This window comes from Clinocottus analis, unplaced genomic scaffold (assembly GCF_023055335.1).
Source record: "Clinocottus analis isolate CAN_PGR_092001 unplaced genomic scaffold, fCliAna1.0.p SCAF_8, whole genome shotgun sequence".
NCBI classification, from domain to species: Eukaryota; Metazoa; Chordata; class Actinopteri; order Perciformes; family Cottidae; genus Clinocottus; species Clinocottus analis.
The window spans coordinates 7189730-7252111 of record NW_027176240.1 but is presented as its reverse complement, the minus strand read 5'-3'; the positions used below and the strand labels follow the sequence as shown (position 1 = coordinate 7252111).

Genomic DNA, 62382 nt, shown 5'->3' with positions numbered 1-62382 from the left:
TGGCAACATATTCTTTTACAGCCCCCTGGCACCATTAGAAAGCCTGCTGTCATGTGGATTATTTATGAAAAACTATTTCATGCTTACTTACATTTGCTGCTTATTTTCCCCCAGTGTGACCTGCAGCAGATTTAGTTCCATTTCGAAAGCCTTAAAGCCAATTCTTTATATCTGCAGGTCAGCCTTCTCGATTGAGTTGAGATTGAAATACCAGTGTGTAGAGGAAAAGGTATGGCAGGAGGAAAGCAATGGTGTTTTATTGTGTTGAGGGCTATAGTAAAAAGAATAAGGAGGGGGGTACTTAAAGAGGAAACGATGGGGGTGAAGGCGGGGGTGATTTTTAGGTGGATGTAGAGCTGGAGACACCTGCAGAAGTAAGAGGCAATGCAGAGGCAGCAACAAAAGTTGAGGAATGAAAGGGCCTCACACATCCAGCTGCTCATGAGCAGAAAAGGCATCAAAGACTGGCCAAGAACTGAGTCAGCAAATTGGCATAGAAAGTAAAAAACAGTAAAGACATAAAAAACAAAAACAAAGTGGTCTTAAATCCGCAGGATTTTATATTTCATCTAAAAACATGTCAAATGCCGTTGTTTGTGAGGTGTTTTACAAGGTCCACAAAGATAAACTTTGTGGGGATTTTTGTTTGTGATTTTTTTTCCCCCTGTGTAACTAGAATCTATACTCATATTCTTGTCTGTACAAGAAAATTGGCAATCTTTGTCTTTCAACATATCAAATAAATCAAAATAAACTCCCCCACTAAGGAGCTCGACAGGCCAAGACAAAGCAGTCACCTGCATGCATCTATACTCATAATCCCATACTGTATGGGGTCTTTCACTCCCCGATGCACACACACACACACACACACACACACACACACACACACACACACACACACACACACACACACACACACACACACACAAGCACATTTTTGATCTGGGTTTGTTCTTGGCTTTATACAGTGACCCTAATAAACTGCGGCGTGGCCAGGCAGGTTTGTCACTGTCACAGGTAAATGATGTAATTAATGAGTGTGAAGCGGAGTGGATGGGAGCCGGGGTGTTAGCTTTTAAACACCTCTCCAGTTGACTGGGTTTGGGGAAGCCCAGCTGGACACAGCCAGCAGATCGATAGGGGGTCAGGGGTCAGTCAACCCTCCCATTATAGCCCCGGTGGCTCCCATCATCGTCTGGCTAACGATGCCTGCAGGAGGGCCAGAGATGGAGCCACAGCGGGGAGAGGAAGCAGCTTCTGCAGCTTCAAACTGAGGCCGGTGTGCTTTCTGGGCGCTCAAGCCAAAAACTCAAAACATGTATTTGTGACTATATTGTACATATGTACTTATCTGTACGAGACGGACTGTCCAACCTGCTTCACGGCAGTCAGAGACTCTTCATATTCTGTTATTGAGACACTTTGGAGACCTTGCCAGGTCACAAATGACCTAAATGGCATAGCATGTTTGTGTTTACACATATTGGTATCAGCATAAGCTCAGCTGTGTTGGTAGGATGTAGGAATGTCTCTGCGGTTTCCTTTCTGTCAAAAATCTGTGTTGATTATGGAATATTGTGACATTGATTTCTGCCCGAGTATCCTTTCCCTGCATAGATCTCTGTGTGCGGATCTCTATTCTATCAGTTTGAACTTTTGTATATTTCCAGCACCTTGAGATCAAGCCAGGTGGGGGCGGAGGTTATCCTGTATTTTATCCAAGTATCATCAAAATATGTTTGACAAAATTGATTTGGATTGTAAACAGGTGACATAATCACACCCTAGTGGCAGATTGTTTAACCTAAATCAAAGCAGGTTATTTTAGAAAGTTTCTTGAAGTAAAAGCTGTACAGAGCTGTTGGTTATCCAGATCTCCAGCTAAACAACAGACAGAACAACATTTTTTGGGGGGGGTTTTATCTGTCATCATCAAACTGAAAGAACTCAACTGCATCTGCACTGACGGCCTCTGGCTAATGTCAAGGACAAAAAGAACAGCACGGGGCATGGAAATTGTTCCTGGTCAGAGTGGTTTAATCATTAACCGTAAATTACTAATCATAAAGTTCAATATGTCAAAACCCATGACATATTTGGAAAGATATATCTCAAATATTCAGTGGAATCAAAGTACATGTCAGATTTAATCCAGCAAAACATTATTTGTGGGAACAATAGAAAAGGCACTTGCCAAACAATAACAAGAACTAGCTATGTACGTTTATATTGGATTCATGTTCCTGAGCAGAGATGAATCCCTCCCACTTTCTGTTGTTATCTGCTTCCATGTTGACAGAGCCGGGCCGGCCTTGGCTGCTGTAGTTTATGTTGGTGAATGAGAGCGTGCCCCACCGGTTAGCTCCCAGCCGCTGCTCTGTGTCCCCTCAGGTAAACACTGTTAGCTCTGTCAGCACAGTTTGCACTGTTCGGGCTGTGAGCACTGTTAGCTATTAGCCTCCAACTCGCCCGCATCGGCACGCTCACAATCTGGGATCTTGTCCGTCTTAAAAGTTTGCTTCACATTTCTTGCCAGCTCTGAGGTTTCTTTATCGCGTAAAGTAGTGGGAATAGTGCAACCAGTTTTGATTGCAGTATACATCATTAATATTACAGCAGGGGAACATGGGAAAATCGTTTCTGACCAGAATGGGTTTGATTAATCATTAAAAGGGCAGAAGCCTAATCTAAAACTTCCCTCACATTAGTATAACTGTCCAATTCAGACCCCTCTTTACTCAGACTCAACAGCCACTCCAGCGGATCCATACAGAGATCAAAACTCAGCAGCTAATTTAGAGTGTGTGCTAGAGTTTTTAATGCTGTGAGCTCCCCGAGGAATACTGGGACTAGTTTTGTTCATGATGTTGATACATTATTAATATTGCATCAGGGGAGCAAATCGTTCCCGGCCAGATTGGGTTTGATCAATATCCTCAAAAGGGCAGAAGCCTCATTAATCTAAAACTTCTCTCACATTAGCAGGACTGTCCAATTCAGACGCCTCTTTACTGCCGCAGATCCATGCAGAGATCCAAACGCAAAAGCTAATTTAGAGTTTTTAAAGCTGTGAGCTCCCCAAGGAATACAGAGACCAGTTGTGTTTATATTGATGTTTATGCATTATTAGAAGGATCTTAATCTGTGAAGAAAAGAGATTTATGTTTCATTAAACATCTCTATGAGCATGTTTTACTTCTGTCAGGTAGAAAAAAGAAAGAATTCATGACTGTAAATGGGGGAAGAAAGTTTTATTAGTCACGACTTTTTCAAACTGCTTAACATAAAATATGAAAAGAAATTAAGACAAGATATAAAATAAAGGCAAGTCAATAAAAAGGGACATAACTAGTTAGGAATAGAATAAATCCATTTGTTTGAATAATAAATAATATTTCAATTTATGACAACCGGCATGCCGCATTTGCTTCACGTCTTATGTAATGGTATGCTAAATATATTTAAAGTTGAATATTTCAATATACATTTTTCACAATTGTTGGACATTTCATAGATCAAACGGTTCATTTATTGACCCATTATTAAGAAAATAATCGTCAGATAATTGTTAGTTACAGCCGTAAAAAGAAGAGACATTTATTTTGTTTCAGTCTGAGGAACAGAGCTCGATGTGAGCAGACATGCTGAGAGTTGACACTGTGCCTGTGACCCAACAGTGTTTAAAGATGAGCCAGTGGACGCACTATATTATCTTCCTATGGACAGGCTAATCCATTATCGTCCCTCTTGCGGTGCGAGTGAAATGCTCCTATTGGGGCAACTGTGCGTTCAGAGGCATCATTCAGGACAATGAGCTATAGCCGTAGAGTGACAAGCTAGAAAAATGTCCCCACTTTTCAGGCTGTACAAATGACGTTTGGCCACAATAACTCACAACTGGACACCTCATTTCGAGCCGCGAGCTGGCTGGCCAGTCAAAAGCTATCATACTATCTTCTTTATTTGTGGCCCATGCTTTTGGTAGCAACACTATCAAATAAATACTGCTAAAATGCCACTTCAGTCAAAAATATTGGCCAGTTCTTTTTCCGCCGTGACTGGGTCCGGATGGCAACCTGTTTCTGATGGCATAAACCATTAAGAGTCAGGTGGTCAGGCAGCCGGCATCCATCAGACCCAACAGCACTATGAGTTAGTGTTGGATATATATATATATATATATATATATATATATATATATATATATATATATATATATATATATATGCACGTGAATACGAGTGATCAATGCTGCTGATTCCTCGCAGCCGTTCTCAAAGCATGATAGTCAAATGAATTGATTACCAATTAATCATTGGGGAATTGCTTGCTTTGAGGAGTAATCACTCACGATAAAGAAGAAATGGCTATGAATACATTTCAAGAATGACAATCTTTGAGGAGTAATAGTACAATTTGTCACTTGTGACAGTCTATTTGATTGTTCTCGATATTTCAGCCTGGTGGACTATTGGACAGAATCACGCTGGGATGTCAGAGCCAAGCTGAGGTGTGTGTGGATGCGTCGAGTGGTGCTTTAATACGGTAATAAGGCAGTCAGAAGAACACTTAGACTTCCTAAGGTGACAGCAGCTTTATCGGGCATCGCCTCATAAAGTCCCATCATATCTGTTCGCCACTATTATCAAATGGGTGTTTAGCGTGCTTCTGTGTGTGGGTGTGTGAAAGACAGAGAAAGAGGATGTGTGTGTGTGTGTGTGTGTGTGTGTGTGTGTGTGTGTGTGTGTGTGTGTGTGTGTGTGTGTGTGTGTGTGTGTGTGTGTGTGTTGAGGGTAATGACATGAGAGCACAAGAAGATCAGCATGAAAAGTGAGTTGATCCTGGCTGAGGGCAGAAATACTGTAAGATTTTGAGCTTTTTATAAGAAGAAGGAAAAAAAAGCCCATTATCCTCCCACGCTGAAGTGAAACATTTCTCTTCTTCTCCCCTGTTCGCGTCTAAAGCCCGGGCAGCTGTGGTCAAACTTGGGTCAATAAAATGTCTGTCTGTCCATTGAGTTGCCACATCTATCAAAAGATGAAAGTTTGTCTTTAAAGGAGAGATAGAATTCAGCGAGGAGAGAGTGGGCCCTTTCTGTGAGGCATGCAGGAAATTAATCAAGGAAATGGGTTTTTTGGTGTGCCTATATCACATCTAATCTATCCTTTGTCCACATGTAGCCGGCTCCAAGCCTCACCAATCAAGAGCGACACGCTGGCTTTATGAAAAGCCACTTGTTCCCTGCATAATTGGGGGGTCTCATTGCCGAGTTAAATGGGAGGTGGAGGTGGAGGGAGGGGCAGTCTTGTTTGCCCATGTAAAGTGTGATCCAGATAATAGCATTCTCATCAAAGGCGGCAATTACATTCATTACAACGGCGCAAGGCGCGCCTGCAAGGAAATTAAGTGGTGAGAGGAAAGAAAAGCTTAATATATACCTCCTTTATCCTATCCCCCACCTCTCAGTTCTTTTTCAAATGCTACTCGTGGAGCCGGAGACCTCAAGAAAGAAACAGTCTCAGTCGGAGAAGAATAAATCTTGTCAAAGTCCCCCTTCACCTTTTTGCCTCCAAGAGGCTCCTGTCTGCCGTTACTATGGCTGCACTTGTCTGGGATTAAAAAGCTTTTCTAGAAGGGTAATCTCTAATGCAGCTTTTACACACGCCCAACAAATGACACCAAGTCTTTAAAAACTGCTTAAGACCTTCACTAAATTAAATTCCAATTTCTTTCAGCGAAGGAGGAGCAAATCAATTGTCTTGTGTGCGTTAAACCACAAACAGCCTGTAAATCAAGCGGTTAAGAGGAGAAGGGAACCTTTTCATTCAAGCCTTTTAAATGTGAATCAGAGCAAGTGGATAACACTGCAACCTTCTCAAAGACAGGTGTTGTGCCTGAGCCCATTCTACATGAGCCTGTGTGTATATTTACACTCGCTCATACTATTTAGATTAGTCTTGTGAAGGTTTTGAGTTCAAGACAGACCTTTACAAAATGTTAAGTATATGAACATGTGTGTCGATTGTACCCAAATAGACAGAGATGTTGGATTAGCGCGTTTGATTTATATTCCATCCACAGTTTTTTAACAAAGCTAAAGCCGCTTGTATGCAAGTGCGAACGCAGCATTATTGGGTGTAAATGCCAGCCCCACTAAGCTCTTATTCTCATTAATAAATGCTCACTGCCCTTTAAAAGAACAGTGTAACATATTTTGCAGTGCACAAGTCATTAATGTAAAATGAAGTCTGACCAATTAAGTATTTTTAGGCTTTAAAAATAGGTCCTCCAAACCAAAGGCTGCATTGGCTCCAACTGCAGGAGATGCTGAGTTGGCAATACAACATATGATTATTGTTTAATGATTCATATTTAAAGGAATTCAAAACAAAACTACTCAAACAAATGAGTGCACAAAGAAGTGCACTCTTTGTCTTCTCGAGCCGACAAATCATTGTGGCCGTGTGTAAATTATTCAACAGGATCTGGCCTCGGTGGAAACCTGAGCATAATTAAATTGCAATAAAATAACATTAGTGTGGACAGGCTGTTAGAAGGTGATGTAATAGGCCGCGGTCATGGTTCAACTGATGAGGTCGACTGTCATGTCCTCCGCTGGTCCTGTACATGCCGTCCCCGGGGACTGACAGCTGACACAGAAAGGACTCGCTGGCTGACTGTACACTGAGCTTTCTACACAATGATCTCCACGATCTGCGTAATCTTGATGAGTCAGGGTTAAGACTTAGGAATAATACTAGCTCGTGTATTGTGTCATGTGTCATGTGGAGTACTTGTCTCTCTTGTACATTTGAATGGGAAGTGCCTGTTTCACCACTGACACATGTGCGCCATCTAGTGCACAGAGGTTGAACTGTACTTACAAGTGACCAGGAAACAGCAGCTGGACATGCAGGACATGTATATAGAACATGTTGGAATATTATGTTAAAATGGTCTATTTTCTATGAGACAAACACATAATTCACACGGTCCCTCCCTATACAGAATATAGGTGGATACATTTTCAACACACAAACATGTGACTTATGTTACGAAGTAAAGAATGCACAGGTTTACATTACTGCTGTAATATTGCTTTGGCAGTTGTAACGCAGTAAAAGGATACCGCAGCCTCAAACAACTTGGTCGTTTATCATCTTCTTCTCAGTGGTTTTCCTACAACTTTGACACAAATGGGGCAATGTGATCTTCACCAAGTGCTTACTGGTAAATTATTGATTGTGATAAAACATGAATGAGTCAATAGCTTTTGAAAGTAATGCGATTGTTGTGCCTCATTTGCCACTTGCATATAATTGCAAGCTGTACATCTAAAAGTATGTCATGTCACCGATGTGAATGGATATGCTCTCAGTTGACATCATTAGCCTGTTGGCAAGAGATGGGTGTTTCTAATACATGTATGTAAAGACATATGCTATTGTGCTTGGATGATAAAGTGCCATTTTGAAGGTGTACGTTTTCCTGACAATGCGAGACGCAACTATTTTCTTTCAACCACAATTCCTATACATGTCACTGCTCACAGTCTGGATTATCTTGCATTACCTCATGATTTCTGGAGATACATTACTGTTACATTTGACAAATTATTATTTTTAAGACACTCCCATATTTGTTTATTTAGTCCCATTTAGTATATTTATGGCCATTTAAGAGAAGGCTGATATCTCCATGTCCAATATCTCCAAAACTAGCCAACCTCATACCAAAACAATCTAGATCTCACAGAGAGGGAAAATGTATTTTTGAGTTTGGGTTGAACTGTCTTTTGAAAGCTGAAACTAAACACCAACACACTGACTTGAGCTGTTCCCAGAAGAAGTTGCAAGAAAACATTGGGTACCCTCAAAAGAGAAAATGTTTATTTTTACTCATGTTTTTGTAAAGTACTCCTTAATTATCTAAACTTAAGTGATAAGTGTTTTGTATAAGACGTTTGAAGATTTCTTGAATGAGAATTATTGTGTTTTTAAAATTATAAATATGAAACGTACCATAAAGCATTAATCGAGAAGCTGCATATGGTTTAACTTTAAACCATATGCAATATATTGATATACTGAATATAGATATAGGAAGGCCTAGTGAGATCATTTGGAGATGGTCTTAAATGGTACATTACGTTAGGTCCACCCATTAAGCCCATGCCAAAATTAAACAATGCTTCTTTTTTTTAAATTAATGTATGGCACTACCAATGAGGTAGGAACCTTTCTTCGTGGGCAAAGGGAACTGTTGGCGGACGGTATTCAGCGATGCACACTGAGTGAACTTTCACCTGTCCAACTGGTTTATTATTTTTACTCAACATGTTCTATAAGTGACTCGACAGAAAGACCAATTCAAAACAATTATTAATCTCGAAGAGTTACTCTACCAAATACATGCGGTGTAAACAATGAGCGCGTCGACCGGATCCCGGCGTTGCTGTTGACAAAGATGTTTTCTCGTCGATAAGCTAGCGTTAGCATTGGAAATAACATGACGACGATGAGGAGGAGCGGTGTCTGAGAGCGACTGACCGATTTCCTGCTGGTCTAACACACACTTTCCAGGAGTGTCCTGTCTTTGTGTCTGCGTTGCTTCAAAACGGCTTTCTCAACCAAGCAAACGGAGCTGATCGTATCCATCGTCAACCTGCTAGTTGTCTTTGAAGAGGTACGTTAGGTGCGCGTCGCTGAACACCAGTTATAGTACTGCTGCGATAGTGGGGCTTTGACTTGTTTTAACATTCGGTTGGTTGTGTGTGTGATTTGATATAATATAACGTCATGCCGTTTCTTGTTTGCCCACCAGTAATTCAAGTCAAAACATCCTAGCAGTGTTGAACATTTGCATCTCTTCATTTCGATGGGCGAGGAAAAGCCGGACACGCTCGATTTTGTGAAGGATTTCCAGGAGTATTTGAGCCAGCAGACTCAGCATGTCAACATGATATCAGGCTCTGTGAGCGGCGTCAAGGAGGAGGACGAGCTGCCACCAGGTGACTGACTCTGTGTGCACTTTTTAGGCGTCTGGCTTTGGTGCAATTTGTGACAGCAACATGTCAGCCAAACAGATTACAGATGCACATACACGGAGAGTAACTGCTTGAGTCATCAGGGCATGGGCAGTCTTATCCCCACACAGTATGGGTCGAGCATCACTGTCCTGTTAGTATTGCATAGTGCCAATTGGATGCAGTTCAACACAAATGGAACTGAAGTGTTGGGTTACATGTTTTTTGTAATCCAATGGAATGACACCTGTTACTGGGACTAATAAATCCCCTCCAGAATTCTTTGTTTTCTTCAATTGTTAAGTATAATCATAGTGCATTTGGTGTGTAATTTCATATTATAAATGTCCTGTATGCAGACTGCAGTCATAATGGACTGGATCACCCCTCAGTGGACTTGTCACTGGAGGACAGCTCAGGGATCCTGGTGGATGGTTTTGAGAGGACCTATGACGGCAAGCTCAAGTGCCGTTACTGCAACTATGCTACCAGAGGCACAGCGAGACTCATTGAGCACATCCGAATTCACACAGGTAAGTGTTAACCAGTTCATTTTCACTGGGTGAAATTTGACGCTTTTTTTGTTAATCAGTTTTCCTCCGTTAAACAGGAGAGAAACCTCACCGTTGCCACCTCTGCCCTTTTGCGTCGGCCTACGAGCGCCACCTGGAGGCCCACATGCGATCTCACACAGGCGAGAAGCCTTACAAATGTGAGCTGTGCTCCTTCCGCTGCAGCGATCGTAGCAACTTGTCGCACCATCGCCGGCGGCGCCACAAACTCCTGCCAATGAAAGGCGCTCGCTCGCTCTCCCACAAGAAGATGTTGAGTGTTTTACAGAAAAAGGCCAGCTCGCTGGGCTATGGCCGTCGACTCCTCATCAACTTCAGCCCCCCTTCTATGGTGGTGCACAAGGCTGAAAACGTGAACGACTTCTCGCACGAGCTGCCCCACCTACGTCAGGAGACATATGATAACCAGGGTCACGCAGTGGAGGACGAGCACTCAACAAGTCAAAATCACCATCTCCACGATATGGTTATGGATAACCCGCTGAACCAGCTGTCCACCCTGGCGGGCCAGTTGGCCAGCCTCCCTTCGGAGTCCCAGGACCAGACTCAGCCTCCGATGTCTCCAGGAGCGGAGTCTATCGTCGACGAGAAGCCCTTCCTCATCCAGCAGCCCCATCCTGACACAGCTCCTGTGGCTGTGTCTGCCAGCATAGTCCGTGCCTCCTCCTCTTCCCCAATCACCCCAGAGTCCCGGGCTCCACCACACAGCAATTGCAGCCCTGGAGGCGGACCCTGCAGCGAGCACAGTGGGCGCACCAGTACCCCGAGTATCTCCAACAGCCAACCCAGTACACCAGCCCCAGGCCTGTCGGTCCCACTCCAGGACCCCCACACGCTGCATCACTGCCAGCACTGTGACATCTACTTCCCCGACAACATCCTCTACACCATCCACATGGGCTGCCACGGCTACGAGAACCCATTCCAGTGCAACATCTGCGGCCACAAGTGCAAGAGCAAGTACGACTTTGCCTGCCACTTTGCCCGCGGCCAGCACAAGTGATGGACGAACGAGGAACACTTTGAAAGAACTCTTAACGGACCGTTTCATTTCAATAATTCCATAGTAATTTTATTTATTGGTCTTTTACCTGGCCTTGATGTAGCCTAGCCTTTTGAAAGTTGTAAAATGTCAACATTCAGATGGTTTAATTTTTGTATACTTAAAGGTGCCCATTTAAGTGTATTATAAAGAGATGGTCAGTGTTTTCAACAGGTTGAGAATTTATTTGTGGTGTCATAAATCAACACTAAGTTAAGGGTTAAAAAATGTCTTTCACTGTATCTATCTAAATACAAATGTAAATGCAAAAAGAAAAACACGATAAATTCTCAACCTCTCTTGAGCTATAGCTAAATATTGCTCTGATGGTACTGTTGCAGGAGTGGACCTGTTGGCCTCCAGTGATCTTCCTTTAGCCTTGTTGAAATTATTTCAGTGCTTGGTGCATTACTACTATTCTTTGCAGTGCCTGACATAGTCACTTTCTTGTGTGTCCAAGATAGAATGGACTGTTACTTTGAAGATTAATAGATGTTATAACAATATGCTCCTCTTGCTGTGATGAATAGGCCCAGAACCTTAGAAAAAGAGTTTGGCTGTTGTAGTTTTCTATGGTAGCCATTATTTTTTTGCCAAAATTCTGCTACATAAATGCTGCTAAGACACTTTGGAATCTAAAAATATGTGGATGGCGACCACCTGGCCAAACGTGGTATTGGTGGTTTTGGGTCAGCCAGTTGAGTTGTCTAGATTTAGTCGAAGTCGGGTTGTTCCTTCACTCAGTGCCCTTCCTTGACCAGCATCATGGTAACTTCACGTGTTTGGTTAAAAGGGTTTTGCCTGTCCTTTTAATTCCATCATGTCACATTCTGATGTTTTGATATTGTACGAAGTCACTTTGATATCCAGTATCCGCGTGTTTAGGGCAGAACCATCAAGTCTTGTGTCTCATGTGAACACTTGTTCAGAATTGCCACGTAGCACCAGGGATGCCACGTTTCCCGCCTTTTTGTGACAATACACTGAGATTCCCCATTTATCAAATATATCCCAGTGCTTTTCTGAATATTTACTGAGTATTGTATTCTGAGTCGTTGGATAGATGTTCAGTGTCAACAAAAAAAAAAAGAAGCAAACTCGTGTCGCAGTAAGACTGCTACTTTAGCAAAACATTGTTCTTTGTCTTTGGTACTGTTGTTTGTTGCTTAGCAACACGCGTGGAGAACATTGTTACTGTTTTTAGGACCATCTCCTTGTTGCCATGCTTACCAGTAACGGGCGTCCGGTAATGACTGCCTTATGTTCTCTCTGCGTGTCGTGGGTTCATAGGTAAATGATTGTTGAAGCCTGATGGCGATCACTCTCGCCCTCTGGGATGGATTAATCTGACTAATTTTTAAGTAAAGTGTTTTCTAACTGAGTTGCACTTTGTCTTCTTTTTTTTTTTTGTATTCAACAACCAGAAATGAATAACAGTTATAGTATGAATTATTCATATTTAACAGGAATGAAATACATCAACACACATTGTCTTTTGATGATGCTTTTAATCAGGTATTGTGATACATGGTGAGTATAAGTCACAACAAACAGAATGATGATTTGAAGATAATAATGATGAAGATTTGGAGCTTCATTGCAGAATCAAGTTACTCCACGTTCTGCTTATGAGTCTCTCCTTCCTTCTTTTCAGGGTCTGGCGAAGAAAAAAATGTGTTTTATTATAGCGTCACCTTGAGATCATGAGATTCCAATGATTTACATTTAATTTCTGTTCTAACCTAAAATGTTTCTTTAACTGATCCACTACAACACAGTACAAATGGACATAGACCTTTGAGTTGGATTGGACCCAGGACCAGAGTATGGCTGTCGTGTTCTGACCCCAGGCCTCTGGCTGCACGTCTGTTGCATCCACGGCGGCACCGGGAATTGTAGTCGGAGGCTTGGCATATCAGAACCTTGCACTGGATGTACACCGACTCTGTGGCTCGCAGGAACTGGAACGCCTTAAATGAGAAACGGGCATAGGACCGAGTGCCAGAGATGTAGGTCCTGTAGGTGTTGTCCACAGGGCAGCTGAAAGTAAAGCAGAGACAGTGTTTCATGACAATAGTAGTCCATTAATGTATTTATTTATTATTTTTGTAAATTTGGCAATGCAAAAAAATTGTCAAATCCCTGTAAATAGTTATATCAAGTCCACAAAGTCCCACATTCCAAGTGATTTAATTAAAAGTTTGAACTCAAGATGTACTAATGTATCAAAGGTAAAGTAATCATTCTGGAGAAGAAAATACATTCATAAATGTTACATTGTTGATTATTTATACTGATGCATCAATGCATAAGTTTATTTTTGATGCAGCTCAACCACTTAGTCCAGCGGGACATGAGTTGTCTGGCCTCCAAAGAGTCCCCAGGTGAATGTGAGGAGTCGTAGGTCTGCTACACACATGTATATCTAGGTTTTTTTGGACATTTTAGGGGGGACATTTTTCTGTGGTTGCTGATAATCTATAGACATCTGAAAAGTGAAAGAAAAAATAGGCCTAAACTGCTTTTTTTGTAAAGAGTCACAGGCCAAAAACTCTTCTTCTGCAATGTACAATCTAAATCTGCAAAGTAACTGGTGACTAGAGCTGTAAAATAGATGTAGTGGAGTAAAAAAGTACAATATTTCCATCTAAAATATTGTGGAGTACCAGTATAAAGTAGCAGTAGTTACATAATCCACACTGTGACAAAGCAGACTCCCATCTTACCCGTTGCGGACCAGGTAGTAAGATCTGCTCTGGAAATCATCGGGCGATGGTGAGGTCACACAGGTGTCAAGAAAGAGGACCAGGGAGCTGTCGCCGCTGGTCAGGTCGACTTGAACATACATGTCCTGGTTGAGTGCCACCAGGTATGGGACTTGAGTCACCTGTGAGTGTAAAAGCAAAACATCAGCATGGCATGAAAGTCTTGACATCAGGGAGTTTCTTCACAAACACCTGAAAACACCTTGTAGTAGAAGTTGCTGGATGTGTAGAAACCCATGCTGGTGTTGAATCTGCCTGTGCCTGTGATGCTGCTGTTATCATGGTGATGGACAATGTACATGATCTGGGCCACCGAGTCCTGGTCCATCCGACAGCCCACGCTCATCTTAAGGTGAGACTGCCGTGTGATCTCTCCGGAGCTGGAGGTGGAGGCACGGATAGTGTTGCTGTACACAACTCTGCCATTCTCAAACTGTTCAAAGTGGAAAATATTGGAAGATGGTCACACTCTCTCATCTTGCATCACACTAATTTGTGCCAGGAAGTACTGCATCTTGTCAACTGCAATGGGGATGAGTCGTCTACCTTTCCAACGGTGCCACAGTTGTTAATGGGGAAGGTGAAGACCACCTGATATCTGGAAACCTGGGGTCGGCAGTCGGGGTCGTTGAGGTACAGATTCTGGCCGTCGTAGCCGAGAGAGCTCAGGTAAGACCTCTGGATTACAATGGTCATGTTGTCTGAGGAACAAGCCACTCGACCTGACAGAGGACCATGTTCACAAGATATCTACATCAGCTTGAATTACTTTTAGGAAAAAGGTGTATGATGACACAATATTGTCTTTAACCACGCCAGTGGTGTGGTTCGATGGTCGGTTTGGCTGTTATTCTGAAATATCTCAACAACTATGAAAAGGACTACCATGAACTTTTATACAGCCGTTCGTGGTCCCCCGAGGATGAAGCGTACTGATTTTGGTGAGGTTGACATTTGCCGTTTTGAAAGAAACGTTTGATATCCATTGGATGGATTACAATGAAATGTGGTACTGAGGTGCATGTCCCTTGAATATGATCTGCAATAACTTTGGGAATCCACACACAGCGCCATCATCAGGTCAAAGTGTAAATGTGTAACGTGTGTATTTGTATTGGCTTCAACTGTACTGTGAGTTGTGCTAAATGAAGGTAGTGAACATGGGAAACATCACATCATCAAACATTGTGGGCATGACGTTTGCGTGACGTTTGCGTTTAGTGCACAGCAACGCTGCGTTTAAGTAAGATTCAGCCGAGCTTTTTTGTTCGACCTTCCCTATTAAATATACCATAAGTCTACCTGAGCTTGGCAGCAGAGAGCTTATGAAGTCAGCATTGAACCCTCGGCCAACCACAGAGCCATCAGTCCGGAGGACCACAGTCAAGTAGTTTGAGGTGGAGTAGAAGGTACTCAGACTGTTGTTGCACACTTTCCCCAGATACCGTGAGCCAACAGACGGCCCATCGTAGACTGCAATATAGTCACAGGAGCAGCAGTTCTCCAATCTGTTTAAAAAAGAAATACTTATAAGAGCCATATATTATTGACTACAGTAGTAGTTCCAGTGAGTCTGTGATATACATTTAGAGCCTAATTCTACACAAGTTCATAATGTTTTTGCGTATATTTCCTGTCGTGACTTTTTCCCATTTGTAGTACTCAATTACATGAATGATCTCCAAAAGGCAGTCCATTGCTCACTCACTGCAGGTACGTGAAGGCCAGGAAGATTCTTTGGTCATACGCGGCCCTGAGCTGCCAGACACAGTACGCGTTGTCCTGGTAGTAGTTCGGGTGGTTCGGGCTGGAGAAAGTACCGGAGCCATACAGAGAGCCTCCACAGGGGCTCGCTAAAGGCGGGCCACACAACACAGGTGTCATTGCAGTGCAACATATTTGGAGCAGGCTCACGGGACACATTGAGGCTCCTACCTGTGGCCGGCATGTCAGTGTAGACTTGGCAGTAGGCTGTTCAGAAAAACAACAACAACAACAACAACAACAAAAAGGGGTTTTCAGTTTTGCTTTTGGGTGGAAACTGGGATGAAAGTGTGCTGAGGTTTGAAGGACACACTACTTACAGTAGAAGTCATAACAACAGTTTCCTTGGTATCGACAAGAGCTCGAGCAGGAGCAGCTTCCCATGTGCCGGCCGCAGTTGTTCCGGCACGAGACGTGAGCTGCGAGACAAGGTAGAAGTACAGGAATAAGATGTTTCAGTAATCTCTCCTGCGAGCAGAATGATGGTGCGCTGATTTATTCTCGTGTATTGTAGGTTGTGAAGATATTATCATATCATACCTGTGGGCGTGGCAGGTGCCTGACAGTAAGCTAAATGACAAAGAAAGGAGAATAAAATGATTACAATCTGATTTTGTCCGACAACATCCACATGAACAGTAGAGTGAAACAATACAAACGGCTTCCAGGAGAGACTGAAAGAAAATATTCTCCGTAATTAAACCAGATCGCATCCGCCTCGTCTTTACTGGCTGGCTGTTCACTTGTGTCCATTCCTAATTAACGGACACCTTTGCCTCCTGACATGTTCAGAGCGCACATTGGGACAGTTGGGACTCAAAGCATGTATTTCAGTGACCTGCCAAAGCACATGGGAACACAGGAACCAGGCAGACATTAAAGACCTTATGAAATAGACAAATGAAACAATAATGGTTCTGACATGAGTCTCTACTTCATTTGAAATGAAACAGTTTTGTTCTTCCTAATATTCGCTTTAGACTTCAGAACGATCTCCTGCAGTGTGTCCTGCCTCAACACCCTGTTATAACAGAGATGGAAAGAGTAGTAGAAGATTATAACATTGTGCCTGCTTCTCAGTAGAAGTTGTGTCCACTGAGCTTTGATGAACATTATACTCACAGTTGTAGTCGTGGCAGCAGTTTCCTTGGTATCGACAAGAGCTGGTGCAGGAGCAGCTTCCCAGGTAGCTGCCACAGTTGTACCGGCACGAAGCCTGAGCTGAGAGACAAGGTAGAAGTACAGGAATAAGATGCTTCAGTAATCTCTCCTGCAGAATAATGGTGCGCTGATTTATTCCCCTGTATTGTAGGTTGTGAAGATATTATCATACCTGTAGGCGTGGCAGGTGCCTGACAGTAAGCTAAATGACAAAGAAAGGAGAATAAAATGATTACAATATTATTTTGTCACACAAAATTAACATGAAGAGCCGAGTGAAACAATAGAAAACGCTTCCAGGAGAGACTGAAAGAAAATATTCTCCGTAATTAAACCAGATCGCATCCGCCTCGTCTTTACTGGCTGGCTGTTCACTCTGCCTTCAACTGTGTCCATTCCTAATTAACGGACACCTTTGCCTTCTCACATGTTCAGAGATCACATTGGGACTCAAAGCATACATTTCAGTGACCTGCCAAAGCACAAGGTACATTAAATACCTTATGAATCAAACACTTTTTAATGCCTGGAAATTACTATTAGTTTAAGTCATCTGACATGAGTCTCTCATTCATATGAAATGAAACAGTTTTGTTCTTCCTCATATTCGCTTTAGACTTCAGAACGATCTCCTGCAGTGTGTCCTGCCTCAACACCCTGTTTTAACAGAGATGGAAACAGTAGTAGAAGATTATAACATTGTGCACTGCTTCTCAGTAGAAGTTGTGTCCACTGAGCTTTGATGAACATTATACTCACAGTTGTAGTCGTGGCAGCAGTTTCCTTGGTATCGACAAGAGCTGGTGCAGGAGCAGCTTCCCAGGTAGCTGCCACAGTTGTACCGGCACGAAGCCTGAGCTGAGAGACAAGGTAGAAGTACAGGAATAAGATGTTTCAGTAATCTCTCCTGCAGAATAATGGTGCGCTGATTTATTCCCGTGTATTGTAGGTTGTTAAGATATGATCATACCTGTGGGCGTGGCAGGTGCCTGACAGTAAGCTAAATGACAAAGAAAGGAGAATAAAATGATTACAATATTATTTTGTCACACAAAATTAACATGAAGAGCCGAGTGAAACAATACAAAAGGCTTCCAGGAGAGACTGAAAGAAAATATTCTCCGTAATTAAACCAGATCGCATCTGCACCGTCCTTACTGGCTGGCTGTTCACTCTGCCTTCAACTGTGTCCATTCATAATTAACGGACACCTTTGCCTTCTCACATGTTCAGAGATCACATTGGGACTCAAAGCATACATTTCAGTGACCTGCCAAAGCACAAGGTACATTAAATACCTTATGAATCAAACACTTTTTAATGCCTGGAAATTACTATTAGTTTAAGTCATCTGGCATGAGTCTCTCCTTCATATGAAATGAAACAGTTCTGTTCTTCCTAATATTCACTTTAGACTTCAGAACGATCTCCTGCAGTGTGTCCTGCCTCAACACCCTGTTTTAACAGAGATGGAAACAGTAGTAGAAGATTATAACATTGTGCCTGCTTCTCAGTAGAAGTTGTGTCCACTGAGCTTTGATGAACATTATACTCACAGTTGTAGTCGTGGCAGCAGTTTCCTTGGTATCGACAAGAGCTGGTGCAGGAGCAGCTTCCCAGGTAGCTGCCACAGTTGTACCGGCATGAAGCCTGAGCTGAGAGACAAGGTAGAAGTACAGGAATAAGATGTTTCAGTAATCTCTCCTGCAGAATAATGGTGCGCTGATTTATTCCCGTGTATTGTAGGTTGTGAAGATATTATCATATCATACCTGTGGGCGTGGCAGGTGCCTGACAGTAAGCTAAAGGACAAAGAAAGGAGAATAAAATGATTACAATCTTATTTTGTCCGACAACATCCACATGAACAGCAGAGTGAAACAATACAAACGGCTTCCAGGAGAGACTGAAAGAAAATATTCTCCGTAATTAAACCAGATCGCATCCGCCTCGTCTTTACTGGCTGGCTGTTCACTTGTGTCCATTCCTAGTTAACGGACACCTTTGCCTCCTGACATGTTCAGAACGCACATTGGGACAGTTGGGACTCAAAGCATGTATTTCTTTGACCTGCCAAAGCACATGGGAACACGGGAACCAAGCGGACATTAAAGACCTTATGAAATAGACAAATGAAACAATAATGGTTCTGACATGAGTCTCTACTTCATATGAAATCAAACAGTTCTGTTCTTCCTAATATTCACTTTAGACTTCAGAACGATCTCCTGCAGTGTGTCCTGCCTCAACACCCTGTTTTAACAGAGATGGAAAGAGTAGTAGAAGATTATAACATTGTGCCTGCTTCTCAGTAGAAGTTGTGTCCACTGAGCTTTGATGAACATTATACTCACAGTTGTAGTCATGGCAGCAGTTTCCTTGGTATCGACAAGAGCTGGTGCAGGAGCAGCTTCCCAGGTAGCTGCCACAGTTGTACCGGCACGAAGCCTGAGCTGCGAGACAAGGTAGAAGTACAGGAATAAGATGTTTCAGTAATCTCTCCTGCGAGCAGAATAATGGTGCGCTGATTTATTCCCGTGTATTGTAGGTTGTTAAGATATGATCATATCATACCTGTGGGCGTGGCAGGTGCCTGACAGTAAGCTAAATGACAAAGAAAGGAGAATAAAATGATTACAATCTTATTTTCTCACACAACATTTTACAAAAAGGCTTTCAGGAGAGACAAATAAAATATTCTTCGTAATTAAACCAGATCGCATCCGCCCCGTCTTTACTGGCTGGCTGTTCACTTGTGTCCATTCCTAATTAATGGACACCTTTGCCTCCTGACATGTTCAGAGAGCACATTGGGACTGAAATCATATATTTCAGTGACCTGCCGGAACACAAGGTAACACAGGAACTGAGGTGACATTAAAGACCTCATGAAATAGACACTTTAAATGTCTGGAAAACAATAATGGTTTAAGTCATCTGGCATGAGTCTCTCCTTCATATGAAATTCAACAGTTTTGTTCTTCATAATTTCCCTTCGCAACAGGAACTGCATCATATAAAGATGTAGAAGAAGATGGCAACATTGTGCACTGCTTCTCAGTAGAAGTTGTGTCCACTGAGCTTTGATGAACATTATACTCACAGTTGTAGTCATGGCAGCAGTTTCCTTGGTATCGACAAGAGCTGGTGCAGGAGCAGCTTCCCAGGTAGTTGCCACAGTTGTACCGGCACGAGTACCCACCTTAGAGAAGAGAGAGAACATTCAGTAATTGATAACATAGTTTGCTCTCTTGCATGTGGGCTATTGAGAGGTTTTCATACCTGTGCTTGGTCCCACAGGTGTCTCCGTGGTTCGTGTGCAGGCAGCTGTACGAGATGGAAAGAGAGAATAAAACAAACCTTGTGACATTTATTCTGCGACTGTGAACGAGCGCTGCAATCACATCATGTCTGCTCATTTAACAGGAAATGCATCACATCAAGATTTTAACATCGTACATGCTTTTCATGAGCAATGAGGGATTTGACAGACTGACTCCTCCTGCAGAGCCCGGCAACAACGCCATGGATGAGTTTGGCTCGGCACTTACAGTAGTAGTCGAAGCAACAGTTGCCATAGTATTGACAAGAGCTGGAGCAGGAGCAGCTCCCCATGTGCCGGCCGCAGTTGTAATGACACGAGGGCCGAGCTGAGAGACACAGGTTGACGTTACAGTATATACAATATACAGTACAGGGAGTGTGACAAGTGCTTCAAGGTCAAGTAGCTGGAGCTTGAAGGGTTTTTATACCTGTGACGCGACCAGGAGTAGTGGCTGAGCAGAAATCTACATGACGGAGAGAGAAGAATACAATGTAATCTCTGTTTTAATTCAAAGTTTGTTTTCGTCTTTTGGTGTCATTCTCAGCACAGCATTGCTGTCATTGGACAGACGGGTTGCTTCAGCGAGAGAGAGGCCTGCGGAGGTCGTTACCGCTGTCGATTTGTTAGACTTGGCACTCACTGTTGTAGTCATGGCAGCAGTTTCCTTGGTATCGGCAGGAGCTTGTGCAGGAGCAGCTTCCCACGTAGCTGCCGCAGTTGTACCGGCACGAGCGCTGAGCTGAGAGACAACTTCAACTTTTAAACAAAATGACTTCAAATGAAAATGTACGTTTCTTTTGCTGAGAGAATGCATGTACCTGTTGCTGGTGCAGACGTGGATAAGCAGTAATCTGTATGACGGAGAGATTAGATAATGGGAATCTATGAATCCAACTCACTATTTTGATGCGTTCTTTTATTCTACTCATCAAAGACCGTGTTTACAGTTACAGCCTGTAAAGTATTCAGATCAGAGAATAATATTGTCAAACATACTCCAACTAAAAAGTAACTCCAAAAAAATAGGTTTAGTAAATATTCAACTATCTAAGCGTAGAAATACTGAAATAAAGTCCCTTAAAATTGTAATTAAGTACAGTGTTTGAGTAAATGCACTTAGTTATTCTCCACCAGTGCTTACCTTCGTAGTCTGGACAACAGTTCCCTCTGTATCCACAGCTTGAAGAGCAGGAGCAGTTTGCAAACTGGTAGCCACAGTAGTGTCTGCAGGAATCTGCAGAAAGAACACAGCAAACAATTCACCATCACTGAAAACACAGCGTTTGTGTTGCTCTTTACATATTGTAATGGCCTTTTGTCGGCCTTTTTCTAAACATGAGACATTTTGACGTGTCACTGGTTTAAATATTGCACTTATCAATGGCCGATGTCGTGGTATTGTGCATACCGACATGCTTACTGGGCTACTGGAATAGGACAGAGCCGTCGTGATGTGAGTATTCATACCTGGGCTTTTACTAGTATAACAAGCGAACATGTTGGTCATCTTGATCGCGACTTACCCACAACTTGGTATTCAGCACGAAATCCGAAGCGGTTACCAGAACCATCACTCCTGAACTTCACAGTCAAAGAAGGACCGGTGGAGTTGAAGCTGGTACTGTTCATGCCACACACTTGTCCCAGAAGCCTGCTACTGATACTGGGGCCATCATAGACGTAGATATAATCATAAGCACATGTTGAAGGTGCCTCTAGGCTGCGAGAAGGGCAAAAGGAGAACAGAGGTATGACTTTAACGCTACGGACGATACACCAACAGTATAGTCCGTGATCACAGGGCCTCCTGCACACTTACTCTACAAAAGGGAAGGTCAGCTGCACGTTTCTACTGCCCGGTGTGATGTACCATATACAGTTTGCCCCCGGTGGGTACCGGTTAGGATAGTTGGGGCTGTAGAAAACACCACTTTCGCCATAAAAGTGTCCGCCACAGGGTGCACCTGAAGAAACACAGAAGCATTACCAGGAACAATACAAACAAAAAGAATACAATCATTCAAATGAGGAACATACTGATGAATATTTGCGTGTGATGTTTGGAATTGTAATATATGTTTTGACTAATGATGGGTATTTTTTATGTGAAATTCTTTAATTAGGTGTAATTATAAATAAATATAATACAAATATATATTTGTCAAAAAAACAACTCATTAGGCTTTTGAGTTGTTTATGCTGATTATCTTTGATCTGTATCTCTATCGCCCCTCAAAGGAAACTAATATCTAACAGTAATGCCAACAGTTTGTAGTTTATTCTAAAATGTTGGTCGTATGGACGTCAACACTTTTCCTTTCCATTAAATAGTGCAGCATCTTTATAACCTGTAACCAGTCTATACCTGCAAGTTATCAACAACTATCTATTTATTTGAAAAACATTTTGAGGTATGAATAAGATTGTTTTTTTTTAACGTGATTTGAAATCATGCTCTTTATTTTTACCTTGTACAGAATCAGCTGTTCCATGATCTGTTGCAGTCACTGATGGATTAAAAAAAAACACACACAAAGGTATAAAAGACGGACAGATTAACACTTAAAGACAAGCATCAACACACTGTGTGATTTATGTGATCAGATAATCAGACAATAAAATCGTAGTTGTTTTTTAACCTGCATCGAGTGTTTGGTCTATTCCATTAGTTGTTCGGAAGCGGTCAGCACCTGATGTAACATGAGAGAAACAAATAAACAAACAGGACAAAAGGTCAGAGTGTTTAGAGACCAGAGACAATACGGGTAGCAACAGCCAAAAACCCATAATCCCAAAACAAAGAGACAAACACAAGAATGAGACAATAGTGGACAATACCTTGCACTCCATGGAAGGCGATCACGCTGAAGAGAACCAGGAGAGTCCACATGGCGAATTTGTTCACCTTCCAACTTGCTTCAGATGCTGAACTTTGCAGCTTATATAGTCAGACGCTTGAATGTAGGACCCATAAAGTTTCTGATGCCACCAACAGTGGCAGTGATAAATCACTCATTTATTGTTGAGCATGAGAAAAACCACACTTGCTTAAGTATCATAAAACGTGCACAAAGATTGCTCACTTCAGGATGTGTTTGAAGATATTTGCTCAAGACATATGGTTGAATCTCATGAGGGCTTTTGGTGACTTGCAAATATGCAGATAATAAGATGATGCTCTTACATGCCCAACTGACATCTGCTACGGCAATTTAATATTGTCACCACTGGAATCTTACCGCACTTGTCGCAATGTTTTTTTGCGATAATTGAACGTCAAAAATTTGTTTTATTAATAATTAAATACTATAAGCTAATGCAGAGAATGTAACTTGTATTTTAAACCCTGTAAAATGTGCAGCAGTGTGTAACTGACCTGTTAACATGCAGACTTATAGATCAGATGAATGAATCATTTGAAGAATAAACGCAGCATAAATACAGCTGAAAATGTGTGTATTTCTTCAATTTCTTGAAGATAATGTCATAGTTAACAGCAGTCAAATGATCCTTTTTACATTTTTCGCCACATTAAGACTGAAATATGTGAACAAATTGTTGGAATGATTACTATGACCTTTGACCCCTTGACTTTTCATCGAACTCGCAGATTGACATTGTGGCTTTCAAAAAAAAAATCCACAACTTTTGAATGTATTGCCATGAAGTGATAAAATGATATCTCACACTTTAATGTTTAATAGGTTGAATTCTTTAGTATGAACCCAATTAAAACATATCTAAGATATAAATTACATTTTTAAATATGTATATTTGTATTCTTGTATATTGTACATATATTTAGTTATCAAATAAGTTAACTGTTTAAAATGTACTGTCATCTCATATTATTATTGTCATCTATGATACTAAATGTATTGATCAGTGTGATATGTGCTGCAAATTCCATTGTCACAACTGGTTATTGTCAATATTTTGTAATGTTAAGTTCTTCTGTAAAGAAACAGGTTTTCAATATCATTCTGTGGTTACACATTTCATATCAGTTGTAACATAAAAACATACTTTACATGAATTCAGTAAAAGTGTAAATAGTTAAGAGACCAGAAAAACACAAGAATGTTGCTTTGTTTGGTTTAACCAGAAAGATGAGTGACTTTGGATACCAATCGGTTAGAGTTACACGTCATTCATTTTGGCTTTATAGACGCTAACCTGCCTGTTATCAATTATTATTACTGTAACAATGTTTGTTAAAGATAAAACTCTGAATATAACACAAAGTTTCTCTTTATGATGAGAAAATCTAGCGCACCCTGTCCTGTTGAATCAGCTGTGTGTGAAGGTCATTACCGTCGTCACGGATGTCACTCAACAGTAAATATGAGCTACGTTGCTTAATAAACCCGTTGGCCTGTGTATAAAGGACGTTTGAAATGTTCTTCAGGACACTTTGGGCTTATTATCTTTCTAAATCTAGTCTTAACCTCTTAACAACTTTACATTAAAGTGAGGTTAAGAGACATGGAATTGGTTTATGTTGCAACATTTGGATTTATCAGACACCTTATTAGTCAAATGTGGCATGTCCATAGAATGTATCTGGATATCTGTCAACATTGTTTAATGAGCGTTATTGTTTGAATTTGCACGAATGACATGGGATGAATATAAGAGAAAGTGTATACAGATGAAGAAAGATAACTAGCAAATTAGCAGAATAATACAATACAACATTAAATCAATTTCTGTCCTCTCTTTTCTTATATGGATTTAAGTGATTCAGCTTTGAGACATGTTTACTTGACACTTGTTCAACCCGGAGGTTGAGCCAAATTTCGTAGAACATGCGTAATTAATCTCCAGAACCGTTCCCTCTTCCCAAATAAACATCCCCACAATATGGTGGCATTTCAGTGAGTCACTCTCAAACACAAACAAGCCTCTCTGTCCCTCTGCAGCCTTTGTGGAAGTTGAGCTCTCCTTTCACCCCTTCCAGGACGCGCTTGCATCATCCTTCCAAAGTCAACATGTAGAGGGACATTGGGTGGTCTCTCTCTCTCTCTCTCTCTCTCTCTCTCTCTCTCTCTCTCTCTCTCTCTCTCTCTCTCTCTCTCTCTCTCTCTCTCTCTCTCTCTCTCTCCTCTCTGTCAGACATGACGGTGGAGCCCCTGACTCAATGCTGCCTTGGTTAATCAGTAACCAGGGTGGGAGCACCGCGACTGGCTGGTTGGTATAAAGTACGGGAGCAGAGGGGCCAGGACCTCACTCAGCAGGAACAGACGCACACGGTAAGAGCAAACTTTTACTTTCTCTCAGCGATTGCCTTTTGATTGTGCAGTATGGTGACTGGACAAACTCTTCAGGCGACATGTTTGGAGTCCTATAACTGCTGGGGCTAATCCATTATGTTCTTTAAAAGCTAAACATAATGGTCTAAATGTCTGAAATATGTCAAAAACGCCTTTCTGGGGCTATTACTTGATAAAAGCAAACGGCTTGAAGACAAGGCTATAATTAATTTGACTAAACAACAAATGTGGTCTGCATCTAAAAAGAAAACCTCAGGTATCATGAATTGGGTGGGTCATGTGTAAGAACATTTAACTGTACCAGTTTTATTGATAAGGGACCAAGGACATGTCCTCTGGTTCATTTCCAAATAGAGGGAAAATCTAGTGTTTGCTGACCTCTTACGAGAGTCCATCAGTCCACATTTCATAAGAGCACTCGCCAAAGTTGTTCTCCTCCACAGACATCTTTGTAACGCATGGAAAATGTTCTTGAGAGACTAAAAGTTGTCAGTTCAACCAAGACGGCCGACTGCAGCACATAAGTGTTTTCCTCAGTAAACTTGTTGATTGTTTTTAATGATATACTATATGTGTTTGTAAAAGTTTGCTCTGTGAAATATCTATTCATTTATTCAAGATTATGTATGTATTTGTTCAGTTATTATACCATACAGCCAAAAGCCACGCAAGAATTGAAGTGAACCGTTTTGTCTTAATATATGTTGAGGTGTGATGCCTGCACTCTTAGTTTGTGTCTCAAATCTAAAAGCTGCTTTCACAGGATCCAAATAAACGACAAACAACATCCAAATGAAACATCCATCTTATTTTAGTCTGTGAACACATAGAAATTCGCACAGATGTGCGTAGATGCGTCTTCATTATCTTCGCGACCCCTGTTGCAGAGGGTAATGCCTGCTCTCATTCACTGACCAGCATGAGAGGGGACACACAAAGAGAAATCAATCCATCACTGACATGCCGCTCTGTGTCCAATGTTCCTGCCAGACAATCCTGTCGTAGACAGAAAACCAGATCCAGCCAGATCTCTGACGAGAGTCACGCTAATAGTGCTATAGCATTCACAAGCCACCCAATGCAAAGTGCTCGCTAAGACTCAAGAGCCAGTCAATGAGTTGGTATGCTCAAGGTATTCATTGTAAACTAAAAACATCTGTCTATCTTCACAGAACGAATCATTTTAAGGTGACTCCCAACAAAAAGGTAAAATGCGGTCGCCTCTTGTTGCCTTCCTACTCTGCTGCTACCTCTCGGTAAGCCAAGCCAACCGCGTCTATATCCACCCCTTCCACCTCCTCGAAGCGGAGAATGTCAGCTGCGAGACCCTGCAGACCCAGACCGCCAAGCCTCTGGAGACGCTTCCTGTGGCCCCCCTTGATATTGAAGTCCTCACACCAGACAGCAGGGATTCGTCAAAACTGGAGCCGCAGAGGCAGAACATCACAGAGAGGACGGCGGTCCTGGCAGTGCTGCTAAACTCTCTGGGCCTGAGGATGTACCAGGCGTTCAGCAGTAAGCAGCAAAGCACCAACACCCTGCTCTCTCCCGTCAACACCTTTGGATCCCTCGTCACTTTCTTCCTGGGGGCCTCCAAGAAGACTGCAAACAACTTCCAGGTCTTTGCTTTTGATTTGTTTTCATTGTGGAGATAGCTCAAAAGAGTTTTAGGCAAGCAGAACCTGTTGATCCTTTACTATTTTTTGAAAGAGGGGACGATTGGTACGGCCCTAACCATCTGTGATAATCAGGGGTTTTTTGTTCACTCAAAGATGTTAATCTTTACCAATTCAATCCTTGCCTTGTAGCTTCTACTGGGCCTAGGCAGTGACGAAGACCAAGAGGAGTGTGTGTTCTTAATGGATGGACACAAGGTTCTCAAGACCCTGCAGGACATTAACTCTTTGGTGGACGACGGACCCAAAGATGAAATCACCAGCCAGGTCTGGGCCTTCACTCGCCAGGACGCTCAGCTCTCCGAGGACTTCATCCAAGGCACGCAGGACTTCTCCGACACATCGTTCATCCGTGGTGTAGACTTCTCCGAACCTCAGGAGGCCGAGCAGCTGGTGAACAGCTTTGTGGAGAAGACATCAGGCGGGAGGGTGAAGGGCGTCTTCAAAGATCTGAACCCCAGCAGCGACCTTCTGTTTGTTTCTTCCTTCAACTTCCAAGGTCTGTTTCGCACATGGACTTTCTTGATATAAAGTAAAGACTACCTTTGTATTTTAGAAGTGCAATGCAAACGTGTCCAGTACCACCTATTATGGCCACACTCAGATTTGTAATAAATCAAATAGCAGTCCATGTAACAGAACAAAATACACGTGCCCTTCAAACTTGTTTTTTTTGTCCTGATTTGCGAAGTTGCTGTGATACCAAACGAAACAATCCTGAGTTCTGTCAACTGCTGGGCCCCCTTGCAGTACCTGATTGTGTTCTTTGGTTGCGTTTATTTAGGCAACTGGAGGACAGCTTTTCAACCAGAGAAGACCTCCTTGCAAGAGTTTCATGTGGATGAAACAACCACAGTGATGGCTTCCCTGATGACCCACACGGGACAGTATCACTACCTGAACGATGAGGTACATTAGAGTTCAGGATACTGTTTGTCATCACATATTTGGAACAGGTCAACATGACATTTACCCAGGTGAGTATTCAAATGTAATATTTTTCTTTGGTCCCCACGTAGGCACGGCAGTGCACAGTTGTCAAGCTGTGTCTGAGCAAACGGTCCTACATGTTGCTCGTCCTGCCTCACGAAGGTGCCAGCCTCCATGACATCGAGTCCAAGCTGCGCACTGACGTCATGTCTGACTGGCACCAGAGCCTCCAGGAAGGGTGAGCATTGTGCTAAAACCCGAAATTCAGACCCAATATGACAATACCACAAGCTAGGGGACTGGACATTGGAAGCATCTTTGGTTGTAATGTCATGTACCCATTGTGCAATCATTTTTAATCCCATCAATGTCATGTGACTCAGCTATAGTATTATCACAGCCAATAGTGTGTATTGCTCAGTCTATAATGAAGGGATTTTCATTTTATTCATATATATATACATATATACACACACAGCTATATATTTTAAGGCGAGAGCGAGTAAGATACAGTCCCATTTACAAATACTTTTACTTGACAACCTGTCTCCCCTTCTGTCCACTCGTCCAGTCTGTTGGAGCTGTCCCTCCCAAAGTTCTCCATGTCTTCTGCGACTTATATGCGCGACCTGCTGACCAACCTGAATCCAGAAGTTGAGGAAAAGCTGTTGGGCTCTCAGGCCGAGTTCAGCCAACTCAGCAACTCCAAACCTTTCACTATAGATAAGGTGAACTATAGATGAGCGGTCAACTTGTCATAACAAACACTCACTTTGTGTGCGTACGTGCGTGTATATCATTAACAGATCTCTCTCTCTTTGTCCTCTCAGGTCGTCAACAAGGTGTTGTTCGAGATGTCAGAAGAAGGCGCAGAACTTCAGGACAAAGTCCAGGAAGCAGGCGTCCCTCTAAAACTGTCCATCAACCGGCCATTCTTCTTTTCCGTCATAGAGGGAGATTCTAACGCCATCCTCATGCTTGGCAAGATCACCAATCCCACACTGTAAAGTTATATTGTACCGAAAAACTCATCAAGATCCTACTCTTGTTTTCCAGCTCAAAAACTGAGCATGCAGTATTTGAGGAATGAAGCATAACCTCACTCAAGAAGGATCTATCAATATTCAAAAGTGTTATCTTTCACCAGCTGATTTCTCCACAAACTCAGGAGTCACTGGGGATCCCCGTCTCAGTATTTATGAAAAGCTTTTACTTTATGCAGAGTTGTTTTCAAGCAGCCTATTAAACATCGTAATTTGTTTTTCTCCTGTAAAATTTATGATAGCAGAATTCTGTACAGTATTTTTCAGTAGGTACAGTCCACGATTCTCTATGATGAATGACTAATACGTTGTATATTGTAACTAAGAGTTTATTTTTGTTTTGTTAACATTTGTGATTGCTGAAATAAAACTTATTGTTTCCCAATATAGTTCAAATGTCATTGGTTTTCCTCAGGATTTCAGACAAACACCTGCGGTAGTTTATTAAAAAACAAGTTCTATCTCCTTACAATACGTAACACCATGTTATCGATATTTTTTCAAAATACATTATGTCGGACATATTTTGGTAATTGAAGAGATCGTTTTGCATTTGAGGGTTGAAACGGTGACGGGATGTTTCCAAGTTGTAAAGGATGATGACAATTTCACTGAGAATCAACTCCTCAGTTTTGATAAGTGAGCCTTGGCCTTCTGGTTAGAAGTGCACATCATTTTAAACAAGTGTACTCACTCCTTTGCACACGTCCCAAAATGAATAAAATTATAGGCAAACTGAGGCAAAGTGTTAAAAGAAAAAAATGTTAAACTATAGTATGACATACCAGGTGTAAATGATTATAAAAATGTGTAATAAAAGTAAAAGAAATAAGGTTTTCTAGTAAAATGTCATATTTAAGTACATGCCATAATAATATCATACTACACATTTTCATAAAAATATGTATATGTGATGAAAATGTTATAACAAAGTCAGTTTAATGTTGTAAAATGAATGATAGTTACTATATAGTATGCCATTGTATGACATGCTTTGACTTGTTACTGCCATTTTGATGTCAAATATGTAATAAAAGATCATAAAAGGTTCCAGTATAGCAAGCCATAAAAAAGTAACAACATAGCACGTCATAAAAAGTCAATAGTATTCTGTTACAAAAAAGTAAATGTATAGTCATAAAAATACCATTGAATAGTCATAACTAGAATTACCACCTCCCTATTGTATGACTCCCCAAACCAGTCTGAATATTGCAGTTTATGTCCATGTCTGTCCAAAATGTAATCACCTACATTTTTAACACATTTTGTTTATGTTTTAGTTTTTTAATTGTCATAGTGAACATATGAATTCTTGCGTTTTGGCCAAAAACATTGAGGTCATAGTGACCTTCAACCACCAAATCCTCATCAGTCCTTCCTTGTGTCAAAGTAGACGTTATGCCAAATTTGAAGATTGTTCCTGCAACGCTGCGTGCATGAGAATGGGACGGACACACAAAGACTGACCGACACAAGGGCGGATGCACATGACTTTCTAGATTTCTAGTTTGTTAATCTGTACCATTTTTTTTACAGTCAATGGAAAAAGATGTATGCAGTAAAAACATCGAGCTAGCATATTCATGTTTTATTAAAACACACAAATCCCCTGCTGTATCCACAGTTCTTCATTTTATTCCAGAGTTAATTATATTATAAAACTTCGATTTTAACATAAATGTACATGTTACACACTAACAGACTCTTTGAGATGAAAACCTTCACCTATTAGCAGAAGAAGAGACAAATATGCTTTCGTTGACATTCTGTCTTTGTAACCTAAAACTTGAGAATCTTGTTATGCAACATACCCAACATATATAATGATTGGTACAATAATTATGTATAGAGCATTGCAGATCACAGTTAGCTCAAACGCAGCCAGTGAGACTCCAATATAAACTATAGACTGACGTCACATGTGAAGACTATAAAATAACTGTTATTTGGACCGGTTCTAAGGGTTTCAGATGTTTGGTTGAACTCTGCTCCGAGTTGGCTTTTGTTTTAAATAACTGATGCCTGTAAATTTAGACAGTATGGACCCTATTTCTTTGGAGCAGGTGGCTGTATGTTACACATTGAACCTTAAAAGTCTGTAATAAATGGGGATGATTTTGTACAAAAAGGATTTCAGTAGTGTTAGTTCTTGTTATACATTCTTCGTGACCCGCTACCAGGCCATGACTTTAGCCTGGACTGGACCATTTCCCCAAGTTTTCAGGCAATGCAGCATGTGAAAGATTTTCAGTTACGATGGAGTCAACCTTTTTTTACTGGTTCTGTTCAGCCAGCTCTCGGGCCTCTTTCACCAGGTCCATCAGGGTAGAGAACATGGTGATGTCACTTGGCTGAAGACCCATCTTCTGGATCTGAGACACACAGCAGAGCGGTGTAAGAGAGAATAATCAAAAGCAGTATGCAACCTCAGCAATATTTGCTGCAAATTTTTTTTTTTGCCCAAGTATTTGTCTCTGCAGAGGTCTGCATGTCTCTGCGTATTTGTCAAACGCCACCTACCTGTTCCCCGAGGTATTCCACATCCAATGCAAGTTGAAGCCGGATCTTGCTATCGTCTGTGGGTCCACCGTTTGCGCCTGCCGTGGTAGTCGCGCTCGCACCTTTTCTGGCTTGTTTTAACCGCTTCAGACTCTCCTCCATCTTTCTCACTGAGCTCAGCACTTCTGAGATGGTCTCATAATACCTGAAAAAGAAGGGAAACAAAAGCAATGTTTGATGCAGCTGGAAAAAAATGTATAAAACTAAATGAATATAACTTTTGAAAATGGTCTTAAACTTATATTTAACGGAATAGCTCGTTCCGTGAATTTTTAAGCACAAGTCACACTTTTTAATTCAGGTAATGTTAGTGGGTCTTTTTGTCTTGGCAGGTGTCTTACCTCTGAGTGCAGTCAGTCAGTGCAACTCGCAGCCACTCTTGTGCTGTGGAGGGGGTGACCAGCCCTGTTGAGTCCGTCAGCAGCTGAAGTAACGGGCGTAAGGCGTTGTCCATGTAGGCGGATGCACGCACTGGCAGATCCTAAAGACGTTATTAGTAAAAAAAAGTTTTTTCAAAGTGAATAGCGGTTTCGCTATATTTTGTTCATGTACAGCCACGCAGTTGTTATATATACATTGCAAAAAGTGTGAATTGTGCAATTCTATGATGAATCTTAAGAAACAATCAGATTCAGTATCAGCAGATACTTCAAGCATTGAGGGGCAATACAACTTAAATCAGGACATCCAAACACAGATACCCATTGAAGAATAGCAATATGTGTTTGGGTGCTGAATGCCAACAGTTTTTTCCCCTATTTTCACTCCCCAATAGCGATTCCCAATACCATGGAATTTGCCACATGATACAAAAACCTTGACTAACAAGGAAACACAATATTGTTGATGTAGCGTAACACAGTTCAGCACTGCTGTTGTGAAAAACTGATGCATGTGTAATTCATTCTTGGCAAAAGTTTTTCCAAAGCAATATTTTCAAGGTCAATTATGAACATTTTATTAGTAAGTTGAGTTAGTGTGAATAATTATGTTGAAATTAAAAAGGTTTTCATGCGTTAATATCATCACAACTTCACCAAAATCAAAGGTTCAATTTAAAGAATTTCTACCCGATTATATATGGATTTTTTAAATACAACAATTCAGTTTCAAAAAAATTTCTCCTCCAGGTTTTGTTTCAGTTAGACAATGTGTTTTATGAGCACGTTTGCAGCTTCACTGACCTTATTTGTCCTGCGGTAGAGTCGCGGAACCTCAGAGGCACTCTTCAGGAAGCGGCAGCAGCGTTCAGTCAAATGCTGGGTCATCCTGGTGTTCAGACGGGGAATGCTACTTGACAGGCACGTCTTGGAGTCCGTGAGAGCATCTGAACATAGAGAGCATGAGTTAATAAAAACTACACATGGTCTGATTTGCCCTGGTGCTCAAGAGGGGGATATTGAGCAAGGAAGCCAAGAGCCAAGGAAAGATTTGATTGTGTGACTGACATGTTTTCTTTAAAGATGTCATGCTCAAAAGCCCGAGGACTGAGTGGTTACACTTTAAATGTCAACGATAACTGGCATTCATGTCTTGCATTGTTGTGTATCTCCAGGCATGTTTTCCATAGAAATGAGACCACAGCAGAAAAAGTACAATAATCCTTAACAATCACAAAAAAATCCTGCAAACTGACTTGATATCCCACAACTATTACAATTTCTACTGAGGGAAACATTGAATGCTTCACAAAACAGATAAACACGATCATAAAATCGTCCTTCTTCCTCATTTCCCGACAAAACGTTGCACCGCAAAATCATGCAAATACTGCAAAGAAAGTGATGAGATGAAATGACTTCCAACTTACCCTCAACAATAGCGATGTTTTTGAATCCGATGGCTTCTAACCGCTGCCTGACCATCTCTGTTAACTCTGGTATCTAATTGAAAGACGAGCAAACTGTCAGTGTGGAAACAATCAAATGGAAACCAGTAGAAAACTATCATAAGGGGCACTTGGTTAACCCCATACGTTTAAAATGTATTCTATGTTAGAAAAATAGAACCACAATATATGTGTTTAGTATATTTAGATATTTCTAACTAACTATATGTATTTAGTTTGTGTGTATATGTACCTGCTCCTGCAGCTTTTGGATGTCAGCTGCAATATAGACCAGCTGTTTGGTGGACAGAGAAGCAGGACTCCCACTCTCACTATCCTCCATCGATGTTCGGCTGGAGGTGGAGGAGGCGGAGCTCGGCAGAGGCCTGATTGGCTCTTTGGTCGCTTCAGTGGATGGTGTTTTAGTCAGCACCTGTGCGGACAGTAATGAGTCACGATGTGGAACACAAGCAGGCCACAGCGACATGGCTATTCATGGCTTACATAAGGCTTTGTTCTAATAACTATTACAAAATATCTTTAAATAATTATAGTCCTCAAGTGTAATTTAGTTTACCTCATCAAGAAACTTGGCATAGCGTGCGTAGAGCTGCAGTGTGAGCTTCCAGAAGCGATGGGCCAGAGGTGACAGGTAGACTTTGTCTGACCAACATCGCATAAGGCAGGACCATAACACCTCAGATACCTGCAGGTGGTATACACTGCCAGCTGGACAACAACACATACAAATACACAGTTATGTTGGTGACGTGATTAGGGACACACAATGTTGTTCATGATAGAAATGTGATTCATACCCGGTGCTGCCTCAAGTCCATCACTGATGGCGTTCTCGAGACTCCCTGCTATTTCTTTGTACCTGGAAAAACAAGGCAAAACAATCGATGTGTTATCAGCTTATTTCAGGCTTCAGCTCTGATACGCACGTGCTCATGACGTGAGACGCCGCTGTGTGCGTTGGAAATGTAAAACTTTCCAGAAAAGCTGAACTGTGCAGGTTTGTGTTGTGAAATTAGGCCACAAGCCCTGATCTTTACTCTGTGTGTGTGTGTGTGTGTGTGTGTGTGTGTGTAGGTGTATGTGTGTGTATAAGAGGAGGTTGACAAATAGTGGAAAACTTCTTTACTTTTTCAGATCAATAGCCATTCAGTCAAGGTCCAGTGTCATGTTTGTAGGCTATGTTTAGTATTGTAATACGCTGACACACATTCTCATTTGATATATTTCTTCTTGTCATCATTATGCATGAACCTCACACACCTATAAGCCATTTTCCATATTTCAATAAAAAAAAGTATTCTCCAACATTGCTTCTAAAAATGCTGGCAGGCTGCAATTTAAATCAAATCATGTCTCTTGGGCTCTTAAAGCGAGACCAGTCAATTCTTAAAAATACATGCTGCAAAGAAATTCCTCCTTCGCTGACGTCTGACTGTATTCATTCATGCTGAGAGGTAAGATGTGTCTATGTATGAATTTCAATCTAAACGAGAATACCATAAGCGTGAAGGAATAGTTTGACAAAATACCTCGACACTTAAACTGAACGATGGAGTTTTGTAGATTTAGAAGAATGAACTGATCCAATGTCTGAAAGGTTCAGGGGGAGGAGGAGTTCTGAGTATCTGACAAGCACTTCTGAAAAAGCCTACTGGCAGCTTTTTCTGTCCCTGCCATGAAATAGTACACATACTAACTCCGGTAACAACACAAACTGTTGTTTTACATTGCAGTTCTAGGCCAGCTATGCCCCTCTGTTTCCAGTGAGCTAAGCTAACCCTCTCCTGTCTCCAGCTTTATATTAAACAAACAGCCATGAGAGTGGTATCAACCGCTTTCATCAGCTCAAAGCAAATAATGGAAGTTCCACAAATATACAACTATTCCCTGAAAGAAGTGTGTTTTTGTATTTTGAACAAATGAGTAAAGAACATCTTATTTTTTTCAAGGAATGCCAGTCACACTTTCAACACTGTTTAGAGTGATGCCTACAGTTGTTCAAAAATGTCTAATTTGCCCTAAAATAAGACATGAATCTGTAGGCTGAAGTATGTGAAGTATTGATCATATTGAGATAATACGCACCGTAGTTGAAAGTAAACCGGCAGGTTCCATTTGTTGTGGAAGCTGGTGTATGAGGGATGTACTCTCAGTCTCCGCACACTGGCCTGCGAGCTGCACTGACGCTCAAACCTCCGCACAAACTCCACACTTGCACTGTAACGCTAAAAAAAAAAAGGAATATGAAGACTCAACAGACCGCACACGCAGGTGAAACTACTCAATCTAAAACTGAATTGTGACAGAAAACTACACCAAATGAATGCTGCGCACACCAACTGTGCCACTGTACCTCAAAGAATATGTCAGGGTTTCCAGGGCTGAAGAGGTAGGCCAACCTCTCCTCTATCCCTTTGATCATCTCTGGCCACACAGAGTTCACCAGGAAATCATACCCTGGCACTGCGTCAGCTTTGTCACTGAGGAGAGAGGAAACATCAGCACATTCAAAATATGCTATGATATCATCTACTTTGGTCACTACTCCAAACACTGGTTCAATTTATGTACACAAACTAGGAGTAGTAGTTGTTTAAATGGACAAATATGTTGAGTAAATGCTGCAAGGTCATTTTGATAGTATGTGAATACAAAATTAATACTTTTTCAAAAGAGTAGTCAATATACTGAACGCACCAGCCCTACAGATGAAAGTGGGTCATTTGCTTCAAAACAATCAACACAACAAAGAGTTGCTTGTTCTAAGCATGCTTTGAATTAAACGCGATAATATTAAAACCTGGAAATGGCTCCTCCAGTGACCTCCCTAAGCAGTCTACAGTGATGAGGAACGAAATCCAACAGTCTAGAGTACATCAACTGGAGACCATTCGGAGTAGACTTCACCACCTCTTCTACAACCACCTAAAAGAAGAAAAACGAGACAAGGGCATTTTCTGTCAAAGTTATCAAATAATGTCTTCTAATATATATATATATATATATATATATATATATATATATATATATATATATATATATATATATATATATATATATATATATATATATTCCCTATGAGTGGTATATTTACCTGGTCCATGTATGGTTTGACCAGCACCTGTCCGACCAGGGCCTCAGCATCTCGAGTCTTGTCTATGGTGGCATACGTCCTCAGGCAGTGTCGCACCATGACAACGTTGCTTGTTTGCAGACCCTCGATCAGCACGCCCTCCAGAGACTGCTGCAGCATGGAGGTGATCCCTGCGATACGCTGGCAGAGGACACAACCAAGGGATGAAAGTATTACAACAGAGTACATTCCAGCAAACACACAGAACGAGGTGATCATCAGTAGGGAAACTAGGATGAAATATTTTGGAGATAGTTTCTGTCCCTTAACAGAAGGACTGCACAGGTGATGGTAATGTGTTTGTCAATAATTACATAACTGAAAGATAGACAGAAAAGCAGCAAAGATAGACAAAACTGATTAGCACTTACAGGTCTGACTTTGTCCAGTAGGGGCATGCCTTTGCTCTGTACAGCGTGGAACTGCAGCTGGTTGAATTCTGTAGCGATCCTCTCCAGGATATGACCTGCTAACAAGGGACTGTACGAAGACAGACATGAAGTGAGACAAAAAGGCTCAGCGCTACATCTCTGTATTGATCAAGCTCAAACAATATGAACCTATGGTGGGCTCATGATTACAAAGTAGAAATAAAGCTTCACACTAAAGTTCCAAAATAAACGTACGTACAAATTTAAAAGCAGTAAAATTATGTACGAATTGATGCCAGTTAGCGTTTCAGTTTCTCACCTGCTGGTTTCTAGAGAGCTCGATTCCTTGGAGTTCTGTGAGTGGAGGATCTTCTCAATCTTCTCCACTGAGCGCACCACCTGAATCAGCCTCAACACATACACCTGATGGATGGGATGATGAAAGGAAGATGATCATTAATGGAGTTTGTCCCACCGAGTAGACAACTATCGATTATTGCATGTTATCTTCTACATTAGAAGTCGGAAAGCTAGTATTTCTATAAAATAATTGAAAAACAGATTAATCATCAGTAGGGCACCAAATATAGCGTGTTGAAATGACATTAAGTTCACAATATGACATGGACATGACCTACAAGACTTTCATAAAGTATTTTTAAAGGTGATTCTAAAATATGTTTAATGATTAATCCGACATATGATTAAATGCTTCAAATGCTGAAGAAAAAGAACCAAACCTTTTTTTTCTGCAGATCTTCTTGTTTGGCTAGCTGGTTGTCTATAGCCTGGACCACCTCACTCACACAGGAACGCAGACTCTGCAAGAGATCACAGCCAGAAACACGCATGATCACTCTGTGGCAGAAATGAGTCGAAGCTTACAGTATACTTCATTAAAACACATACCATAACCTCCTCGCGTAACTGTCCCAATGGCACAGAAAGCTGATTGAGAGCTTTGTCCATCCCCACCTGAGACGAAGGAGCAGAGGTCTGAGTTCAGAACACTGATTTAGTTTAATAAAGGAAACTTCTTTGTGTGCTCTTTCATTGTCACTGCACAGCCACATTACTAACAACCGACCAGGTTAGTGGAGAGGTTAACAAAGTCGGCATAGTCCTTGTTGATGAGCTCCACCATGGCCGTTTTAAGCAGCTTGTAGTAGAGCTCCAGGTCCTCCCTCATCTCCTCCAGCTGGACCTGCTTCCGACAGTCCGCCACAAACTGGTCCACGTCAAAGTCATCCTGCAGACAGAGACATTTATACAACGGTAGACATAAATACAATCACACACATATTACTAGTAGAAAATGGAAAGAGAAACTTAGTTAATCGACCTAGCTCCAGACTAACAAACACATCATGCAGAATGCACAGTGTACTTGTGACTAATCGAGTTTGCTATTACCATGCATGAACCAACATTAAATAAAAGTGGGATTGTAGTTTAGACTCATCATTAAGTATCTATATTCAATAACACACGAGAAAGGTTTAGGAAACGATCAGTCAGCCTTAACTTAACACTTAAAGGCTAATGCCAGCTGGCGTTAGTTTGATAGCGGAAACAAACGTAAAGGATTCAAACCTTCATAAAAACATCCTTGTCGAAGCATAAAGAATCTGGTGCCTTTGGTAAATTCATGTTGAATTATAAATAACAGGTACAACGAACATGCAAAGATAATATATCAGGAGGCTCCAACTAGCTGCAGCAACTATGCTTCCGCAAACATGGCACACGCACCAACGAGGAAGAAAAGACCGGAAGACCACCGGAGAGGTTATTGTGGTACCACAGCGCCCTCAAGAGGCAAGCAGAGATCATGCACGGTGACCAGGCGCGATGGAGGCTTCTCAACCATCAAAACTACCGCCTGTTAAAATGTAAAATACATAAATACAGTTAACCAAATGCTTTGTGGATTAAAAAAAAAGTCTAATCAACTTCAAGTTGCAGTGTGAGACCATTAAACAGATGATGTGTTTATTGCAGGATTACATGTTGAGGATATTTGAAACATTGGTCAACTGTGCACGTCTATCCCAAGCATTCAGTTCAAAACGTTTCTGGTATTTTAAATTGAAGACAGAGGAAAAAAAAGGAAAGATGACTTGTAAGTGCCCCTGTTGATGAAGCTGGCCACGGAGATCATTATGAAATATGTTTGATAATGTTCATGGCCAGCAGTGCATGATGTTAAATAAATATGAGCATGCTTGCCTCCTGCAGGGCAATAAAGGCTTCATAATGACCCTGCCAACCAACAAATTCTGATAACATATTCTGTGCTTTAATGGCTTTTTAGCTCAACTGAACGGATGCTGCATTAACCTACATTTCAAACATGAATTTACAAGTAACAATACACTAAACATCCAAGCGTTAATTAGGGACTCTTAAAGGAATATTTTTAGTTGTTAGTCATAGTTGTTTGTTTTTGTTCCACTACAATTATCTGCTTCAAAATGCACACCAATCTTTGTCCGCCAATTAAAAGTATCCGGGCATACTTAGAGACCTAAAAAAATAAAATAATAATATGGAAGGTGGAGATTGAAAGTTAATTAATTTGCAAGTCAATGACAATTGCAAACTTGATCTGTATTGTGATAATGCAGGATCAAAATATCTGCATAGGCTGACTAAATGCACCATTGGGTGAGATTATAAAGGCAGGTTAAATTTTAAATTTGTAATAAGGGTTGTAGAAAACATTCATATAGGCATAAGTATACAGTTGATCATTTCGTTTTTTATTGTAGGGAATATATTTGAACCACTTGTATCCAGTCATATTATGCTTTCCTGTATCTAACATTGTATTCTTATATTATATTACCATTAATCATCATACTTTTTTCCACATCAGCCGCTCCTCTCTGATATTGGATGAGAAAATGCATCTTATTGGATGGCAGGGCAGGGCTGTGGTGTCAGGTGATGCACAGGCAGCCACTATCTCTATTTTCTCTCTTTGTGGAGAAATCGCTGGTCTCTTAACCCGGATGCTAAGCCACAGCTATCGATAATTTTGCAGCGCTGTAGGCAGAGTGAGGGGGCGGAAATATTTCAGTACCCTTGAAGCGGACAGCTCTCCCCCGGATCCTCACGCGTCGGGAGCGCCTGGCTCCAGATCCGAGCCTGGAGGGCGGGCACTGCAGAGTCATAATTCATACCTAAGACAGGGAGGGAAAGTGTAGCGGCCACACTCAAGGCAAACACGTCCCTGCTCTTGCAAGATCGTGACCACTCGCACGCCACGAGAGCCGTAGTGGAAGGGTGAGAAAGAGGGAGGAAGAGAGAGAGAGAGAGAGAGAGGGAGAGAAGAGCATCACTACGGAGAGAGATGGCGGAGTGCGGGCGGAAGGCGCTGTCTCTCCTGGAAGCGGCCCGCTCCCGGTACGAGAGCCTGCAGATATCCGACGACGTGTTCGGTGAGTCCGGGGATGACAGCAGTGACAATCCTTTCTACACCACCTCTGGAGACTCGGACTCCGACAACTACATAGCCGAGGCGGGCGAGGAGCAGCAGCCGCAGCAGCAGCAGCAGCAGCAGCAGCAGCAGCACCAAAAGCGGTGCGAGAAGGAGGGCAGCGGACACCGCGGGGGAGTGGGAGGTGGTGGCAGCGGGAGCAGCGGAACCGGTCCTCCGGGCGCCCTGTCCCGTAGTCAGGCAGAGGAGGAGGGCTGGACGGAGACGCTGCAGGACGTCACGGTGCCGCCGTTCAAAGAGACATATGGTGAGACGCGATGCAACACGAATAAGGTCACTCGATCAAGGCTGGGGGAGTCGAGGCGGGGGCGGGGGGGGGGGGGGGGGGTCAAGTGAGTGAGTGAGTGAGTGTGTGTGTGTGTGTGTGTGTGTGTGTGTGTGTGTGTGTGTGTGTGTGTTGTGTGTGTGTGTGTGTTGTGTGTGTGTGGTTGGATGGAGACAACGTGTGCAGTTCACGTTCATGTGTCCCAGGGTCAGGGAGGCCCTTTCTGTGGCTCTCAATCTGGTGCAAGGACAGCACACAAAAGGCCATTGCTTTGAGACAAGTGTATGCTTGTTTAATTGTGTGTGTGTGTGTGTGTGTGTGTGTGTGTGTGTGTGTGTGTGTGTGTGTGTGTGTGTGTGTGTGTGTGTACGTCCCAGTGAGTGAGTGACAGGGAGAAGCGTGGCACTGCATCATTAATTGCTGTTCAGTTTAAAAGCAAATGCTTGGCCTTTGATACCTCACCGCTTGGAGCTGTTGCACACACGCTGTCCTGCATGTGTGTTCATGTTTCAGGGCAGGGCAGGAAGACACGCTGTTCAATTTAGAGAATCAACATGATGTCTCTCCTGGTTCTACACACATAAACACTCACACATTACATTATGCAGAGTGTACTGTTTGTAGACTACATGCACACTATTGTGATTGCTGGTCTTTGTCCTCCTGCACCAAGTTAATTAACATCAACTCATAACTGTTAGCATGAGACACAAGCTAAAGGTGTTCTGATTCTAGATGCACACTATCTCTTTGTGTGTGTGTTGTGGGAGAGGGGGGGTGTCGTGACAGTTAAACTGCACTGTACACCCCCACTGCTCTGTCTTTCTTTGTTTCATCCTATCGTTGTGATTATTGCATCCAAAAGCTGCCGCTAACCAACATATGCCAAGCTTTTAGTCTGTTTGTCTTCATGTTTTATCCATTTATCTATCACTAAGTACTGCATGCATCAGGCAGCAGGGTTTGGGTTCTCACTGTCGAGGCTGTCTTCCATCTCTTCTGCCTCAGCCGAGGCAACACCGAGGGGTAGAAATGACATTCTGTGTTCACAGTGACATGATGCACTGTGGCACCCTTGGAGGTGAACCAGCATATGGCTGTTGCAGATCTGCTGGACCAAGCTGTTCACAAATAACATAGAAACACACATAGGAGCATCCTCATACAGAAAGCACCTAAATTGAAGGTGGTGGCATCGGCCTGTTGGATTACTGAGCAGCATGCCAAACAAAACATGAAACAGCTCTTTTTTTTCTTCTGTCCATGTTCCAGATTTGAGGTGGTGCTGCCTATTTCACTCATCCAAAATATTACGAACCAAACTGAACTGAGCTGGAAGAACATAAGAGGCTCTCTGAGGTTGCTGGATGTTCTGTACTTCCTGTATATCCTGCTCCTTCCTGCTCCATTTCATGTTGTTTTTGCTCTGTTGACCTATGCTTGGGAATCAGCAGGTGTGTCTGTCTGCTTTGTACAGTGTGGTCTGGTTTATAGAGACACGTTTACTGTCTGTTTGCACAAGCAGGCCCAGTGTGGGTGTGGCCCCGCCATCTTGCGTCAGAGTTGAGATGATTAAGAGCTGCCTGACTGGATGGAAGCCGGACTGCCATTGAGCATGATCACACTTCAGACCTCAAGTGTAGGTCTGAGCACAGCGGATTTTATTGGCCCGAATAGCACAGATTGACAGCACCCTTAGCGTCATCTATATGCATTTTCACCACATGTTTTAATGGCATGGGATGAGACGCTGCTAAGCCACTAAATCAGGCCATGGTTGAAACGTCATAGGGATATTTTTATGATGTCAGGATTTCTCTGTCTTGCTATCTGCCCAACCGCCTGGCTGTCTTTTTCCCACCTTCCCGTCTGCCTCCCTGTCCATTTCTCTGTCTGTCTCTGTGTCTTACTGTCTAGCTGTGATGATGGTGACACAGACACTGACGTGACAGCTCGCCTCCTTGGAGACTGTGCACCCCGTACATAAATCATCAGCCACCGCCATAAAGCATCGAGTCAACCTTAAACAAACTCTCAAAGAAGATTGTGTTGGTTTAAAGTTGTGGCGGCAACTCCTTCTTGGTTTGGAAGAGTTATTTTTTGCTCGCATGACAATGTGGTTGAGTCAAGGTCAGGCTTAAAGGCGATGCCGTCAGAGAGAGACCCTGCAGCCGGAGAGGTTCATGGCACATGAACAAGTTGAGGATTATCCATATATCCACATCTCAGATTATATAACCATTTTATCATGATGTTGAGGGGAATTGTGAGTTATTTATTCCTTCTGCTTTCACTTTGCTGGGCATGTCGAAAAGATTATTGGTTCTGTCCATATGTCCATTTATCTGCCTGACCCTGTTATTCTGACAGTCCTGTTTCACCTTTCTTCATTATTTACATGCGGTCTATGGATTTACAGTGGGATTGTAATGGTAATAATGACTAATACAACAAAAAGTTTTTAAAAATACAGGAGGCCGATATGTTAATATTTTTATTGTTCATAACAAAATTAACATATCACTTGAGAAATTATGATAAAGGCTGGTGAGATAACCATTCACTTTTACTTAAATCAAATAACCATTTGATTCATTTCAATCACCCGTACGCCACAATATTTAAGGGTGCTGTCGAGCTATTTCATGGAAAATGAACACTTAAATGATCACAGTGCTGTACAATACTAAAGAAAATTGGACAAATTTGATTCCTTGCGTGACTATTTAACACAATTCGGTTGTCAAAATCAATGATTCATAACACAAAACTAACAAAATGAGTTGTCAAAGTCTTTGTTCCTCACATGTGAAGACTTGTTTCTGATGTAGTAGACCATTTTATAAGCGATTTGTCCTCCACTACTGTGGATTGGCATTAAACATATTCCTATTAATATTGTGGTAAAGCATGTTTTGTCTGTTATTCAAACTCAACTACAGTAATCTCTCATTCTTAAATCCATGGCTAAAAGCTTTGCCAAGCAGATGCTTGTCCCTCGCCAACAGGAATACTCCAGATAATCATGAGGGATTATACTCCTCTTTAGGTGCAACGTTGGTGGAGTTTTGTAATATGCAAGTTGGGAAATTGATATTTCAGTGCTTCCCTTGTCGAGAAACATTAGCTAATATTAGTAGTCTGAAGAAGGAATTATGTAAATGTTGGATCCAGTTTGTATCAGCTAGATTGTAGAGGGATGTATAAAGAAGATCTATGGAGGAAATAGATTCAAACAATCCCATTATCCATAAAAAGGATGAGTTCTTACTCAGGTTGTATTTTTGGCTTGCTCTTGAGATGAGCTGATGTGAGTCATTTTGTCTCGGTGGACCTTACATCTGAATGTCAAATGTTTTTATGGAGGAATGGCTCGCTCTGAGGAAGTCATGCAGGTTTTTTACATTAAGCTTTCAAATCTAATGGAATGTAAAAGAGTGGATTTTAAGCCCGACGGCTACTTCTTCTGGTTTGGCCGCAGCTCCGTGGGCCTGCTGGTCTTTCTTCCTCTGCTCGTCCTCCTCCACACGATGTACCATTTAGGTTTAAGCCTTGTGCATGTTGTCTTCAACTCAGCATTCAAATACTGAAACAAAAGTCCTTCATTATTGTGGTTGCAACCACTCAGGACTAGAGTCAGAAGAGAGAGAGGGAGAGAGAGAGGAGGGAGAGTAAAACCTTGTTCTACTCTGTTCAGAGGTAATGAGATTGTGTTGTTTAATTCAGCCTGAAGTTGTTCAGCGTAACGTCTAAATTCCCTCTCACGAATCCAACAACCTTATAGAAAATCTCTAATTTACTAGAGCAAACACATCAAGCCAGTCACTGCATTGTGTATTGATTGTGTGGCTTCAATGCAACACCTGAAAGCTGGCAGACAGAGAGCTTTTAAATAGGAGGTTAACTGGTGGATTACAATGTATGAAAGAGGGCAAATAGCTGTATTGGAAACGTTTGACGTTCTTTGTGCCAGTAACTAATTTGATTTTCAGTCTATTTTAACTGTTTGTGCATTACTTTAGGGTGTGCTATGTTACGTTTGCAACAGGTTCAGGTGCATTGATTATTTGGTTTAGAAAAGAAGGCAAACGTTGCAGTTTAAAAAAAAACAAAACATCTCTCATCAGCTGATGCTTCACTGACATTGTGACTTCACACGCCTTTCGTTCACGGTTCCCCCCTGACCCGACTATCAGATCAGAACAAGACTTTGACTCAATGGCTGCTATAACACTAAAGCAATGAGACACTGAAACCTTCGGCAAGCATTGAAACGCCACGCTGTGACAGGGATCACCGTGTGGTGGCTGTCATGTTGTGTAAATGATCCAACAGCTGCCCTGGGCCTGTGACATTTACACCAAAGGCTTCTGTGGCTGATTCATGAAACAGCTCAGCCATTTCATGAGGATGTATATGTACTTCCGACGATTTAATACAATTCAAGACTACCTGTTTCTTCTTATGAGATGACAGTGTAGTTTATGAAAACAAGAAACAATTTGTGTGCATCCATCCCACACAGCCTTGACAGCGACAGCTCAACAAAATCTAATTTTAGCGTGTCTTACAGTGTCAAAAGGGAACCTTTTATTCAGCCAGTCAAGTTGTTGGCATGGTGCCAAAGTTTAAAAACTGGGATTAAGTGACAGTTGTGACTGAGTTTAACCCACATGGGATTCTCTATCCGTCAATCTGTCTATCTTCCTCTATCATAAATGTTTTTTTTTTTCTTTCCTTCCCGTTCTGATTCAGGCCCTGCTCAGAAGATGCCGGCCACAGCCACAGCCATGGACTTCTTCCAGCTCTTCGTCCCTGACAATTGCATCCAAAACATGGTCACCCAGACTAACATGTATGCCAAGAAGTTCCAGGAACGTTTTGGCTCAGACGAAGGCTGGCGCCCCGTCACGGCCCAGGAGATGAAGGCCTTCCTGGGCTTCGTCACCTCCACCAGCGTGCAGCGCTGTGAGTCCGTGCTCAGCATCTGGAGCTCGGGCTTCTTCAGCAACCGGAGCATCGCCTTGAAGATGAGCCAGGCGCGCTTCGAAAAGATCCTCAAGTACTTCCACATCGTGGCTTTCCGGCCGTCCCAGGGAAGCAACCAGGGCCTGTACAAGATCCAGCCCTTCCTGGACTCGCTGCAGCAGTCATTCAGCTGCACCTTCAGACCTTCACAGACGCAGGTATGTGCACCACGCTGAGGTCCTGGGTCTCCCGAACGCATCCTATAAATCTATAACACAGTTGAGGTTATTATCTCTCTTTATCAATAATGCACCATCGAAATGTGACGAGTAGGAACGTCTCCAGTTGGCATCCAATAGACTAAATATTCAGAGACATTTTAGATCCAATTTAAGACTTGAAAGATGCAACATTTGTTGAATTTCTGGTTATCACCAAAGGTTTCACTCTAAGATCTAGCATGCCCTTTTAATATAGAAGCTAAGGAGTTCCCCGTTTAGCTTGTAAAATAAGAATGTAAATAAAATATTTCTTTTGACGCAGTGCAAAACATTCAGATATCTTGGCAGGGAGTCGCAGTTTGAACACCATCTACACAGCATGTCTTTGGGAAATGCAATCATTTTACCAGACGATCCTTCCAGAGGCCTCATTTCAACTTGTTTTCAGCTATACTGTATGTATTAGAGCCACATTTATGCAACTGGGGCAGTGGAGCGCCTGCCTTGCAGCTCTATTTTGGGCGGGCTGGAGTTTAGTCAACTCTTGCTTTACTTTCTTCTCCTGATATACAGCAGCACTACAGATTCTAAAGGAGCCGGGACTAAACATCCTGATGAAAGTCGTATCTGTTACATCTAATTAGCATTCATATAAGTGTTAAGAAAACAATACAAAGTGCTCCTCACTCAACCTTGTTTACATCTTGATGGAAAAACCAGCTTACAATGTGTGTGATTAATAGCGAAAATAGAGTTGTAGGGTGTTGTGGCAAAAGAGAGCATAGCATGTAATTTGCTCATGATTGTCCCAAGTTATTACATTTTTATTTACCACTTACTCATGAAAATGGTTGCCATAAAAGTCAAAACATAAGGTTGCATCCTCTTCATTTCAGGTTTTTTCTCATTCGGCTTCACATGCTTCCATAATCTTAACAAATAAACTATTCCGATACTGGTTATAGCCGTGGAATCATATTCCTGTGGGATCTGATGCCATCTCTGCAGACACTTACAAATTAAAACATTTCTGGGAAGTCGTTGATTAGATTGTTTTCTGCAGTCTAAGTGCTACAGCATCATCTTCATTGTGAAAGATGGCGTCAGTGCTGTGATGCTTTTGGGGATACAGGCTCTTAATGGCAACCCCCTCTCCTCATATCACATCCACATCTCATCGAGCACATGTCATTTTACAGTAAAAAAAAAAAAAAGCTTAAGCGTAAATGATGAGTTTATTTCATTGTGGGGAGATTAAGCGTTCCACATTAGTGCTCTCTTTCCACTTGGCTCTAAAAACCGACTAAACTGAGACGATGAGGGCAGAGCGTCTATCAGACAGCATCTGTGTGCCATGTTCTCAGTGCATGTGTATCTAGGCCAGTTAGTTTTATCTGTCGGTGTTCAGTACCAGAGGCAGCGAGTGGGTCCAGACAGTGAGAGTGGCGCCGACTAAAAATTGTTTCTTCACAGATGATGGAAAAGTAATCTAGCCACATTGAATGACTGACACAGATGGCAGGAGAGAAGTTGAGCTGGTTTGAGTTTGAATTAATCTGTTGTTTATTTCCTTCATGAATGAAATACTCATTTGGTCCATGAAAAAAAAAAAGTTGACATATTTAGTAGCAACAGTCCAAATCCCAACATTATTTAGATCGATATTATGGAAGAAAACCAGCAGACTTTCACATTTAAGAAGCTGTAACAAGGTTACCTGTGTCTGATTCATTTCTGCAGATCAAACAATCAATCAACAAATCAAGACAGTATATTTTGAATTGACAAATGATCAAATAGAGGGAACGGTTCGATCAATATTTGTATATTTGTAATACTTATATATATAACATTTCTCTACGTGTGAGGCTATGGTACCTGGATTTATCTGCCACTTCTGTGTGTGTGTGTGTGCGCGCGTGTGTGTGTGTGTGTACAACATTGGTGCTGATGCTGAATATTAGCATGTTATGCCGTCGCCTCTTATCAGCGACTCAGTCTGGCAGTGAGTTGTGTAGTCGCTGAGATGATGTGTTGACACGGCTCTGTATTGATTTGCACATGTTAAGAGCATTTGTTGCAGTCCTAACAGGACATCAACCGCAAGAAGGCGAATGACTGGATAGATTGATTTCTCTCCTTTCTTAGTATAATACAGGATCAGTGAACCTGTTCAAATGATTTGATAACTTAAAGCATGTGTGTGCAAATGTATCCGCCTTGTTTTCAGCTCTTACAATACGTCTGGTCGCCAAGAGAAACGTGCTGCAGTAGCTGCGGCTGTGCTAATGAGGCAGCCACAGGATGAGATATTTCTTAAAAGGCCATTGTGGTTCGGCTGATGTCATCCATCCAGAGGCGAGATAGCCTCATTAGTTTTCCTCTTGTGTAATCCATAACTCCACATTTGACTTGGAAATGACTTGTTGCTCAGGAGAGAGCTGTTGGTCACTGCTCACTTCAGCTTTAGTCAAATCATGATGGACCGGGAGGACCAGGCGGGGAAGACACCAGAGGAAGGGAGAGCCGAGAAGCATTTGAAATGCAAATATTTGTTGTGTGTGGGTGAAAGCATCTCTGTAAAATATGAATAGATAAATGTACTAGGCTTGTGTAATCATCCAAGGAAGGGTTAGATAATATTTGGTTTTGTGCGTAAATGTTCTGTTCATTCCCAGACCTTTAGTGTGTGTGTGTGTGTGTGTGTGTGTGTGTGTGTGTTTGGATATGTGTGTCTGTTTTCAATACTTTATTATTAGGAAATGTATTCTCAATATCTGTAGCTAACTAGTAGAGACAGTGATTAGACCAGGGAAATAATAGAAGAACTAGAGACAGATGACACAGTTCAACCTACTTACTTTAGTTATTTTCATCAGTTTGACTGATAAATACAACACCAAGTACCTTTTTAGTAACACAACATACATATATTCAGTTTACTATCATGAGAAACAAAGAAAATCAGCTTTTTACATTTCAAAAATTGGAACAAATATATATTGTATTTTTGCTTGAATTAAGAGTACATGATTAGCAAAATGGTCGCAGATTAATTTTCTTTTTTTCTTTTTATCCATTTGCAACATACAGCAGAACCGTTGATAACTTCTTTGAGGTTTTTCCCACAGTCTTGTTGTATTATCTTTTTCAATTTTTATTTAGTTTATCTTTTTCAAGCAAAAATACTCAACCACATTCCATGAAAGTACTGCCTTTCAGCATTTGTTTATGTAGTTTTATAGCGGTTATGGAACGATGGAGACACACAAAGAGAAATACTGAAGCGGATAACACAAAGATGCAAAATAAATCTTTTTTAGGACAGCTCTGCACAGTTGGAGTGGGTTTCTGCCGAGGACAGTGTGTTTGTTCTCTCTGCAGTATCGCAGCCTTGTGAGGATCTTCAATTGGCTTCTCTCTCCAACCCTGAGCTGTGATGTTACATCACACAAACCTCATTCTTATGCCTCAGTCAAATACTTGTTTTTCTCTTTTGTCGAGGCCAGCTTTTATTCCAGTAACACATTGTGTACTTTACTTGTGACACTGTTATATAAATATCCATCGAGACCAACTCACATGTACAGTTGCATTGCCTGTTTCCAGGTTCTTCATGAGCCCTTAATAGACGAGGATCCGGTGTTCATCACCACCTGTACGGAAAGAGAGCTGAGGAAGAGGAAGAAGAGGAAGTTCAGCCTCTGGGTACGACAGTGTACCTCCACCGGATTCATCTGTCAGGTAACAGCAAACAATACTCATAAGCAATCAGAAATCTGAACGAAAGCAAGATATCGTAAACAGATGTGAGAGAAAATAGTGCATGTCTGTGTGTTGGCGTTGAGGGTATTTTAATTTGCTGCTTTTGAACTTCATTGCAGAAATTTAATTTATTCCATCAAACATGCAAGAAAAAGTCTTCAGTCTTGCTAAAGTAAAAAAAAAAAAAAAAAACAACTCTAAAAAGCATCAGAGACTTTGATCTTCCCCAAGTTATAAATCATATTCTCAGCTAGTCGATGTTGCATCATATGGCATTCAGCCAATTACTTAATGAAAATGTTGGGCTTTACATGACTAAAACGCAAAGTTAGATTTTTATAACTAATCAAACTCCTCTTGAAATAAGAAATACCTTCTGGGCAAAAATATAGGCTGTCAGATTTTTCTTTTGAGGTAGTTTTAAAATTGAATATACTGCTGGCTCTGATCTCAGGCAGACAGGGCTGCTGCTCACAGCCCTTCTCTTACTGCAACCTTCCACTCCTTATGTAACGCCACTATTTAATTAACTGAGGCCAGGCCCTGCAGGAGGGCTGACAGACATGATCAACCCGTACCGTTACAGAAGACAGGAGAAAACACTCTAACCCTTACCAGCAAGAGGTTACAATGTCCTGTATAGTCTCACACACAGTCCAGTCCAGTACACAGTACTGACATCAGAAACAATAAAACAAGAATGTAAGTGAAGCATTTCCTTGTTCGGGTTTGAGAAGGACCTTAGCAACTTAGCTTCTTGGTCAAATCTGGTGTACGAAGTACAGCAAGATAATTATACCACATTGTAAAGGAATGTTTTGTCACTGCAGAGAATCCAAAAATGGAAAGATCTCATGCTCAAGACTGAGCTGCCGAGGAAATGTTTCCTTCTGTCGTCTGGATGTAGTCCAGCATTACATTAGTGGAGAGAGAGAGAGTGAGAGAGAGAGGACCAACCACGATGAGAATTTGAATTGGCCTGTTAACTCTTTTTGTTAATACAAAACAACATAAATTCCTACTTTTTCTTGTAAACCCCAAATCTCCCGTGGAAAAACGAGTCGCGCGCAAGGAGCCTGTCCGTCATTTATAAAACCACGCCCCATTGTCCAACCCGGTTAACAAATACGCATTAGCATTCCGACGCCGACCGTGGCCGCTTGGCAGTCACTCATTCTTTACCAGTCCACCGTCTCAGATCTTCCCTCTTTAAATGAATTGTGTCGAGGGAGAGGGAAAAAAAAATCTGAAATAAAACGGGTTAATGGAGTGAATCAATGAGATTCCATTAGCCGGGGCACCACACAACATTACACAAACAAGGACACACACACACACACACACAGAGGTACGTACTGACCACTTAGTGTAATAGCTAAAAGTCTGACGTAGACGGCGGCTAATCACGCTAATGTCGTTCAGCTGGTGAACAACAGCAGGAGCATAAGTGCAAGAAGGACACTTGGCTGTTTGTGGGTGTACATTTCTGTTTCTATGTATTTGATAACGGCTCACTGGGGGAGCCGAGCTCTTCTGTGTGTTGAGCTCAGAAGCAGCTCAGTCTGCTTTGATCCAGAGCGATGCATCCCAACAGCAACTGGACAGATTGTCATGAAATATTCATAGTCACAGGGCGCTCCCAAAACATTTTGGGACATTTTCCGAAGTTTGGGCCAAATTTATCAAAACTTATACCGCAGATTAACACAATCTTTACAGATCACATGGTAAATGGACCTGTGCAGCATTTTTCATCCACTGATATGAGGCGCCAAGTGCCCATCAGGACTAACTAACATTCACACTGCAGGCGCAGCTACGGGAGTAATTTTGGGGTTAAATGTCTTGCCCATGGACACATCGATAATGGACTAGCGGAGCCGTGGAGCGAACCACCGATCCTCTGATTGAAGGAGGACCCTGCTCACCACTGAGCCACAGTCGCCCCAGATTATCAACGATATGACACACAATGAGTCGAGAAAAATAAAGAGGGAATGACCTGCTTCAATCGTCTCTGTACAAACACAACCAATGTTGCAGTTGATAGTTAAGGCCTTAAATAAACATGTATGTATATTTTAACATTGCATATTCCCCATAAATGTAATTGCCACATTACTATGAAGCCCATCAAACGCATTCATGAGTTCAGTATTGATTTGAGCGTCTACATGGCCTGTTCTCTAGTGTCACCTCGGGACACATTTGAAGACTTTACGAAAAACTAAATCGTTACTTCTTCAAATACACAAATGCAAGTGTACAATGATTATGTAGTAGCAGCAGTATTCTTTTACGTAGAGGAGACTAATGGTTTTCAAAATGGAAAAGAGCTGGTTCTCTATCCGTTTCATCGACATGTCCTTTCTCCTCCTGCAGATCTCAGTCCATCTGAAGGAGGGCACAGATGGTCTGGCCACCTTGAAGAACAAGCCTCAGCTCCACAGCCTCGTGGCCAAGCAGCTCTGCCAGAACATCTCTGGCAAGAACACCATCATCTTCACCGGGCCGTCCATAACGAGCCTCAGCCTCTTCACAGAATTCAGCAAACAAGGTACACAAACAAGTTGAATCTATTGGTCTGTCTCCATCATGTTACCGAAATGAAAAAACACCTTTCCTTTTTCCATCTGCTTCTCCTCTGTCGTCTCTCTCCGATCTGGACAGCTTGTGGTCTCCCTCCTCACCTTTTAGCATTTTTTATTTCCTTATTTGTTTTTAGACGTGACAATAGCGTCTAATAGCGTCTTCAGGCTAAACAGCACAGAGAGGAAGACAGTCTGTTAAAATGAGACTTCACAGCACTAGAGTTTAGCTCAAATGATTCAGTATCTTCATGTGTCCTTACACCCTGAGGGAAACGTCTTTAACCAAATGGGGAATGTGTAAAAGCAGAATAATGTCATGTGTCGGTGGATTGCTCTTGTAATCGTCTTTTGCACTTTTTTTGTCAGCGAAGAACTTAAATGTTTCAAAAAGGAGATAAAAATATCTTCAAGATAAAGCTTGTAGACATTTGTATTTTGCCCACATTTCTGCTTCTCCATCTTTACAACTAAATCTTATGCTAAGTGAGTTGTTAAGATGGATGGGCTTTTTCTGCAGTTCAACCAGCATCGACCATAACAGCCTCATGACGCTCTGCGATAGACTTAATTGCCTTTTGACTTGCACAATAAATCCTGGAAGATTCAGCCTGGTCACAGCTCAAAAGATCAATGGGGAAAGTAGCGACTTGAAAAAAAGAAACGCCATTTACTGCAACGCGTGACAGTGAGAAGACTTGAATCCAGACCTTTTTGTTGTTTATAGCAGACAAAAATACCCCATACTCTCATTATTATCTTATGTGATCATTAATCAGAAGTTGCTCTGCAGGAAATAGTTTTGGAAATTGTGATATTTTATGCTGATAATCCATCTTTGAAGCAGATTTTCACAGAGCTCTGATTTTCATGCTCATTTTACCAAAGGCATACTTAATTATGAAAGCATATAATCCTGTTGCGGTTAGGATGAGTCACATCTGAATTCTCTTCAGTGACCTGTTATATTACTTCATAATATTAGCAAATATGGCACAGTGTCCTCAATCCACAAAAGGCTAAAATTGAGCAAATCAGGTAAGAATAAAAAGAGTTCAACGAAAGAATATTCAGCAAAACAGATCCAGCTTTTTTGATGACATCATCAGCACAGATGCTCTTTCACTAAACAATAACAGAAACGCAATTTTAAACTCAACTGGGCAGAGCCTCAATACACAAAGTAAAGACCAGAGATGTAGAGATATGATCAATATTCTGTCGCTCTAATTGGACGAAGCTACCACGAGACGTTCAGACAAAGAACAACTCAGTCATGAGCTCACAAAGGCATCGCCCGACGTCTTTCTTTCAAATTCATCATACTGGATTAATTATCTGAGTTAATTACCTCTGCAGCACTTACTGTGGACACGCACGCACAAAGAGACACACACAGACGCACACGTATTACACAGATAGAAATCATTCTCCAAATTGAGAACATTAACAAATCAGCAGCACTCAGCCACATAATAGTTTTGCGCTGCTCATCTATGTAAGAAATAACGAAATAGAAAGGGTGGAGAGACAAAAATGGTACGAGAGGGAGAAGAGAAGAAGTGGGGAAGCTGTGAGAGAGATGAAAGTTTTACAGTATTTTGTTCAGTGAGTTTTGGCAGAAGACATGAAAAGCACTTTAAACCCTCAGGAGTTACTGCAGGGAGGGAGAAAACTATACTGCAACGAACGATTAGCAATACGTTATTCAAATAATGGTTTTCCCTATGAAATGATAGTACACTGTGAAACAAATATCCATCACAAGCCCAAAGTGACATCATCAAGTTGCTTGTTTTGTCCAGCCGACACTCCAAAATCCAAATATATATATAATATATAAATAAGAATTACTCTTATATCCGTTTTTTGGATTAATCAGGTGGCTATTACTGAAACAATTAATTAATAAATTGGTCTATACAATTTCAGAGAACAACAAAGTTGACATATTTCTGCAAAACGCAAAACCATTTTCTTTAATATCACAGAGGACAATCAAAATCTGCAAGTATTAATATGAGAAACTGAAACCAGGAACTCCTTCTAATAGTTTGTGAAATAAATGAGTAATGAACAAATCATCAAAATGATGACAAATGAATTGTCTGCCGGTCGACAACTGAATATCTACCAATCATTTATCCTTCAACTGGGATTGTATCTATTGTAAATAAGTGCCTGCATATTTCCTCACATCAGTGTTTCGTAGAGTGGCTTTCTGTTTCAGAGGTGTTCATACAACATGTCTCTGTATTTATGTCGTCTCCAGACATCTACTGTTGTGGTCTGCTGAGCACCCGGAAGAGCGACTGTACAGGTTTACCACAAAACATGCTGGTCTGCAGCTCCACGCCGGCGCAGCGCGGCCAATCACGAGTGATGATGAAAGGCAGCATGTCTCTGATCAGCTGGTACAACAAGGGACACTTCAGGTTCCTCACCAACGGTTACTCCCCAACGAAACAAGGTAAACGCCGGCGAGGCAGCCACGACTTAAGCTCTGAAAGTAGGTTTTTCTTGTTTAAATATAAATATTTGAAGAATTTTTGGAGCAGAGACAGGATACAGTGCACATAATATGCAATGCTGCGCAAAATGCATGTATTTATAATTGTAGGCAACCATAATTGTGCCATGATTTTTTTAAAAATTGACAATTTTTCATTGAAAATAAGATTAGCTTGACTGTCGTTTTCGGGATGTTACCATCAGGGGAAATTGGCACCTTGTTAAGCATTTGCGTCAGGAAAAATCAATAAGAGCTTCTAATCCATGATAATCCATTTCCAGGAGGCGGCAGGATCATGATATTCCCCTTCTCTCAAAGCGTAACACACGCCTTGAAACAGTTTTGTTCGGTTTAAACTCAGTTGAAGGGCTGCAGTGTGCATGAGCTCTTTGAAGGAAGAATGTGGAAGCAAAGCACCAGATCAGTTCAACAGTTTTCATCCCATATTGATTTTCTTTCCCCTACGTGTGTGCTTGTGTGTGTTTTTTTTTTTTTTAAATTAAAAAAATAAGACCATCATGATGAGGGATTGTTATATATGATGAACTCAGTGTTGATGCAAGTGTTTTATACGATAACATAATAGCATAATTCTGCTACTGCATCATGCATATCTTGCCCAAATCTACTTAGGAATTGATCATGACAGACAGTCATGGAGATGCTGAAAGTTCCCAGAACAGCGGAGATGTTTTTGGATTGGTTAAGACCAACGTCAGTCAGTTCAGAGAGTGAAGCATTCAACCAATCATGTCGGAAATGTTTTTACTTCCACACGTTTAACCGCCGACATTAACAATGGCTGCATTTGCATTTCCATGTACCTGTTTATTGTGCACGCTGGCTCGCCGTCACCTCGCTGTTGATTAAATGCAACGAAACCGTCGATAATGTTATTAGCTGTGCATCTCCAGCTGTGACAAGTCTGAGTGTTTGCTTTGAAAAAGACTAATTAGCAAAGCAGCCCTGCAGTTGGCAAAGAATGAAGAGGCCTGCTAAATTATAAATGATAACGAGGCGCACCTGGGCCGCCTCCCTCGCGTAAAGGGGCGCTCCTTTTCCTCGTCCGGTTGTTGGCTGGGTGACCACATAATCTGGAGAAAATGAATCTCTTCGGTGGGATTTCGGCTGTGTGTCTCTCGCTCTTATTGTTCTTGGATGTGTGTTTGTGGCAGGTATCATCATTAAGAGGAAAAGTGGGGAGATCCCATGTCCCTTGGCTGTTGAGGCCTTTGCGGCGCACCTGAGCTACATCTGCAAGTATGACGACAAGTACAGCAAGTACGTACAACATAGCAAGTTGGCTCAAGACGATAAAGTTACTGTGTGATCTTTAACCTGCTTTCTCCTCATTAACTCTAAATATTCAGCCGTGACATTGAAAATCTTTAAGATAACATTAAGCAACGCTTTCTGTTCTCCAAGAGAAGTTCTTGGGCAACAAGTCAGCGCCCATGAGATTTTAAAAAAAAATGACACTTTTCTGAGATTTGGTTAGACGCAGTCGTAAACAGACTGGATTAGAACAAAAAGGTAAAGGAAAACATTTGGATGTTCCCTCAGCGATGACATTGCAGCTTCTTTCAAGGCAGCCGTTGGCAGCACTTTCCCTCAATACTGGACCAATTTCAAAAAGTGTTGTCTCCATTAGTCATTTCGACACAAAACGTGGGTAAATAGGGTCCAGGTTGAAAAAAGTCAAAATCACACTCATAACAATTTGTTTGACAGAACATCTTTGCGTAGAAACCCTGGAGTAAGTCGCTATTTTCCTCCCACAGGTACTTTATCTTCCATAAGCCTAACAAGACCTGGCAGCAGGTGTTCTGGTTGAGCATCAGCATCGCCATCAACAATGCGTACATCCTCTACAAGATGTCTGACGCCTACACGGTCAAGCGATACAGCCGAGCGCAGTTTGGAGAAAGACTGGTCAAAGAGCTGCTGGATTTAGACGACTGCTCCCCGACACAGTGAGGAGGAAGAGGAGGAGGAGGAGGAGGAGGAGGAGGACGACGACAGCCAGAGCGCAAAACATGACCCCCCCCCCCCCACACACACACACACACACACACACATACACACAATTCCCACTATTGTACACTTATTTACAGTTGTACAGACACTGCAGTCTGTGTCTATGTGATCATACTGAAGCAGTGCCAAGCCTGTGTTTCTCTTCCTCTCGTTGTTTTCCATGGTCATGTAAACATTGGTGAACACACGACTGCACTCCACACAATACAGAATCATGAGCCATGGGACAGTTCACATGCCTCAGCTGCAACTTCCAACTTCTTAGGTGTGCTACGGATTTTGTCACGCAGGCGGGAACAATGAAACCGGGACGAATTCCCCGTTAAATGATGTCGGCTTCAAGTCCTAACTCTTGTCAAAGAGTAAAGGTGTTGACCTCGGCCTCCATCTCCCGTGTGAGGGTTTAAACTTGTACTCGTCAGGCTAAAAGGCTACATGTAGCTCACTATTTACACGCTGCAAAAACACCTGTGAGCCTGTAACAAACGCTTAGTAAACCAGGACGACCGGGTGTGTTGACACGCTGCATGCATAAAGGATCTGATGGTGATGTTCTCTTGTTTGGTGTGCAAATGATTCTCGCTCCAGGTGGGTTTTGAAAATGTGTGTGCGTGCGTGTATGTGTGTATATCTGTATTTAGCAAGTGGAACTACCATTTGTGTGTGCAACGTTGAGCCTGGGGACGTAACTGTTCGGCTATTGTGACCCAGATGTGTCGTGTTGCTGCATACTGTATTCACTAGAGGAAGACTGTCAGGGGACGTGAAGCCACACACAGCAGTGTGCCACCGACTCACTGCCTCCTACTTCAGGAAGCTCGTTTTTTTTAAACGGTAAATATTCATGATTAGAAAAGTAACAATTCAAGTTTCTTAGCTTTTCTTTATTACTAAGACTTAAACCAAACAATTCAAAGTCTTTGAATGACAAAATGAAGTAACAACCACAAAGTTGCTTAATCTTAATTCAAGTATTTCAAAATGATGAAAAATAGCTCAGACAAAAAAAAGCTACATTTCTCATGGGAAATAACTGAAAAATGTTCTAACTTTGGCAGAAAATGTCGGTTCCCATCTCTCATAGTAAAAAGCAGATTGAAAAAAATGTGTTTTATGGGGCTTTGACAAAAAAAAAATCAAATAATAAATGCACTTAAATCTGCAACCTTCTTTTGTACCAACACTTTTAAAGGCGGATACGCTTATCCATCCTATTTGTCTATTCTCACAGTTAACTACTATAACTATACTCCGCAGTGGTCTGTGCTTTGCGGGACGCAACAAGTCCAAAGTCTCCTTGATTGAATATAAATTAAGCAATCTTATGGGCAAGATGGCAGGAGATTGAAATAATATCGCTTGGCCAGATCTGGTTCGGGAAGTAAAAACGTAAACAAAATGTTGCAACACATCTTAAAGTAGACAAGGCTTTGGGGCCTAAATCTCATCAGGAAGTCCAAAAAGTGACATGATTTTATAACTGGATTATTATTATTATTATTATTGAGAACTTTCGCAATACATAATCCCTGTGGGTAAACTGTCTAATATACATGTTTTTAAGAAAAATCACATAATGCCATCTTGTCTGAAATGGGAAATGTCTTGCCAAAAACCAGATTCAGACCTGCCACCTCACGCCGAGCCAACCGAAGTGCGAGTGAAGAGGCGAGCGTTCATCTGATTCAAATGCACCTTCTGTCTTCCGACCGCACTGCTGTCTGTAGCTTTACCGAGGATTCACTGAGTCCACTTTGCTTCGCTTCACATAGTATGCAGTCAACATGTTAGTGTCACGCTGGAGTCGTTATTTGAAGTGAAAGGTGTTGATGTGTGCTTGCTCAATCAGCATGGGGCGATGTGTGAATACATATGACGGTCGCATGGCGGTGGTCTTTAGAGTTGTGGAGGGATCCGCCGGCAGGACTCATGCACTTTCTCTCATCACGGTCTTGCACTTTGAGAAGAGTTGTAAAGTTAGCAACATGTTTACTAGATAATCATTTTAGTTTTGAACACAATGACACTGTTCTCGGGAAAAATATGGGAATAAATTAATAAATTCTGTACATATAGGTAGATAAATTAAATGGATTGTATTAAAAAAAAAAAAAAAGCCAATGAAATAAGATGGAAAAGTAATGACTATAACCAAAACAGAAAAGATTTCCACTGTAGATTTAGAGTACAAGGTACAGTATGTATGTGTATATTTTGTTTACAAATTACTGCACTAAGTGTATGTCCATAATCACTGAGACTCAAGATTGTGATTTTTTTTACTTTTTCACTAATCCAAAGCATTGTTGTCGTCATTGTGGCTGGTGTCGAAATGTGTTTAATTCATGTTCACCTCAAAGTAGCAATGTTAACACCCTGTCATGTCATGTCGTCGTCAACTTGTGATTTTAACGTTGAATATTGACTAATTACACATTTGGTGTGAAATGAATTGGGTCGTAAGCTGTAGCCATTTGAGATATTTACACGTGATTTATTTTTCCAACAGTGTTTTGTCCAGTCACTTCAGACTGTGCTGTGATTGGGGAAACATAGACTGCATGTAAAGATGGATGACGTTAAATTTTAGCAGCTGGCTATCAGCTAACTTGCTAAATCCAACATGCTTTCATGCTACACACACTTTGAGCACACATGGGAGAGGTTTTCCTCTCGAAATCTCTTCAGTCAACAAACCTACTTGTTTAGGTTTAGGAAAGGATCATGGTTTGGGTTTTAAAAAAAAAAAGCCTTTCTGTCACAGACATCCCTGAAGGCAAACTTCTCCTGTGAGCAAAATAAACCAAACAGCCAATCACAGCGCAGACATGGCGAAACACCCTTGTAAAAACAAAAACAAAAAAACACATCCGTGATCTGACAGTGTACCGTCAAACCTTGGAGTAGAGCAGCAAGGTGAGATGGTACTCTGCATTTTGAAACGGTGCCGGGTTGCTTCCATTTGCTTCCACCAGTTTACATCAACATTTAACACTCATACAGGGGAGAAAAAAAATCCATCTCGTGAATGACAGCGGAGCCGATTTATCTCTCCTCCGCCGCAGAAGGCCCCGATGCACCTGTGTGTGTGTACTTGCGTGTCGTGGCGCGAGCAAAGGGCACGTACGCAATCATCCCCGAAGCAGCAATAGACGAGGCGGGTTGAAAATGATGAAATCCAGCTGTTCAAAACAAAATAACCTTCACGAAATGGTGACGCGCATATTTGTCACACAAACACCTTGAGATCGCCACGGTTGCGCGTGGGACATCTGCTGGGCTTTTCTGTACGGCTTCGCCGCTCGGCTCGGAGCAAAAATAAGAAGAAATGATGCACCAGGGGCAGCGCAAGGCCATGGTTACTTGGCAACAAATTATGTAAGAGTGTGAGAGGGAGAAAATGGGTCGTATTTTGTTTTTGTTTTTCTGCCCAATATTATAAAATTGTTATCAACCCCAACTGCTGACTGAGAGCTGAGCGGCTTCCCGTCGTCTCCTTTTGACTATCAGAAGAGAAGGGCCGAGGATCCTCCCCCGTAATGTTCTTTTTTTTTAAAATTTAGTTCAGAAGAAGGTTGTGTTTTAAAGCATGCAGATCAAACATGGCTTCATTTTGAACTCTCAGGTTGATACCTGAAGTGATTATTCTGTCCAGCCGGCTCTATCGATCAGCCATGAATCAGATATTATAGTGCCTTTTCCATCACGTTTTGCCCTCGTTGCAGAGGTCCAGTGTTGATGTCGTGAAATGCAGTTCATATGAATGATTAGAACAGTTTAGATTTTAAAAAATTTAAAAAAAAGAATATGGTAAAAAAGAAAATCCAGGGCTGCATGGTGTGAATAATAGAAACTAGAGAAATACATCTTTCACTCCCGCAGATGAAAATGTTTTATGCAGCCCTGTGCCCTTGTTGCTGTAATGTTTCAACTCAAGTAATATTTCACATAATTGGCTCCACTGGAGTCCAACCACATCCTTTAATATGACATTTTACCACATCTCCAAAACACAATTGTCCAAATAAAACTTCTTTATAAATTGTGTAATTTTAATAATGTTTCATAAAACAGGATAATGGAGGCGAGGTCCACTGAAGGCAGAGCATCCCATTTCCAAATATAGCCTTAAAACAAATTATAACCACCACTATAATTATTCTGACGGGTCTTGAGGGAGCTGCATGGAGTGTTTTTCTCCCTCTTTCCTACCTTGTCTCCTTTTGCAAAGAGCAGAGCAGTCGCACATCTTTCACTCCGCTCATTTGTGTATGTCAGACGTGCAAATGGGAGTAAACGAAAGACAGATGGGAAGGCGCAAAGTGCTGCTCAGCCGCCATGACAGAAATATTTGTCTTTTTTGTTTTGTCAGTCAAAAGATTATCCCTAAATCAGCCGTCAAAAGCGTGCAAATAGATGCCATGAATGAAATCACCCTCACTGTTTGTTTTGTGGTCACGCGATGCAAATATTTGTGCTGTGCTGTATGTTTGCCATTTCTGTACAGTCTGTCTGTGTTTGTATGGAGAGTGAGACAGTTGTCAGTAAAGATATTAAATAATCACTAAATAGTCACTATCCGTGGATGTGATAAACTAATTCAAATGGCTGACCTCAGGGCTTCATAACTAACTGCTGTACATTATATTCACTTATTGAAATAACATACATACACTGAATGGACTTCTATAACCGTATCAGGTGCTATCAAACCACTGTACAAGTAATAATAGAGTTAGATTTGTTGTCGTTGTTGTTATTGGGAGCTCAGCAACTAAACAATGGACACCAAGGTCGTTTCACGTTTTCTCAAATTAAAATGTCAGAAATATTAATGTGACCGGGCACCCAAAGCAAACTTTAACTGTTCAAGTGGTCGAACTGTTTCCCTTCATATGACTCTGGTTTGTGACGGTGGCTGCAGGATGTCGAGTACTGTGGGCTGAGGTGTTATCTAGTTTCACGGAAGCGACAGAAGGATGTGTGTATGTGCATGTAACGTTGGGTGGAATAATATGTGTAAAATAAATGGTGTACGCTGGACCAAACCTTCTAAAAATGTGTGTGCTCATGAGTTTAACAAGGTTGTGGTGTAAATGTGTCTTCATTAAAACTCGCTACAGACTCGGAGAAGCTTATGATTCACCAGGATTTACAGTGTTAGTGTCAAATGTGCGTCGTTGTCTTGGTTTGAGCCTGTGTTTACGAAGCCTCTACGATTCAAAGATGTCTCTGTGCAAAACAGAATATTTTCAATTGAGCTTTTAATTCAGCAAAGACACTCAAAGGCACATGTTTTCCGGTTCATAATTGGAGCCTGTTTGAACATTATTGGGGTTTGACAGGGGTCTGAACATTATGTTTTACTTAACTGCAGCACCCTCCTCCCAAAAAAATCTCAAAATAATATAACAGTATTGCTTTCTGGATATGGCATTCAAAAAGAAAAGAAAATGTATGACTCACTGATCCATTTATCTAGTATATAATAAATCTCTCACGAAAGGCTGAAATAACATAATAACAAATCCCCCCCCAAAAAATACTTCTTTCAGCTGAAATGACATAAATCCACTTTATTTGACAAAAGGCCTCTGTTTTTTAAAGGTTCTTTGTTGTTAAACCTGGCAAACTGCTCTACGAGCTTCTGAAATAAAAGCCCATCTAATGTTTCCCAAACCGTTGATTGCGCTGAGATTTTGCCTTCAGCACTTCAAAGAATCTCAACCTGTAACGTAACGCTGGAGGCCGACTTGCTGAGCTAAGTATGTGTCGCTAAACGGGGCTAGGTCTCCATTTCTCAGCTTCTTTGACCTTTGAACTAAAATACAAAGGACTGGCTCTCTCTGTCAACCCCAGCTCCTCCTACCAAGGACTGATGTTGTTGTGAAGTGTGTGAACACACTTTACTTTCTCTGAGTGAGTATTTTTCTTTTTGGTCTGAAAAGTTCTCGAGGCTAAAACTGGGCTCCATGTGGCTGACAATATTTTTTAAAGTTTTTTAAAGTTTAAATATGTTAAACTTTTTTC

General features: G+C 41.6%; 5 protein-coding genes across 5 annotated transcripts; 3 read left to right on the top strand and 2 right to left on the bottom strand.

Annotated features, from left to right (window-relative positions):
- The first annotated feature begins 8297 nt into the window (after positions 1-8297).
- Positions 8298-12023, top strand: ikzf5 (IKAROS family zinc finger 5). Its single transcript, XM_068567193.1, has 4 exons — positions 8298-8688; positions 8827-9013; positions 9388-9561; positions 9639-12023. Exons 2-4 carry the CDS (start codon positions 8881-8883, stop codon positions 10601-10603), a joined length of 1272 nt encoding a protein of 423 aa, XP_068423294.1. The 5' UTR covers positions 8298-8688; positions 8827-8880; the 3' UTR covers positions 10604-12023.
- Positions 12024-12130: 107 nt separating this feature from the next.
- Positions 12131-16728, bottom strand: LOC137779787 (CUB and zona pellucida-like domain-containing protein 1). The gene is made up of 13 exons (XM_068567977.1): positions 16668-16728; positions 16505-16534; positions 16294-16392; positions 15712-15741; positions 15492-15590; positions 15343-15378; positions 15116-15260; positions 14710-14915; positions 13954-14129; positions 13610-13840; positions 13369-13529; positions 12438-12682; positions 12131-12299 (listed from the first exon to the last, which is right to left on the bottom strand). Exons 1-13 carry the CDS (start codon positions 16726-16728, stop codon positions 12253-12255), a joined length of 1566 nt encoding a protein of 521 aa, XP_068424078.1. The 3' UTR covers positions 12131-12252.
- Positions 16729-24830: 8102 nt separating this feature from the next.
- Positions 24831-29051, top strand: agt (angiotensinogen). Its single transcript, XM_068568266.1, has 7 exons — positions 24831-24909; positions 26103-26549; positions 26739-27105; positions 27391-27515; positions 27626-27774; positions 28108-28264; positions 28367-29051. The coding sequence occupies exons 2-7, from the start codon at positions 26142-26144 to the stop codon at positions 28541-28543; spliced, it is 1383 nt and encodes a 460-aa protein (XP_068424367.1). The 5' UTR covers positions 24831-24909; positions 26103-26141; the 3' UTR covers positions 28544-29051.
- A 1144-nt stretch (positions 29052-30195) lies between these two features.
- Positions 30196-38227, bottom strand: cog2 (component of oligomeric golgi complex 2). Its single transcript, XM_068568003.1, has 18 exons — positions 38088-38227; positions 37582-37743; positions 37404-37469; positions 37235-37315; positions 36814-36917; positions 36495-36603; positions 36085-36264; positions 35791-35915; positions 35344-35470; positions 35076-35215; positions 33788-33849; positions 33547-33698; positions 33223-33402; positions 32952-33024; positions 32326-32468; positions 31483-31622; positions 31103-31286; positions 30196-30954 (listed from the first exon to the last, which is right to left on the bottom strand). Exons 1-18 carry the CDS (start codon positions 38142-38144, stop codon positions 30856-30858), a joined length of 2184 nt encoding a protein of 727 aa, XP_068424104.1. The 5' UTR covers positions 38145-38227; the 3' UTR covers positions 30196-30855.
- Positions 38228-39490: 1263 nt separating this feature from the next.
- pgbd5 (piggyBac transposable element derived 5) lies at positions 39491-60138 on the top strand. Its single transcript, XM_068568418.1, has 7 exons — positions 39491-40243; positions 45017-45447; positions 49060-49194; positions 51598-51772; positions 54076-54273; positions 55491-55596; positions 56097-60138. The coding sequence occupies exons 1-7, from the start codon at positions 39850-39852 to the stop codon at positions 56290-56292; spliced, it is 1635 nt and encodes a 544-aa protein (XP_068424519.1). The 5' UTR covers positions 39491-39849; the 3' UTR covers positions 56293-60138.
- Positions 60139-62382: the final 2244 nt, after the last annotated feature.

Coding starts and splice junctions, on each gene's coding strand:
- ikzf5 (XM_068567193.1), top strand. CDS start 8,881: ATGGGCGAGGAAAAGCCGGACACGCTCGATTTTGTGAAGGATTTCCAG. Junction 9,014..9,387: donor GGAGGACGAGCTGCCACCAG/GTGACTGACTCT, acceptor TCCTGTATGCAG/ACTGCAGTCATAATGGACTG. Junction 9,562..9,638: donor GCACATCCGAATTCACACAG/GTAAGTGTTAAC, acceptor TCCGTTAAACAG/GAGAGAAACCTCACCGTTGC.
- LOC137779787 (XM_068567977.1), bottom strand. CDS start 16,728: ATGGACACAGTTGAAGGCAGAGTGAACAGCCAGCCAGTAAAGACGAGG. Junction 16,393..16,504: donor GGCACCTGCCACGCCTACAG/GTATGATAATAT, acceptor CTTGTCTCTCAG/CTCAGGCTTCGTGCCGGTAC. Junction 15,591..15,711: donor GGCACCTGCCACGCCCACAG/GTATGATATGAT, acceptor CTTGTCTCGCAG/CTCACGTCTCGTGCCGGAAC.
- agt (XM_068568266.1), top strand. CDS start 26,142: ATGCGGTCGCCTCTTGTTGCCTTCCTACTCTGCTGCTACCTCTCGGTA. Junction 27,775..28,107: donor CACCAGAGCCTCCAGGAAGG/GTGAGCATTGTG, acceptor CCACTCGTCCAG/TCTGTTGGAGCTGTCCCTCC. Junction 28,265..28,366: donor AACCTTTCACTATAGATAAG/GTGAACTATAGA, acceptor TTGTCCTCTCAG/GTCGTCAACAAGGTGTTGTT.
- cog2 (XM_068568003.1), bottom strand. CDS start 38,144: ATGAATTTACCAAAGGCACCAGATTCTTTATGCTTCGACAAGGATGTT. Junction 35,916..36,084: donor TCAAACCATACATGGACCAG/GTAAATATACCA, acceptor TTCTTCTTTTAG/GTGGTTGTAGAAGAGGTGGT. Junction 31,287..31,482: donor CTGACTGACTGCACTCAGAG/GTAAGACACCTG, acceptor CTTCTTTTTCAG/GTATTATGAGACCATCTCAG.
- pgbd5 (XM_068568418.1), top strand. CDS start 39,850: ATGGCGGAGTGCGGGCGGAAGGCGCTGTCTCTCCTGGAAGCGGCCCGC. Junction 45,448..49,059: donor TCAGACCTTCACAGACGCAG/GTATGTGCACCA, acceptor GCCTGTTTCCAG/GTTCTTCATGAGCCCTTAAT. Junction 51,773..54,075: donor CACAGAATTCAGCAAACAAG/GTACACAAACAA, acceptor TGTCGTCTCCAG/ACATCTACTGTTGTGGTCTG.